Source organism: Taurulus bubalis (genome assembly GCF_910589615.1).
Source record: "Taurulus bubalis genome assembly, chromosome: 12".
In the NCBI taxonomy this organism is placed as follows: Eukaryota; Metazoa; Chordata; class Actinopteri; order Perciformes; family Cottidae; genus Taurulus; species Taurulus bubalis.
Genome location: NC_136600.1, coordinates 6,913,999 through 6,985,899, shown reverse-complemented (window position 1 = coordinate 6,985,899; position 71,901 = coordinate 6,913,999). Strand labels below are relative to the sequence as shown.

Genomic DNA, 71,901 nt, shown 5'->3' with positions numbered 1-71,901 from the left:
GCTCGTGTAGATACGTGTGAGCTGTATGGGCTGTGAGGGAATGATAAAGGTCTCTGATTCGACAAATAGTCCAATCACGTTGCAATAAGAAACGATGTCATTGGCTGGGGGCGCACATCTGCGCGCCCGAAGATTCAAGTTTCATCCACCAATGAGAAGCTGTCCTCGCCGTAACGACCCTGAAATGTTTGCTCGCTGCCATAGACTCACATTTGGCCGGCGCCCCGGCAGGGGGGAGGGGCTTTCCTCAGTGATGATGAATGGCGATATATTATATTTGGTCACATTTAACTTAAGTAGTTGTTGACAGGGGCATACGGTCTCCCACACACATTTAGCGCGTCAACACGGTATATTTCTTATTTAAATTATTTGGTACATAATGTTTTTTGACAGTATATATTATATTTTTTTTTTTTCTTTTTTTTTTTTATCGCAAAATTTTAAGCGGGGCGGCGCCCTAGCACCCTCTATTGACACACCGCCACTGTCCAGAACCATTTTCTTAAATAGTTATTTAAAGAAACTCAAAAAAGGATTCTTTGAGGCACCATTTCTGGATCTTTGAAGAACCTAAAGAAAAAAAGGTTCTTTAAAAAACCTTTATCCAAAAAGTTCTTTATGGACCCAAATGGTTGTATATAGAACCCTTTCTTTAGCTAAAAATGGTTCTTCAGCTAAAAACTTTCCATGGAATGAATGGTTCTTTGAGTAACCGATTTCTCGATTTATCGATCCCGATCCTGGGTGGTCCTTTCTGTGTGGAGTTTGCATGTTCTTATTGTGTCAGCGTGTCCAAAAACATGCAGCTTAGGTTAATTGGAGGCTCTAAAATGCCCGTAGGTGTGAATGTGTGTGTGGGTGGTTGTCTGTCTCTATATGTGCTGCGATAAACTGGCAACCGATCCAGTGTATCTGGCCTTCGCCCAATGTCAGCTGGGATCGGCTCCAGCGACCCTGATAAGCGGTTAGGATAATGAATGGAAAACAATTACAGATCTGATGGAGATTTTTATTTTAATATGGTGTCATAATTTCATTTACTGTTAACTTAGTGTGTATATTGCACACTGATTAACAAGAAGAAGAAAACAAAAAGGCGCTTATTATCAAAAGCGACCCTTGCCGTAAACTGTTGTTGCAAATTGTAAATTGTAGCAACCTCCTAGATGACCAGCCAAAGCTGAAATTGTTACACAACACCGAGAGGAAACAGCATGAAATCAGTTACTACTCCAGATCCCATACTGGACATCAAACAATGTTCTCAGGGTTCAAACAATTTTCTGTTTCAGCTAACACATGTCAATCCACTCCTTCTTCCTTTCCGTTATTCAAGGACTCTGTTTAACCCGTGTCCGTGACCATGGGTCAGTCATTTAATTAAACCAGCAAATCTGAGTGAATCAAACTGGAATAAATCCTGCTTCTCAAGTGAGTCCAATTCAAGTTGACCGGCTCAGCCTGCGGTCACAGCAGTGCCCCCATTCACTGGTTTGCTGGGTTTGGTTCACTTGGCTGTAAACGGACACCATTAGCTGGTCGGGTTGTTAAGCCACTTTAGACCAATTAACTTTCCTTTACACGCAACACACCCAGCTGGAAGGCGCATGTTTGGGTTTTTTTGAGAAAGAGAAAAGGAGATGAAGACAGAGAGGAGAACAAGATGTGGAAATATTTTGTTTTCACATTTTTACATTAACATCTTTTGATCTTGCATTTAGCTCACAGTTTATTATTGTGTGGTGTTGGAGCACTAATTAGAGACTCGCATGACCATATTTTGGGTGCAGAGGTTACCACATTAAGTGCTATGGTGTAGATGAGAAAGACATAGTGAGTGAGAGGAAGGATGGGGGAATAAGAGGGAACAGACAAGCAGAAAGGTCAGTTGGGGTGAGATTGGAAAAGTTAAAGGGAGGAGTGAGAAAGGAAGAGGAGAGGAAGTAAAGGCGGTGAAGCAGAAATTCAGTGTTTTCATTCTGTATCCCAAGCAATTCTTTTTATAGGAGGATTTTTCAGCATCCTGACTTGGTTTAACGCACATGCATTGTTAATTCAGCTAAGGATGAAATATGTTTCTGCCTCTTATGGACATCCCTTGGTTGTAAAATGAAAACTGTTAAAGAGCCGGATTTGTAATCAGTACCAAAATTAAAACGTAAGCAAAGGACTACAAAATTGTGTGGCTTCCAAATAACAGAGGAGAGAGGAAGAGCGGTGGAGAGAAAGAGGGAAACACTTTAATGACTCGATGAGAAATGTATACAGGAACAGGCAGAAACAGCAAGACAGAGACAATGGGGAAAAGAAGACTGTGTTCTTTCAGAGATTATAGCTTTACCCCCAAGCCCTGCAATAAAAACCTTAAAAAAAAAAACTAAACTATTTACTAAATGTCTCCACAGCACGTTTACAGCCCCATCTTAATTCTACTGCTGGATGTATGTCAAGTTTCTACCAGACAAGCAAGAAGAGGCTTTCTGAAACTCTATATACACAGAAATAAAAAGGGAAACACACCCCGTAATAGCAGCACATTGCAACAGATTACATGACGTTAGTCTCGTATACTTTAATGACAGACCAACAGCACAAGCGCATCATACATATGTAAACCACGTAGATACACACTGAAACCAGGGGACCAGAGGGGGGATTTGGACGAACAAATGACTTGACTGAGAGCAGGGAACAAAGTATCATTGGTTGGTTGCACAATAGTTGCACAATAGAATAACACACCACTATGATTATAACACAACATCCCTATACTGCTGCATATAATAAGCTACAGAGAGAGCATTGTTGCTCTGTGAAGGTTGTTTTCCTCCAGCATTTGGCTTCAAGCTGTTTTTAAGTTGAATCTGTTCAATAAATACTGTACAATTAATTGCACGTAAAAAAGGAGTAATTTATATGATGTAAATTGAATTATAATGTGAACATTAGGTGTTATATTTTTATATAAGAATGATGACTTTTTTATTTAAGTGATAAATGAAAGTGATAACGGTGCAAGACTATTTCTGCTCTTGGTGTTCTTCAAAGTATAACTTCACCTTAGGGTCAAAGCCAAAGTCCACCCATTGCCTTATTTTGAAAAATGCCCCCAAAAAAGTGGGCAAGGGGCTGAGCAATGAGGCCACACCCACTTCTGTGTGACGAAAGCCTCGATGCAGCATCAACAAATGACATCTACAGTAGCTTTGAAAATCAGACCACAAATGAGACCCCATTACACCCCGCTGGGAGACCACTGCGCTGCAAGGAGAGCCGGCGCCAGCTCCCAAAACTGATCATTGGGGCCGTGGCAACTCAAATTGAAACAGTGCAAAACCCAGTGCCTGTACGCGTTTCCTCCCGCCTAGTGGAGACTACAAAGTGGTTCCAAAAAAAGGACAAATGACAGGAAAAGTGTATGAGTAGAGGGCATACACATTCTTTTATTTCATGATGTAGATCAGTCCCAAAGGGACGACTTTATCTCAGAATTGGCCTTGCATCCGTCCATTCGTCCATTTCCCTCCGCTTATCTGAATCTGATTCGTGGTGGCAGCAGGTCCTTCTGTGTGGAGTTTGCATGTTCTCCACGTGGCAGCGTAGGTTCCTTGTGAGTTCTCCAGCTTCCTCCCACAGTCCAAAGACATGCCGTTTAGGTTAATTGGACTCTAAATTGCCCTTTAGTTGTGAATGTGAATATGAATGGTTGTCTGTCTATACATGTGCCCTGTGATAGACAGGCGACCTGTCCAGGGTGAACCCTGCCTTCGCTTAATGTCAGCTGGGATCGGCTCCAGCGCCCCGCGACCCTGAATAGGATAAGCGGTTCGGAGAATGGAATAGATTAAAACATCTTCCATGGTCTGCCGTAGGGTGTCTTCCCAGTTGGACATGACTGGAATACCTCCATAGCGAGACGTCCAGGATGCATCCTAATCAGAAGCCCATAAATCCTTAACTAGCTCCCTTCTACACGAAGAAGCAGCAGTTCTACTTCCACCTCCATCCGAATGTTAGATCTCCGAAACCTTTATTTGAGGATGAGCCCTGCTACTCAGAGAAGGACCCCAAAATGCTTGAGTTTCTTCACTTGGCGCGAGTTACTTGCTCCCAACCTGAAGTTAGCAATGCACTGCTTTCCAGCAGAGTACCCTGGCCTCTAGAAGAGGGATGTGTCATCCTTGCCACTTTAAATCCAGTGTAAGATAATTCTCAGGAAGACATTCATATCTTCTTGTTTGCTGTTATATTATTGCTCTCAATGCCGTATATAGGACCTTTGAACCTACCCCCGAAACCACTGTACACACACACACTCACCTCATAGTTAGAAGATGACAAGAAACACAGCGAGTGGGCTTAACAGAGAAGCTGCCAGAAACCACTTTCACTCATTGTGCCCTCTACATTCTCTCTTATTTCCACTCTCTGCTTGTCCTCCTCTGTCTGTTTCATTTCATCTTTCCATCAACACCAATGTCTTCATCATGCGGCCCTTCATTACGCTTTCTTTCTCTCCTCTACACCTCCCTCTACTTACCTCTTTGTTTTGCATCCGCTATCTCTCTCTCTCTCGCTCTCTCTCTCCGCTTTCCTTTTTCTCTGCCCTTCTGTTACTTGAAGCCATATGGTCGGATTGTTACCATGTGTGTGTTTGATGAATACAGTGGTAGCTCTGTCAGACTCTGAGAAACTTTACTATGACACGTAAGTGGCTCCGACAGACGCACACATACAACCACGTCAGAGATGACTCAAGACAAAGAGGAAGCAATTTGAAAGAAGTTCCTCCCAATTCATGTCATTGTGGTAAATATTTTTCATATCATGCTTTTGTGAAGTAACAAAACCCTGAACCACAAGGATAAGTGTTTCACAGAAATGGAATTGGGGTGATGAATCCTGTGCTTTTTGCAATGCACAATACTCAATAGCACAATGATCTTTCAACAATGTGCTTTTGCCTGAGTCGATTAGAGAGAATGCTGCTTCTGTCTTGTAAAACCAAAGACTTGATTTGAAATCAAAGAAAGCGGAGTTAAGTAAGGATGAGAGGTAGTCTCAGTAGGAGAGGAGGAAGAACGGTGATCTGGTTTCCTCCTGGGACTGACTAACTAACGACACGTTTCATCATCACGTTAAAAAGCTGAACTCCCCTGTAAAAAAAAAAGGTCTTTTTCTGTGAAATGATTCTGTGTATTTGCTAAACCTACCAGCACTGTGAACTTAATCGACCTACCGCATCTCTGGACTCGATTAAGCACTCCTCTCCTGTGACTGAGAGGGGGGTCTCTGCAGAAGCCTTTTCTGTCCTCTGCTGTATTATTCTGCTCTTTGTACAGTTTGTTGTATAGCTATAAGAGTTATTTGATGCAGGATGGTTGCTCTAGCCACTATCATACCTCCCTTCTCTTTGCGCTCTTGTGACACGTACAGTGAGTAAATAAGTCCCATTCATTTGATTCTCAAACCTCTCTTTCATTACTTGCTCGTATTCCTTCCCCGCCGTTTCCGGACTCGTCCCCTCGCCTCCTCTTTGTTTGCTGTATCATGATTGTATCAACAGCTGTGTCACGGTTGATCCTGAACGTGGGAAGGGAAGTCGGTATGAGGTTTCCGTGGTGATTACAGGATTTATAAACCCCTACTGGATGAGCTATTTGTGAATGCACCGTTACCAAACAGCATCTTGAATATAGTCCAACTGTCTACTGTCTGAATGGGCGAAAACTGCTCGCCGGGGAAGTGCATGCTTAACCTGAAAACACACACACATAATCACAAATATATACTAGCTTCCCACATCTCACTACAGCATCTCCATAAAACAGTTCAATCTCAACAGTTATTGATCAGATGTATCAATCAACTTAATAGTTACTTTTCAAACTATGGGTCTTTGATTTCAGCAGACTTCTCATTTTGAACTTGCCTCCATTGGTAAATGTGTATCAGATGTAGGTCCACGTGAACTTTTTGATTTGGTCGAAGACTTTTTAATGTTTTGCGACGAAGTTATTTGAAAATGAGAAATGTTCTTAAATATCTATTTGTTGGCTACATACATCATGCGAATGCGGTGCCATCTAATGATGCAGTACAGAGACTGAGGCTAAAGATAACAGAACCCAGGCAAAACGTGAACATCCTCATCAGAGGAGCCAAGTAGATGAAATAAATAAGTGTCAGAAAAATTGCAATTCAATAAAAAGCACAGGACAGATCCCATCAGGCCCAACACTCTGATACTTTATGAGAGATGCACTGAAAGTCGGGAGCACTTCCACCAAGAATGCGCTTCAGATAACAAACAAACTCCAGTTCAGACCCAGACAGGAGGGTTTAGGGATTCTACAGAGGAGGGGTTATACAGCCATGTGGCACCATCTAGTGACCTCCTATTTTAATCACATTTATACATTGACAGAATTCACTGTTTATGGGGTTATAAAGGTCTTTAATACGTTTATTCATACTTACTGGAAAATGTAAGAAAAACAAAAATAGATACAACCACAACAAAATGCATACAGCATCAGAGCCTATTATAAGCATATTTAAGTTAAATTCCTTTGTCAAAAAATGTTTATCAACTTGTAGGTTGGATGTGACCTTTCAAAAGGAAAATAGGCCCCTAAAAGACGCTGTCCTCTAGTTAGTAAGTGTGGTGAGAAATGGCAAGGAAGGAACAGAAATTAGCACCAGAATGACTGTCACCCAATTGAAAAATCTATTATGATTCATCTATTATGATTATAAAATATACAACATAAATATTACAAATATTACAATAAACACGAGGCATAGTTGCTATGGGAAAAAGCAAATCAGAGGCATGAAATAAAGCTGTACTGCACTTTGGAACTAAATGCTCTGCCATCCAAAATGTGTATGCTGCTGAATTTATTCTTCAACATAACATTTAAGCTTTCGCTCAATACATCGAAAACATGTTCTCTGTAGAAAAGGAAAGGGGGCTTTTACACCCAAAGCACGTCTCTACATTAACTTCACTCATCGGGTGTATTTTGAACTGAAGCTGATGTTTGGCATAGGCCACAAATAAGTAATTCTATATGTTTAGTGTTTATCCTAACCTCAATTCTTGACATGTTTTTGCAGGTGTAGTATACCAGCATCCCTCTCTTGGCACAATAATGGACCACACATGAAACAGCACTGTGCACTCACACAGACTGCTGTACTAAGTTTGACATTATCAGAACATACATGTCCATGTGGTGTAAAATGTTCTGACAAATACACACATATATATATATATATATATATATATATATATATATATATATATATATATATATATATATATATATATATATATATATATATATATGGTTTGAAGATGTGACTGCTCTGAGCTGTGGAGGAGAAATCTGACCCTCAGCTATGAGGTGGTTGTTCTGTCCGATCAAGTCATTATAACTGTTTTGGCCTCACTGTGTCAAGTAGGGAGCAGCCCTGGCGAGAAAACAGATGTTTTTCCTATGCAGATGTTTTCCAAGAAGAAGGCTCTGTTACTTTCATATTCCTGTAAAAGAGAGAAGATTAGTCCACATTAAATGAATTGTGTTCTTTGGGGCCCTGGCCAAGAGATCATGATACGGGATCAAGCCTAAGTTGACCCTCTGCGAGGGATGATTAAACCAGCAGAAAACACATCAGTGACCTGACAACACTTTAACTCATTCTAATAGGTGGTCCACTTCACAAAAAACACAACTCTTAAATTATTGCACACACACACACACACACACACACACACACACACACACACACACACACATTAATATTACAAATTCCTAACCTTCATAAGAGGGTTTTGATGTCAGGAAAATGTGATTCGACAACATGGTAAAACAATCTGGAGGTAAATTAGATTATCTAAACACGGTTGGAGAAATAACCTTCATTATATTGTGAGAGACAGGCAATTTATCAGCTTACCTTTATGTTTGTGTTCATCTAGCAGGGGAAGTTGGTCTTGCTTTGAGCAAGTAAGAATATGAAAAATACTCAAGCAGAATATCAACAACAATTCTCAGTTTAACTTACGACACCAGGGACAGCTACACCACAATCGGTGAAGCAGAAACTGAACAAGCTATAGCTGCTAACATAATGGCATAAATACAAAGAGAACAATTTCTCCTCCACTCAATTATTATCTTATGTGTTAGCCTGTACAAGACACAAAGTGCAGCATTTCATGCCACACATTCATGATTTTTAATCTGCACCAACCTTTCACATATGATGTCTCAGTTACCTGACGCTTGTACACCAAAAGACTGTAATCTGTTCAGGCCACATTGTCAAGTGTCCCTGAGCAAAATAAAAGATACCTATTTGACCTCTGTTAAAAAAAAAAACTTCACACTTTTTTTACAATAACACTTGAGATGGGATTTCAGAGACATCGCGCTGCGGTACAAATTGTGCACATGGCTCCTCCACGCGATGCATGCATGGGCCAAGGTCAAAATCAATTCTCCAGAGCATCCGGTGGAGGTCACTGTTGTGCGCGAGCTCACGGCCCGTCCGTGTCACTTCAGGCCAGTTTGTCTCACCAATACAAGCCGTGAGTATCAGCTGACCTCAGACTAACCTTTTTTATCTTCTTCTGGATCCAGATGCGAGTGTGTTTTCTGTGTGTGTGATGAACGTATGCATGTATGCAGCTCCCCCTCTGCAGACGAGCTCCCACTTGAGGAAAGCACTGCAGCAACTCCTCACCTACCATCACATGCACACAGAGAGAAAGACGGGTGGGCGGGGTTAATGGCGGGTGGGCGGGGCTTACGAGGGTAACAAACGCCCCCCTCGGATACTCTAATATTCAATTAGGCAGGCAGGCATCAACACGGGAACAACTTGACGGCAACAAGGCGCCGTTCATTCATTTTTTACGCAGCAGGCATGCTACATGGAGCCTCCAGCAGTCTGCCCGCTCTCCGGACGCGGAGTTGAGCGCTCTCCCTCGGCCTCGTCTCTGAACTTTTCACGGCAGCAGCACTATGGAGCCGCTGTGGACGGACACCGGCGCTCCGGTACGGCATGCAAATACGTACTCTGACGTCGGCGATCATGTGGCTTTTGGCGTAGATCCTCCTTGTGATCGCCAATGTTCTCTTTCCTGTCGCCTACTCGGTTGCCGGACCGCCGCGAGAGTGGGTTTAGAAAACTGGTCCGTCTCATTTCTTGTTTACGCAGTCGCTTCGGGATCGTATCGCGCCACCTGAGCATCGCGCCGTAACGGTGGGCAGGTAAGAAATGGATCAACTCTTCCTCTGTTTTTATAACGGCTCACCCCCACCCGCCCCCGTCCTTAAAAGTCCCTCAAGTTAAAACTGCATGTAGCTAGTTGTTTTTTTGTGTAGCCCCTCTCCGGACTGCATTGTGCGTGTCTCCAAAACACCCGCTCGCCTCTGTATAAATATTTTAACTTGTCTGGCCGCGTGAACTTTGCCTGCTCCGCCGTCTCCACCTGCGCGTGAAGACAATGTGTCCGCAGAGTTGTTAATTGGACGTTTTTCTCCCCCCGCGGTTAAGTTTCACTTCGCTACGTCGAGGCCGCGGTGGGCGACGGCAGCGAGGAGAAACATCGTGTCTACTTTTCCTCCTCCCCGTGTCGACATAACCAGCAAAACATGGCCGTCCTCTGCCGACATGTTGTTACGTCGGTGGCGAGAAGGGGGGGAACATTTGGGGAGAGTGTTTTTTTTTTTTTTTTTCTTTCCGTTTTTTCTCTGCGCCCCACTGTCACATCTCCGGGCTGGCCGGCGGGAAGCGGCCCGGTACGCGTCGCGCCTCCGCTCGGCGCGGCCCGGCTCCCGGTCGTCGGTACCGAGGAGGTTTCGGGTGCAACTTTTGGATGTCCGACGTTGTTTATCGACTTTGATTTGCGCGACTCTGTGATGGAGGCGTAACGTTACCTCCCCTCCGACAACGCGGCTTTTACTGCATGCGGGCGGACCGACACGCAGCAGCCTCGGAGCGGACTCGCATCCTGCCGGTGCAGTGGGCGTGCCGGGGCTCTGAAGTCTCCTTATTCACAATATCAACTTTAGTAATGGACCCAGTGTCACCCAGAGGGTGAGGGTTTTATAAACAAAAATATGTGCAGGTCAAGCCTATCCCATGCCAGTATTTTAAACACAGTCGTGACATACTTTAGATGGGGAAATTCAACCTGCTTTTTGGAGGCCAATATCATCTCTGGTTTCTCCCATCACTGTGCCATGTAACTGTACATTTCATACACACTACTATGCCATTACGGTTTACTGTCGGGGGCGATAGTGCCATCAAGTTTCTTCGAACTTTCCAATATGTTGTGAGTTAAGAGTTCCTGTCATACCTGAGGTGCTTTCTATTCAAGCCCCATTTGATATGCCTTATTGCTTTTGGGGTATTTTACATTATTGTAGGCACCTTTAACACCCACAGTAGAATTAAATACCATCGAGAGACCATTGTCCCCTGGAAACCTAAATACCATTGCCTGGTAGTGGTGCTGACTCTGCCCATATTAAGTGTTCTGGGCATGACTCCACCTTCCATATTAAGTTCATTTAGTCTGTCAATGTTATGATGCATTTCTCAGAATTTCAGTTATGTAGTACACATTGTGGACATAACAGTAGTTTGATTTGAGTCTGTCCCAAACGACGACCGCATAAGATATTGGTGATGATGACGATAAAAAAAGAAAATGATAAGCAAGGAAGAAGTAACGGACGGCTCTAACAATGACCAGAACCGACACAACAATCCTATATATTGACTCTGAGATTGAGATTAAAGTAGCATTTCATATCCTGCATATTGTTAAACAGTCCGTGACACAGATTTACTTTAATTCAGCGCACCTGTTTACCAGAGTACAGCTTCAGACCTCTGACAGGTCTCTACACACTACAGGTGGGGAAGTTAATGGAAAAGAATTGAGTGTCTGTTGTGGATGCTGCTTTTCTAAGTAAAGCTGTCACCCAGACTGTTTTCACATTCTTACTGTGTCGGATGAAATAGCTTCATTAGACGGCATCCCCCCCCCTACCTCTCATACTGGGGATGACCTACTATGTTTTATTTCCAAACATTCCTTGATCATCAGCCCAACAGAGCCCAATCCCGTAAAAGATGTAAGTGGTTTTGATCACAGCGCAGTTAACCCACTCCCCCACCCCCCTGTCATGCATACCCGTTACCGGCAATTCCTCTGAGTATAAACTTGGCATCGCTCACTAAGCCATGCACTCGTGCTCTTTCCATGCGAGCAGACACGTGGCTCGTGTTTGTTCTTCACATGGTTTCCTCGTGTGATCTGTCAACTCACAGATAATTTCGTATAATTTCAAATGACAACTTGCCCGTTTTTTTTCATTTTTTGTTATTGGTGTCTGAGCAATCAAACAGCTTCTGTTGATAAAAGCAAAGCGTCATATTTCAGAGCACACACACCGTTGCTTAGCGTATTGTGTAGCCAAGCTTTTTTTGCAGAACGACGTCGGGAATAGGGCCAAAAATAGGTGTATACATTTTTTTATTTTATTTAATTAATCCACCAAAATGACATTTTCTTGCCCAAACAAGTTGACTGTTACCAGGTCAGAGTACTAGAATATAGAGAATAACAATCCCTATTGTTGTCCAGTGTTGGGTATATGGGACACTACTGAATTGTTTTGACAGATGCAAGATTAAGGCTTTGTTTATAATAAAAAAATTTGACATTGTTATTCTCAGTATTGCTCAAGGGATTAGAGAAATGCACAGATGTCCTCGCCCCACCTTGCTGTCCACAACATCAGTGTTTGTCCCATCATCACTACACTGTGACAGCAGTAAAGGGAGAGAGAGCATTTCAGTGAGGAGCGATGTTCAGAAAAAGCCTTGAATCATCTGGTTTGTTTACAGTAAGGAATTTGGCAGCTATTTTTTACTTTTTTTCCCGTAGTGGCATACACTATAAATTACTCTCATTGCTCAACCATGTGGTGTTTCTCAATGTGCTGTGATCTCTCAGAATGTCACAGCCAAAACATCCAGCTGTGAGGTGTTCCGATGTATTTGTTTCCGAGAGGCGCGTATTCATTTACAGTAGTGAGATGGTGGAAAAGAAACAAGACTCAGTCTGTCAGAGTCGTTTAATAGAAACATTGGTGTGGGCTGACGGCAAGGAAAGTGCACTACAGTCAGATATCGTTCATAGAATTGACGTGCGAGATCCGATTCTTGACAGTCATCGGAGATGCTAGATGTTGCATGTGTCAATCACAATAGCGAGTTCTATTGAAATTATCCGAGGTAGTTTCTGACTGCCAACTGGAGCTAACCTGAGGGGTGTGTGTGTGTGTGTGTGTGTGTGTGTGTGTGTGTGTGTGGTTAAAGCCGTCCCGTGTCTGAGCCAGAAGCGCAACTGACGAATACTGTATCAGTATTATACTCGCAGCCAAATACAAAGGTCATCTGTGTCTACGAAACGAGGCCCGTTTTCTGTCATTCACATTAAGCGTTAAAATAATTTCCATTATATGAGCCACTCATGCTTAAGTGTCATTATTTTGTGATTATTGCTATGTAGTTTTCCATGTTTTGGTGACCATGACAAACTGCTGGTAGGTCACATCTGACGATTTACAGCTGAAGATATCAGATCACATCTAAGTTGATCCTGATCCAGCCCTTATACCCCCACGCCCCCTTTTAGCTGCTGAGCTAGCATTACGTTAGCATTACTTGCTAACATGTTAACTAGCACTCGATTTGTTGTCCGTCGGTGGCGATTGAAGACTAGAAAGCATTAATGCCACTCCCCAGATCGCATAGTTTGTTGAATATCTTAGAATCGACTTCCCTAATAAAGATCACATTTATTTTTTACTTAACAAATCAGACAGCTGCATGAGTGACGATGTCGAGCCCCCGAGGGGTTGATTTAAGTATACTGAACCATAATCTCCATTTTCCTTTCCTGTTTTGAATGTTGTACTTCACATACTCCCTACTTGTTTAAGCTTTCCTGACTGCAGCACTGTACTGTATGTTGCATGGGAAACAAACTGTATTGGTCCTATATTTTTGAGCCCAGACCTCTTTATTTCCTGATTTAATTTTTAGAGCCGTGCCAGCAGACATACGGTGGGTTTCAACAAGTTTTTCATCAGGAACATCCAACATTTCCTGACTTCGCATCTCACTTCCACATTCGATCCTGAGCTATATAATGGCTGTCCGTTCCCTTTGTGAGACACTGGAATGAGTCATCGCGGGTCGCAGGATGGAGGTTGTTGTCATTATGGTCTGTAGTGCTCAGCTGGGCTCTGTGATGACATCACCAACGTCTACGCTGTGCGTTGTTCCAGTGTTTTTCAGTTCAGGACCTCTCCCTCTCTGCTGTGGCTCCACCAGCTTCTCAGACATGGTGTTAGGTGACTAAGGCAACCACAGAGATGAGCTCATCACCTGTAGGTGGGGCTGAGGGGGAGAGTGTGATGGAGGGAAGGATGCAATTAGAGAGGCAGAGCTTAAGGGTTACATAGGGACAGAAGGAGGGAGCAGGGACTCAACACTGTATGAGAGCACAGAGAAAGGGACAACTGAGTTACTCTGCACGATAGAGGACGACAGGAAATGAGAAGCCGATGGAGGCTAAAGGCCCACATGCACCATAACCTGTAGAAGCCACGTTGGTGTCGTGTCAGTTTTTGGTGTAAAAAGCTGATGTTTGCTCACTCATGACCTAGTTGGATTCCTGATGAACCAAAGCGCCGACATTTCCAGGTCAAGCACACAAAAGGTCACGATGCTCTTTGACCGTATTCTCCTAAAGATGATGTCACCAGTTTGCGACCCATGGAAATCGTAACACAAAAAAATTGCAGTCGACTGCAAAGGATTTTAGGATAGTTCTGTGGCGCTTAACACGTCAGAAATCCAACCGAACTAGAGGGTGTCGCAAAGAAAACCAGCAAACACGGAGAGTGGCGAAGAAAAGGAAGAAGAAATGAGAGACTCAGCGGTGTGAATGAGAAACGGCCAATCGGACCCCACCATTAGTATCTGCAGTCGGTCGTTTCATAAGCGGTGTATTTTATTAAAGACTCCACTGCTTCGTTGCTGCATTGCTTTATTATCTAGGTCCGTGGGGGCAAAGCGGGTTGTTCATCTGTTTTGAATCGGATGCTCCAATACACGCAACTTTCAGAAAAAAGTTTCACAGCCTCACATTGCAATCAGTGTATGTGTGTCATGTAGACCGTTAAAAAAAAAAAAAGGAAAGAGGAGAGCGAGAGAGAGGGTTTCATAAAAGTCCTTCTGCACTGCACCACGTCAGCCGCTGGCACAGCACAGACACACCCCCTCCCCGCATGGGACCATGAGGACAGGCAGGAGACAATTCACAAGCCACACCCACTGCAGGCATGGCAGAGATTGACGGGTTGGAAATCTGGCAGCGCAGAAGCAGCAAGTGCTCGCTGAGACTGGACAAACAAAATAAAGAGCTCCAAAGTCTCCAAACATTCTTATTTGTACTCATGACATCCATCATCTCTCCCTCCTGTGCACGCACATGAACATCCCATACTTTATAACGCGCATACAACAATGTGATGTGTTTAACTTCAACATTATTTCACATTGCATTTTCAGAGATTCCAGTGTAGCGGCTATTGGACTGAGGTTTTGCAGAACCTCTACCACGTCCCTCGTCGTTGTTGACCTCATTTGGAGCTGGTCGGGTGCAAGAGATTACATTGCATTTAGTGTAACTGAAAACTCAAATTTGACCAAAAATAAATTGAAGAGCGCTTTTTCTTTGGGTGGTTGAAGCTCCTAAAAGTTGACACTGTGGAGAACAAGGCTTTTGTGGGAGAACAATATCACGTTTTCAGTGTGGTTGTCTGTCTGTGCAAAATGCCATTTAGGGAGAGTGAAAGAGGGGAGGACAGAGGGGGAGAGCGCAAGTAGGACGGGCAAGTTCAAGCCGGCGGTGGTTGGGAAATTTTATGGAAGCTAAATAAAAATGTTCAAGAGGGGCGGTTAACCCCTATGTTTTCCGATTTGCTGTAATGAAGCTCAGTCCCGCGCCCCATCTGCTTTTCATTCCCACTCGCAGCCCCGGGATCAAGTGAATGCTCGCTGACGTGTCGTCAGGGGGTCACTTTGTATGTTTATACGGGGTTTCAAAAACAAACTGATTTGAGACGGCCTTTTTCCATGACGGTATCGCGAGTTGGATGCGGTTCCTGATGTTGTGCGGGCAACGCTAATTCAGAGCGCCGAGTCGTTTGACTTCTAACTCTGTAAAATGGCTTATTTTGATTCTACTGTTGGGGAAATGCACTCGGGTGAAGATGCGGTAATGTTTCACATGTATGTGCACTGGCTCTCTCAAAATCTGTCTAAATATGTAATTCTGAAAATGCTAAGAAAGAATGTAAAGATTTTTTTTTCCTCTCGTACAGAATATGTTGTATGGCGAACCTTACCGTCGTGACACTGATTGACCTCTGCTGGGTTTCGGCTTCCGGATACAAGTGCGCACACGCCTACTGTTTCTGTTGGTTACAACGTTACCATAGTAACGTGTGTGTGTGTTCAATGTTACGTGAACCAGAATAAACGGAAGACTGGATTCGTGATCCGATGGAGTGTAGTCTGCTTGACAGTATTTCCGTCACACTGTATATAGGCCACTGTGTCCGTAGCTGGAATAAGGTCACAGCAGTGATTTCTTATTCTTCAACTCGTCACAAGAGCTGAGGGGTGCGTAATATTGCAAAAGTAGTGTCTCCCTGCTGCACTTTTTTATTTTTGTAGATTAAATTAAATGGTGTGTAGGAAGAGTGCTGATATTTTACAAATTAAAAATGTGCACTAGACACAATTTGATGTCACCAAATAATGTTCAAATTGAGTTGCTTTGTCACACTGATACATGCATCAGCCATGAAGTAACACAAAGTTGCAGTACAGAACACACGTTTAAAGTAATTTACAAACACCCCCAGAGAGACCTGACGAGATTATTTCTCAACTGTAAAATAAAAATAAATTGGGGGAAACATCCTTAATGGTTTCCGTGCAAGCAATCCTTATTTTAAATGTTTAATGTTATGTCTCTATATTGGCATCAGCCTGAGAAATCCAGGTTGGGCTCGCGTGACAAAACAACCGTTCTCATTATTTGTCCCCGTTTTAGTCTTCATCCCAGCCCGCTGCTCTGTTGCCATGCAGAACAAGCCCTCAGACACAGTGCAGCACTGCTCTGGTCTAGAGGAGCCGCGTGATGAGATTTAAATCAATTCTGCGACGGTCCGAAATTCCGCCTCTTCCACCCCTGCTGGGACATGCTGTATTAATGGTGTGAAGCTCACACACACACACACACACCGCCCCACCTCACTGCAGTGGCTTGTGGATTTGTGGAACACGCAGTCAGGAGGGAAAACTCATCACATGCACCAGTTTTTTGGGGTTATTCGTGATGGAGAGTGTTTGCTGCTTCAAAGTTTTAGTTAATGTTACAGAATCAGTCATGTCAGCGTTGCAGTGGAGTGTTTCTTCAGCTTGTGGTTTTCAGTGTCGCCTTCGTGTCTTGTTGCGCTCATTATTTTAGAGCCGCGGTGTTACTGTCTGGTTTGTACTTCATGCATGGCTTCAAGTGCCGGCGCCGCAGAGGTTGCCATCCACATGCCTTTGTGTCTGTGACTGCTGAAAAGTCGGTTGGCTGTCTCTACATTTCAGGCTGTGCTTGGCGAAGGCTTCATGGGATTTAATTGTATTCTGTGTTTCACTATTTTAAGCAGAGTTTGTCCTCAGGAAAAGGTGTCGAATCATGTAATAATTGAAATTTCCAGAATTCATTAGTACATACTCCAACGTCAATGAATATCAATGAGTTTGATGTAACACAACATTTCACTATTGTTTTGTATCAAAGAAAGTGGTTCAATTCAGTTCTAAAACAAAACATTCACTCTTTTTTTAACTAAACTGCTTTTTCTGGTTGACGATGCTCCAAGCTAGCAGCTAACAAGCATGCCCGTTCAGCGGTGTAAATGTACAATTAGTTTACAAATGATTTGTGTGTCACAAGTTGTTGTGTGCCATGCTGTTTTACCCCGTTAAAGAGTTGGTTGTGAGTCATATTGCTTGTTTTATAATGTTATAACCAAGAGTGAGAAGGGTACGTGGTTAATACTCTCAATGGGCTAAAGGATGAATTGCTGTTGGCAAATGGAAAACGGACACAAAGCCAAACTAGCCACCCTGCTTCTTCGATATGGTTGTGTGTGTCGGTGTGGAGGTGAACCACTGACACAGAGAGCAAAGGACTGTATTGTAGGTAGATGAACCTAAAGTACAGTCGCATAGTTTTTTGTTTTTTTCCCCCGTTCATTCAGCTTCGGCGCTGTCAAATAAAGTATTCTAATGGTAGGGAAAACCCTGATGCTACTAAACTGCATCCACATTTTGGCAAATGTATCATCAAATTCTGCATTCCCATCTGTGTTTTCCGCATTGCGGAAATCCTAATTGCCTAATAAGTGCATGGCGTTGCAAGAGACTCAAGTGCACCTGGTCAGTCTGGCCGGCTGCATTACATAGTTTTATATTTACTGTAGGTCATATCAGCAGTGTGTACTTGTTGCCTGGCTTATCTCCTCCTCACATATGCTTTCTTTACCAGTGTGTCTCTGAAAGTAGAGCTTCAGCCTTTTACCTGAACCGCTGATCCACTGAGTTACTGTGGTGATCCGAAAGAAAAGAAGTTGTTTTCCAATAAATGCGTTGCATCACCATGAGCATCAGTCATGACGTGTTTAGCTAGTGACAGTTAGCACGGGGGTCAGTTTGGTTCAGACCGATGGGTTTCAATAGAGGATCTGCGACTGCCTTCTCAAACTTCCAGCTTCAGTGAGAGAGAGCACAGCTGAGTCATGCCACAACCCCCCCACTACTACACTTTGAGATTACATCACTGATGCACAGAAATAGGAGCTGAGCGGAGAGTGCTGCTGTGACTCATCTGTTCATTTTCTGCTCACTGCTGTTTTGGATAGATCCCCTTCCTATAGCGCCACCCCATGTCTGCTGTATTAGATCATCTGGTACGAAGGGCTTGTATTGATTTCCCTACCAGTGTGTGTAGACTAAACTGATTACTGCCAGGATTGATAAATGCATTTGCTGCCCGGCAGCATTTAATGTAACTCCTTCAGAAAAATGACTCAACTAATATAATGCACCAAACAGACAGACAGACGACTGGCGAGTACAGACGGGCAGACAGACGGGCAGGCGAGGGTCTTCATACAAGTTTAATGAGCATCCAGACAGTAGGGAGTTTGTGGCTCCCTCTGCACACAGACGCTGACTAGGTTAGACACACTAACGAACACACGGTTGGACCCTGCTTATGAAAGCGGCCGAGTTGAGTGCCATTATTGTTTTGTACTGAAATGAAGTGAATGTCACGATGTGAAAAGCTCAGATCGCAGTCTGACATATTTTTTTTCAGCGCCACAGCCGAGATGTTTGCAACCAAACGAAGATGAGGATTATTTTATTTTGTATATACATGGAGCCTGCTAGTAAGGTTATTATACTTGTATCTTTTATAAAGTTACTGTGACAAAATAATTTCTATGGTTATTGTTCGCACGCTCTGTCCCAATTAACGTTTCCGTGATGGCGTGCAACGCTCCAACGTAGACGACGAAGCCAGCAGGAGCGCGGCCCTCTCCTGCTGGCGCTCTCCTGCTAGAGTAAAGAGAGGAGGAGGATCTGAGAGCCGCTGTGTCCTCAGTGTTCAGCACTCTTTGCACAGGCTTTTCTCTTTGTTTGAGACAGTCAGCCTGACTCAGCCAACACGAGTTTAATTCGACTGCAACATCTCAAACGGCAGAGTTGTTTGTGTTTATGTTGTATAAGATAATGTAAGCCAGCCTCAAAGTCTGTCATGTTGTGAACGCTTTCTTTAAATGACTCGATGGGCATTTATTCAACCCCCTGAGGGCCACAAGTCCGATTTGAACCTATGTATCCGACCTTTTTCCAAGTATTATGTATTATACGTTTCATTCTCCAAGTGCTATAGATATTGACTTATTTATATCTTTACAACCCTCTCTGCTCCGCGGTCAGCAGCAGTTTTTGTGATTGTTGGTCTCCGGCAAATCAATCATGGCTTCCCAGTTGCACCGAGCACAATTTATCTTGGGCACAATTTCTAAGGAGACTCGTAGAATAAAGTGCTTTTTGAAATATCACAATTTAAAGCTTCGATTTGGTGGCTTTTTTTTTTCGACTGAAGCGTTCTTCACACATGTTCCTGTCCTGTCTGTTTTTACAGCTCCTGGCTGTGATAAACAGTGTATTTTTGCCGCTTTTCAACTCCGCCGACTGCCGGGATGAAGAGTAAGCTACAAAATGTATCTAATCCTCGTTCCATCAGGCAGGCTGAGCTCTGATCCGGTACATTTGTTCACAAAAGTTGCATTGACAAGTGTAATCATAGATGTTGCATGAATGGAAATCCTCTTTCAGGATTTTCATCCATCTCGCCAGTTGGCTATCTTGTTGGATTTTTGGGGCAGACTTTGAGGGACGGGGGCGATACTGAGTGGCAGAATAAGTAAGCTGCGGCGTTAATCCACACAGTTCCCAAAACGGCGGTTAGTAGGATAATCATGTGACCTTCCCTGGTACCTGACTGTGACGCCCCTCCCACAGTCCTGAAGGCTCTCCTGGCAGTTGGCTGACAAAAAGGGGAGGGGCCGGCGGCTTGATTAAGCTCGCCTGGGCCGCCGGGCTATGAAAGCTGGTCCGTGTGCTCTCGCTCCCCCTCGCTCCCCCGCTGCAGACCGCCGCTCTGCATGACTGTCGTCTTGATTTGCACCGTCAACACTTCTTCGTTGTCGTTCAGTGAGTGAAGTTGAAGAAACCTCCCAAATGCACCTCGCCACTTCTTCTCTGTCTCCTAAAAACAGCAAACGCAGGTGTTACGGTCGTCCCTGTATACATGCAGTCTCCGTCAGGGACGCGGCTGTGGCAGCTACTTGACTACAGCGCCAACGTCCACGGTTGCTATAGCGACACCATGGCAATGAGTCTGCATTCTAATGACGCCTCGGCGGGTTGTGTGAGCGGTTGAGATATCTCGGGACGGCCTTCGAGCCTCGAAGGGTGCGGTGCCACGTGACTCGCTCGTGGCTGTCGAGCCCGAATCAAGCATGTGACACTTTGGCGTGACCACTGAGTACAATGCGAACACGCCACGATGACAGACGGCTTTACTGGAGCCCCGACCGCCCAGTGTAACGACACATGCTTGAATACTATATTCTGTGAAGTAGGATCTCCGTTCACATATTTAAGTAGCGTTGCATGCGTTTGATTTGGCGGGGGACTCTGTGCCGACTTGGTTTTCACAGAACCTCATTACGTCTTGATAGGAAAGTGCCGCTGCTGCATCGTCTCATTAGATTTTTACTCATGTGAATATGAGAGCGGAGCGTCTGCACCAGGCCTCCAGAATATCAATAGACTTTGCAGCCAGATAAGCCTCTTGTCTCTCCGCTCATTACAATATCACCCTCGGAAAGTTTCCTCACTCGGCTTCTCGTCGCCGCTCATCCTCACGGAGTTGTCATTTTTTTTGCAGAAGCCAAATAAAAGCGCGCTCTTGGCTTTTTAAGATATGTATCTGAAGCTGCTTTGTCTCTGGTTTCTCACTTTATTCACACTGCAGCACAATCTGATCAACGATTAGTCCGTTTTTTTCCCTCCTCAGGACAACTTGTCTCACTGACAGCTACGGACCTGTTAGCTGCTTTTATTTGCATACCAGCGAAGCCATCAAAGTGTGATGATGAATGTTTCTACATAAATAGACACGAGAAAATCCTTGTATAAAACTTGACAAGCTGGTCCGCGATGCCAAATTGTTTTCATATTTAGTCTGAAAAATACAGCTGCCACCTGAACACTTCTGCTCTCAGCCAAGTGACACTGACGAGCTGTAATTATAGCAGGTGTGTGTTGCAAATGGCCAAAGTTCATATGGTCGAACAGATTGTTGCTCATTTTGTTGCCCTGATTGTGCAACGGCGTGTTTTTGAATGGTTTAGAATTACATTTGCAGATATTTATTACAGTAGCTTGCTTACTGATCAGTGGACAGTTACCCCAACTCTCATCCATCCAAAATGTATAGATAGTAGTTGTTGTTCCATTATCGCATGAGACGGAAAGAAACAGACAATGCACATTATGCATTATGTATGCATTAATGCACATACTCAGGATGACACTCCTGAACATAAAAAAAACTAAACGGAAGAGCCGGTGAACTGGGGCTTTCATCATCGACTAATTTCACAACGATTTTGACTGTTTACCAGTGAATATGCAAAATGTCAGAAAATAGTTGCTGGAGCCCAAGTTGATGTATTTATGTCATTTTGTTTTGTCTGACAAACCAATTCACTCTCATAGAAAACTGAGAAAAATGTATTAACATTTGAGAAGCGGAACCCAGGGAATTATAAATACATGTTAATTATCAAGTGGTTGCCTATTTATTTTCTTTTAATCAACTTAATATTTCAGCTCTGAATTGCGTAATCGGTGACTTGTGTATCGTCCCCATCACACAGCTTCTACTCCCTCGTTAAGGTTCTATCATTCATTTATAATTGTCCTGTATACTGACATAAAAACGAGGTACTGTTACCAATACTGCCTTTGTTGTGCTTTGCATGTCCTCTAGATTCCATCAGCATGAAACAACCCATACTCATTAAGCAGGGTACTGCTTCTCCAGTCCTCCAGTGTCTAGTGATTGCTCCTCAGCCCACTGCAATTAGTTTCTTGTTAAGGGCGTTGGCTTTTCTTTCCAGCACCATTGTTGTCCAGGTCTGGCGGACCACCTGTGGACCATCTGCTCTGCTTTGCTGTTTCTTTGTCGGCTTCCTTTTTGACCTTTTTTCATTTTGAGCCAAATTTGCCCGCCAGCTGCCTGTTGACTCGACTACCTCTTTTGGATGGCGGCTCGCTGCAGATCCACATGGCACACCGCCGAGCTTAAATAACCCAGCATGTTGCCTTTCTTGACACAGTCACACCAGCCCGTTTGGGGCCCGCTGCCATACTTTCAAAGGCAGTTCAAAGGCACTTGAAGAGGGCATCTAAGGCAAATCCTTACCCGGGTTTCATTTTTCTTATTTTTTCCTTCTGTAAAATCCAACGTCTCGGTTGTCTCAAACATTTTACATTTTGGCATTAAGTGGATTTATGTTTTAATACTGATTGCACATAAAATCTACTGAAGTCATAGCCATGCTATGGTAAAAAAAAAAAAAAGTAAGACACTGACCTACATTAATGAAGATGCGGTCTAAACCAGTGTTTCCCCTACCGTTATAATAGGGGGGCAGGGCGCCCCCCTGAAAAAACCCGCCGCCCCCCTGTAATTTTTTTATAACGCCAGATATCAGAAGTCATTTAAGCTTCTCTTTCCTATAGAACAGGTCTACACCTTGTTCTGTTATCAAACAAACTAAACTGCCGTATGTTATTGATTGTATCTACACCACGACAGGTTGTAGATACATGGTCGCGTCTACTTCTCTGCTCTGTGTGGCCCCGATGCTGCACACAGGTGAGCCACAGCGGACAGAGCGAGAGAGAGCGAGCGGCGAAAAAGATGTCGCGTGCTTTTCACAATGGGATTTGCTGCTTTAAGCTATCACTAGTTTAAGCTAAGATCACGTTTGGATTTATTCATATGTGTTTGTAAATATATATTTATGTAGAAATGTGTGTGTAGCTGCATCCTTTGTTCTTTTAATGTCTGCCTGTGAAATACATTACTAGTGGTTTTGATATGTGTTATATAAATGCAATTTTGTATTAACAACCACACAAGATATGTTTTCAGATTAAACATGAGACAAATAGTCAACAATCCAGCGTTAAGTTTTACAACTACACATAAAATAAGAATTTCATCATCTCGAACGAGCCTACTGATGAGCTGTGCGACTCCACGCCTTGTGCTTAAAAGTTAGAAAATAGCTAATTGTTTTCCACAATAAGATATTTACTAGTAACTCAATATTAGTTATTTTTTGATTAACTTTATTTACATTTTTCTAACAGAGTGATAGCACCTTTCTTTTTTTTTTGTCTGATGGAGCGATCTGGTTTACTTGAAAGGGATTGCAATGCTCTTTATTCTATCGTTTATAAAAGCACAGATGGAGTCACTAGCACTGTGAGGTACGACTATGTAGTATGTCAGTCTCCCCTCTTCCCCCCCCCCCCCCGAAGCTGTAAACCTAGGGGAAACACTGGTCTAAACAATAAAATAATAGGCTGGGTCTTCACACAAAAGAAGGCCATAATACAAATGTCTGTTTAATGTTAATAATAATCCGCTTTTAAACTCTGGTTCTTCTCTTCTTTCTGCCATCCAGGTAGCATCCTGTCATGAAGTTCCAGGAGGTCAACCAGCTTTGGAGCTGACGCTGTCAGCGAGCCCGGCATATACTGCACCATAAGAGTCCCATCTCTACCAGGCCTTCGCCCTCTTACTGCCCTCCCCTCGCAGCTCACTCCTGGGGAAAACTTTTCTTTAGACTCCTCGGCTGCTCCCATCCCATAAACTGTCCTGCGCTCGCTACCTCGCCTGATATATAAAAGCGAGCCTGGGCCTTGGTCCAAGTCCAAGCCAGGCCTCCTGGCGATTCTTCTCTGTGAAAGCAGTCCTGCATCCCGCACCCTGGGCACCTCAGCCTTCTTAGTACCATCTCCGGTTGAGCACAGGCACCAGGCGAGGGCAGCTGTCCACTCAGACAAACCCAGGACCCGGCATCATGTCCAGTCGACGGAAGGCCTCCACTCCCTTGATGATCCGACCAGAACGGACCATGGTGGAGCTGGATGATTACACGGAGGAGGACATGGAGGTACACTTTCAATATCTCTGCCAAGAGCAGCTAGCTTTCTGTAATGGGATGCACTTAATGAATATGGTATCCAAAGTTTCTTATGAGGAAAATTGGGAGGCTGGATTTATGTCAGTGTTTCCCCTACAGTTATAATAGGGGGGCGCATGCGCCACTCGCTGACTTTTGGCTCTTTGCTGGTCCTTTCTGCTGCTGCGTCTCAAAACAGAAAACAGATCTCGGCTCAATGTTGAGCATGAATTGTATCAAATCTACAACCCTGTTTATAAAAGATGTGTAGAGGCTCACTGCTCCACTAATACTGATGCAACCTGATGCTCACATATCTGCACTCATTCTGTTTTGTTTGGCAAAAAAAAAAAATAGCTGTTTGTTTTCCACAATTAGCTATTTAGTAGTAACTAAATATTAGGTTTTTTTGCACAGATTTGCACAACTTTATTTTCATTGTTCTAAGTGATTGCAATTTAAAAATAAAAAATTGTCTGATGGACCAATCTGATTTACTTGAAAGTGATTGCAATTTTCTTTATTCTGTTATTTATAAAAGCGCAGATGGAGTCACAAAATTGAGAACCACTACTTTTAGTAGTGGTTCCCCCCCCCTGAAGCTGTAAATCTAGGGGAAACACTGTATGTGTCATATGAAAACTGTTTCTAACTTGTGATTTTCAAAACAGTTTTTTGTATTGCACTACACTTTAATTTGTAATATGTAATCATCCTTCTCTTTTTCTTCACGAGGAGACATTTTCTTGTATATCTGTGCATTATCTGTGTATTCGGATGATGATCTATGAGATGATGCAAAAGCAGCCAATATTCTGATCACATGCTGTGTTTGATGCGCATAGAGAATACATGTCAAGGCCATCTCTAGTCAAGTGTCCTTTTTCATCTGAAAACTGCCTTCTTCCAGACAAAAACAGAGAACCATACCGAGGAGGGACCCATGGAAGTGGATCTCTCAACGGAGACCGAATCGGACCTGAGGGGCAAGGCCTTGGACCCTCCCGTGGATCCAGACAAACCAGCAACAGAGCCACCAGACCTGTCCAAGCCTCAGCGGAGACAGCAGGGGGGCTACGAGTGTAAATACTGCCCGTTCTCCACACAGAACCTCAACACCTTCAAGGAACACGTCGACGCCAACCACCCCAACGTCATCCTCAACCCGCTGTACCTGTGCGCCGTCTGTAACTTCAACACCAAGAAGTTCGACACGCTGACGGAACACAACGAGAGGTGTCACCCGGGGGAGAGCAACTTTAAATTCAAACGAGTCAAATTGAACAATCAGACCATCTTGGAACAGACAATAGAGGGGTTCAGTAACAATGCGGCCATTTACAACGCGTCCGGTGGCGTTTGCGGCAAAGGGGACGAACTAGGCAAACCCACCACAGTCAAGATCGCTAAACCAAAAATACTGTCGTCGGATAATAAACGGACAGATTTGGCCAAGAGACCAATCACAGCGGTCAACGTGAACGGGACGGTCCTCATCCCCGAGTCGGCTCTCCTCAAAGCAGAAGGCCTTTCTCACATCATGCCTTCCCTACAGCGGCCTCTAAACTACACTCAGGTAGGACACCCAGTGGAGGAAGGGTCCTCCTTTTCTTTGATCAATATCCCTTCTCTGTAATAAATGCATTGTTTTTTATTTTGTGCATGAAGGAAAATCTAATTTACCACAAAGTTGGCACCAAATTACATGGTTCTTTTCGTTTTTCTTGGACATTTTTTGGGAATTAAAGTATTTTTTTTTGTAAACTAAAGAACTGAACACAGTACTTGTGGAAATTTGTTTTTATTAGATTAGATTGTAAAAACTTTATAATCCCCAGTGGGGAAACTCATTTGTCACCAAAAGTCAGACTCATACAGACAAAGTTCACAGTGCACAGCAGACAAGAGACGAATTACAAAGAACAAACACCAAAAAATGACAAACGAAACAAGACACATGACCGACATCAGAAAAGATACTAAATCTAAAAACCACAACTAAAGGTGTTCATTAAAAAAATCTAACTGCTGCTGGTACAAAAGACCTCCTGAGTCGTTCAGTAGAACACTTTGTTATCCTGAATCGCTCACTGAATGAACTTCTGAGTCCTTTAAAAACGGGCTATTCACTTGTCTTTGCTTACTCTACGATTTCAGGTGCCGAAGATCGCGGTGCCCCTCAACACAACCAAATACAACCCCTCGCTGGACGACAACCTGACGCTCATCTCTTCCTTCAACAAGTTCCCCTACCCAACACAGGCTGAGCTCTCCTGGCTCACTGCAGCCTCAAAACATCCAGAGGAGCAAATCAAAGTCTGGTTTACCACCCAGAGGCTCAAACAGGGCATCAGCTGGTCACCTGAGGAGGTAGGAATTACAGTTATGATCGTGTTTATAAATAAGTAAAGTGCATTTTACCGGGTCTTTTTCAAAACACAAAAGCTCAAACGGGGAACCATCTGGTTCTCCAGAGACCAAATATAATCATTTCTATCGTATTACGTTAGAAATGCTGTCAATTAACTTGCATCCAGATTAGAAATACTGAGAATAATCATCTTGTGTTGCAGTTTATGTTGCTCTATCCCATCATGTTTTATCACTGTAAAGCAAATAACAGCTCAAAGCACAAGTACACTAATTGTCTGTTGCGATGAGCTCTAATCAGGTTTTGGGCTTTTGTCTGATTGCTGACGCATGTTGTTTAATCAAACATCATTTTCACTTCACCTTTCCCCAGAATGTTGCTCCAGACGTTTAATGCTGCACATGCAAGGGCTGTCATCAGCGGGCCACATGCTCAATCATCATCACGTCACTTCATTTGGCAATAGATATACTCAACAGACTAGATCTTTGAAATGAAAATATTAAAGATTATTACTGGTAATAACTTAAATAATAAAGTGAATCAGAAATGTATACCATAATATCCATTTTGAAACTGTCAATTTCACCAACGGTTTAAATATCTGCTTTAATTCGAAATAGTCGAGACGTTAAGAATAAGAAACTTTAAATAATTTTGGTACTTTAATTACTGCAGATGTTTAAAAGGGCAGCAGCAGTTTTTTTTTAACATACAATTATAACAATTGCTTTCCTTCTTTGACAGGTGGAAGAAGCCAGGAAGAAAATGTTCAACGGTACAATCTCCTCTGTGCCTCAGACCTTCACCGTGGTCACTCCTCAGTCGTCCAACTCGTACGCCGTCTCTGCGGCCTCTAAAGCCATGCAGTCGGCGGCCTCCGTCTTGCATTCCCTCCCCTGTCAGCTCCTGGGACAGACCAGCCTGGTGCTGACGCCCATAGCCAACGGCTCCACTGTTACGTGTGCGCCGCTGGCACTCAACGTGGCTAACCAGGTACAAAACCTCGGGCAGATGTGTTTAACTTGTGCAAACACAAAAGACGCATGATTTGAGGTGGTCACTGTTTCCACCATTTGTACCACAGGTGGCTCAGTCGCTGAAGCGACCCCTGGCCTCCCCTATGATCTCCACGGAGAGTAAACGACCGTCCATCATTCAAACCATTTCGGCGCCCACGGCCACATCCAAGCTGGCGTCGCCCAAAGTGCTGAGTTTTACGGTTGACCTCAACAAAACAGCGGAGCAGTTATCAGTACTGAGGTCCAGCTACACACAGTGTCCTTTCCCCGAGGAAGATGAGGTAAGAATAAGTGAGTGAAATGACATTATTTGTGCCATGCTTTTGAAGGAGATATATATATATATATATATATATATATATATATATATATATATATATATATATATATATATATATATATATATATATATATATATATATATATATATATATATATATATATATATATATATACTCAAGGGATTTTTGACATTGGCATTTGTTGCTGCTTTATATTTTGTCCTCCTTGCTTTTCTTTTTTTTAACACACCACTATCACTGATAAAGACCCGCACATATTGTCTCATTTTCTGTTGCATCTGGTCATGTGATAGATCTACAGGCTGATAGAGACCACCGGGCTGTCCAGAGGAGAGATAAAGAAGTGGTTCAGTGAACAGAGGCTACTCAATCTGAAAGGTATGTGGTGTGACTCGTCAAAGCAAGTGTTTAATAAAGATGAAAAAAATTACTTATTTCCTAATCATTTGAATTGCATTTTGTCTGCAAATAACCACTATAGATGACAATAACAAAGTAAAAAGATTACATTTATAATATTGATGGTTTACATCACGACTGTTGAAATGATGCCATACACCTAAAGAAGCATTTAATATTTACCTTTTTTTTTTGGTTGTCCTAAAAATAAAAACACCATATTTTGTTCTCTCTGTGCCTCTCTTGAAGGTGTTCCTCCACCTCCAGTGCTGGTGAAAGCAGAGGTGACGCCAGCACCCAAAGGCGTCCCGATAAAGAAAGCGGTCCCCAACCAGTTCCCCCTGCTGGAGAGGGTGAAGGGGAAGTCGTCAGAACAGCTGAAGGCGCTGGAGGAGAGTTTTCAGAGAAATGGCACTCCGACAGAGGCGGAGCTAGGTAAAGCCTTCCTCCAACCCTCTCACTAGCAGAGTATTTAATCGCAAGTGGGCAAGAAAGATGGAAGAGCATTAATGTCCCCTCTTCTCTCAAAGTTTTATTTTACTTCACTTACTTTACAGTGGAGAAGAAGATGAATACATATTGTGTCCAGCAGTTAAACACCTTTTTAAAACGAGTTTTTCAGTTACAGAATTACTAAATGTGGCAAAAAGCACTTTCTGTACATTTACTCACTTGTTTCCTGGTGGTCCAAGCCTGGGTCCTTTGTCTTCATGACGTGTCGACAGAAACACAAGAGCGCCGACCTGCAGGCCGGTCGATAATGAAGCACAAATTAGGCTTGTCAGTCAGAACAATTTTGTACGATCAGCTGATGTGAAGTTCCTGAGAAAAAGGTTCCCAAACTTTTCCAGACTGAAACTTACTGATGGAGGGAGATAAAATTGGGTGAGAATCAGTTGGTCAAATATCCTCACTGTAGTTAAAATAACTTAATGAAGTCCAATCGTGTTTTTCTTCTATTTATACCGGGCGTGACTTAATGTCTTCCGCCCCAGAGGAGCTGCAGGCCAGTCTTTGGTGGGTTCCTGCAGACAGGAATAGCAGACATGTTTTTAATGAGCTCCTTTTTAAGTCCCTCAGAGAGAGACTAAATTCCCAGGTTTACAAAAAAAAGCCTTCTACTGTGAGGTAACACAGCTCATCTGATCCACTGAACTCTGTCCTGCTGCAGACCAGCTGGCCCAGGAGACCAGGCTGTCTAAGACCGAGGTGGACTGCTGGTTTTCAGAACGGCGGGCGCTGAGGGACAACATGGAGAAGGCTCTTCTCGCCATGTCTTCAAAGAACACGGAGGACCGAGCGGACTGGCCCGGAGCGCTGCTGAACGGGACTTCGCATCGAGAGCAGGGCGGGAAACCTTTACGCTCCTCTCCTCATCCACCTGTCCTCTCCTCTTCATCATCATCCTCCTCCTCGTCCTCCCCTCCTGTGCTCGCAGCCGCCTCCCCTCATCCGCCGACCCTCTCCTCCTCGGCATCGCCTCCCATCCTCACGTCATCCGCCTCCTCTTCTCCCCGTCCTCCCGTCCTGTCGGCCTCCACCAGCCCGGCTCCCGTTAACAGCCGCTCCCTCGGCCTGCTCAGAGAGGTAAGAAAGGCTGAGGAACGCATGTCGACGGCAACGCTAACAAAATATGAGAATAAGACACAAGTTGGGCTGACGGGCTGCTAGTGGTAGTTGTGACTTTAAAAAGATTCATTGATGAGAAGGGACCTCTTTTTTTTATGTATAAAGTGTATTAATCCTGAGACGGTATTGCGCTGGTACTTGAGATTGAAACATTGACTTGTGATTGACACTACATGAAGAGATTTGCTGATACTTTATTAGTAAAAGTGAGTTAAGACAGCAAGCGGCTATAAGGTCAGATCTGACTAACTAAAGTGAAGTGGTGTGTCTAGAACGTATATCCATGAGATGTCTTGAAGGGCAACATTTTGCACAGGCTGCCAGTTATTACATTATTTTAACTTCTGCTGGCTGACTTTAAAAGCCTGCCAAAAAAAAAAGTCTGCCGGCCAAATATGAAGCCAATCCACATGCGTTTATCTGTTCATCCGAGCTCACACAGTACATAAAGGTGAAATGTGAATGATTTTAAACATGATTCTCCACTGTGTGTGTGTGTGTGTGTGTGTGTGTGTGTGTGTGTGTGTGTGTGTGTGTGTGTGTGTGTGTGTCCAATGAAGCGGTTCTTTATAGAGCAAATTAAAGTAAACAGGCAACTGTTTATAGCCGTTATCACATTTTATCTACGTAGGAAGAAATGTCATAAAGCACTTTAAGACTGTAATACTTGTACTTTGACACTGCAGGGCTTTGAGCTAACATGCTGGTTTAGGTGGTAAGATTAGTTCACCGTGATAGTTTAGCACGTTCAGTGGTGGAAGAAGTACTTTGATCCTTTACTTCGCTGGTTGGTGGAAGCGTAAAACCGCCATTCTAGGTTTTTCTGTGAATCGGGGCTTTAAATGAATGTTTTCTGGTGTAAAATGTTTTGTTTGGTCCCACACTCCGTCTCGACAGATGTTCAGTCGGACTCGGTGGCCATCTCCCGAGGAGTACAGCCAGCTGGAGGTCCAAACGAGCCTCGGACGCACCGACATTGTCCGCTGGTTCAAGGACCACCGCTCGGCCCTGAAGAACGGTGAGACTCTGGACTGGATGGAAAGTTTCCAAAAACAGGACCTTGGAGAGCAGCAGAGAGCGGGCCAGGATCAGAACGGCCAGAGTTCTGAGAAAAACCAGAGTATTTCCTTGGAAGTTAAGGCTATGAAAGGTGAGTTTTGGAAGATAACTTTCTATCGTGTTGCAAAGGGTTTGATGCCCGGGTCTGACTTAGTGTTTTCTCTTCTCTGGTGCCAGTGGAGGCTGGTGAGAACACAGCAGCTGCTCCGGAGCACTCCAAGCTGTCTGACCAAGACAAAGTCCAGTGGTTGACTGGCAGATTAGCCCACAGTGTGACAGACCTGAGCCGGACCAGACCGGACCAAACCAGCTCCAGCACTGTGGACAAAGGGAGGTGGGTGGAGAGAGGGAAATGGATTATTTCATCCTATATTTATTTTTTAGTGTGAGATGTTATACAGACAGCTCACTGCCAATTTTAAAGGAATGTCTGAGGAGTTATTTTAAGATTTTTTTGTTATTTGTGATCTAAAAATACAGCACCGTATGGGCATCACAAGTTGTGGATGATGATGAATTACTTCATTCTTTGCATTTGTTACTTATTTCATCAACTAGACATTGTATGGGTGGTTTATGGCATTTGTTTTCACAGAACATTCAATGCGCACATGAAAACCCTTCTTTGATCTGTGTTTCTAGTTCCTAGAAGGAGTCCGTTTGTGTTTTAAACTTTGCGTCTGGTTCATTGCCAGGTGGGTACAGGTGACTGTGGCCGTGGGAGAGGAGCGTGAAGCAGGAATGGAAGGACCGAGGCTGGCAACAGACGGGGAGGTTCTCTCCATGGAGCAACCCGGGCGGGTCACTGGTTGATAGTAAGTTATATTGATAAAATATCCTCCTAAAGAACACTAGTATGTGATTTGTATGGCGAGTGTTAAGAAACTAGGGAGCGCATGAGAAATACATATTACACTGGAGCAACACATTTGGCCCATTAATAGTAAACAAATTGATCAATGCATTTGTTTTTTTCAAAGAGATGGATGTTTAGTTTGTGTGCCTTGGCTTGAATCGAAATATATAAATAAATGGTGAGCTGTTCCTTTTTAAGATGCCACAGCTGCAGTTTTCAGCTACCCAGGAAGCTATTAGGGAGCAATTACCTCTGATTGGCCCTCCAAAAAAGATGGCATGCTGAGATGGCAGGATGATATTTGGACCCACACCATCATTAGCATCATCTATGTAGACCCACAGTGTTATTGTCGCAGGAAGTGCAAATGGTGATAGATTTCAATTTTTTTAAATGATAATTTGCACCTTTTTGTGTCCAATAAAAAACAAAAACAAAGTTGTTTTTAATTCCTATGGAAAACCATAATTTAGCTGCCAATTGTCTAAATTTTAATCTGAAACGTATTTCCTTTGAAGATGGGTGGGAGAACAGTGATTATTTTTTGTTAAAAAAAATGAGCCCGTGTGTTAATTTCACATCGTTTCTGTCTGATTCTGTTCCAGGTAGAGTAAACCATTGACCGCGACGCCACAGACCATCATGCACCGACTCAAGATGACTGAATGTGGAACCAGTAATGCGGCTCTGTGACGTCATCACAAAGCGCCAGGGACTTTGTAGTTCCACTAACTGACGTGTGGTGCAGAGGCTGACATTAAGAGGAGTGCCAAAGCTGGACTTGATGCATTGTTCTTACTACTACTTATCTTTTTTTTTTATTAAACAAGCACCCTTGTAAATATTTTTCTGTATTACAAAAAAAAGAAGTTTGTATAGTTTTACTGAAAGGGCACGTTTTGTTACATAAAAAGAAAAAAAAAGTAATGACTGGTGCTCCGAAACCTGGAATGTTTTTGTTTTAAGATCAAAGTGTATGATAGTGTGTTATTTGCTGAAAAGTATTCCTATTTTTGTTTGTTTTTTAAATCATACCTGCGCACTGCTCATTATGAGCAGTCTTTGATAGCACTTGTGTATATCCCGTGGTAGTGATAGATATGTACATACTGGGCCGCTTCCTCTCGAGCCGTAACTTTTCCTTTTCTTCTGCAGCGTCACCTTGATTCACACTCGTAGAATTGTGCTGACGAAGGTGGAAATCACTCAGAAGTGCTCTCGAGGGAGCTAGGAGTGACCGTGTTTCGGGCAATCGGTGCAGACACACAACGCGATATAGAACCGATCGCGTAGAGAAGAGTGGAGTGTCTGTTTGATCGCACCATGCTGCCTTTTCTGCCCTCTTATCTGACATTTACCGTCAGTCTCAGAACTGCCGCAGTACAGACTGGTGACCATGATTTCATCTTAATCACTTCTTTGTTTGAAAAACTTTAAATATTCTTTTTTTGCAGGCTGTGTTTTCACGCATGACAAAAGACCTGAACACACCCCTTGGCTTCGCTCTAGTCTTTCTGGCTCCAGGAAGGTCCTTTTTGTTCGAAGCTGGATTGGATTTAGTTGATTTCTGTACAGCCGGTTTCCAACACTTGAAATGTCGGTTCATGAATCTCCCTCGAGAGAAATGATCAGTTTTGTGCTGATTTTTCTGAAATAAGGCAAACAAATTCATTTGAAAATCACAACAGCCAAAGCGGTCATGAACTTCTTGCATGCGCTTCAACAATTTTCATTTTTAACGACTCATTCTCAGAAATGATTTAAAAGGGATATGTGATTCATGGGTCAGATTGTAAGCGCTTGCAATATTTGTGCAGCAAGAAAAAAAAGTCATTTAACTCTGGTTTGAACAGCAGGTGTCTGGCTGTTTGCCGGCTGAATGTCTGCTGCCGCTTCAGTTTCACGTTCAGACGAGTATCTGGGATACTGTACATTTGGTTGGCTAGACTGGGGGGGAGAAACGCTCGCATCTTTCTTTTTAAATCTGCTGTAACTCAATAAATACACAACCAACTATAATACCGCCTTGGTCTTCCAGTGTATATTATGTGTTTCAAAACTTCTGGGCTTGGACTGATTGCTTGTATACTTCAATATGTTATTTGTGTGCTTTAAGTTGAACAGATGGAGTGAAACACCCAGTCTGACACAAATCACCTCTAGACTCTGCTCATCAGGTCACTTTAACTTTTTACAACGGTATACCTGGGTTTGGTTGAACTTGGCAGGTGTTTTAACTGTACCATTTATACAACTACCAACCATATATACTACTACAGTGCTATTTATCTTTAGGATTTGTACTGTTGGACCAAACAAGAAAAGCATTTTCACCATTTTGACATTTATAGAACAAGTGATTCATGACAAGTATTGGCAGTTGGTGTCAGCCCTAATTGTATATACTGTATGGTCAGTCAGACAATTGGCAGGGCTCTGACTGAAGAATGAGACATGGATAGAACCATAATTACACTCGGACTCGCTCAACCTTTTCAATAAACAACTGTTGTATTTACAAAAAGAGGAAAAATCCCATTTTCACCTTATTTTGGTAAAGATCCGATCTTAAGACAGAAGATCAGGTCTGTGCCACAAAGGCTTACAAACATTTTACACCCATGTAAAAATCAGACCTGGAGACAGTGCTCTAAATAGCTTTGCCCATGTTGAGCTGAGCGCACACTCCCAGTGCGTTAGTAATTACAATGTAATCTGATATGGCGTCGCAGAGAGGGAGGGAGGATGGGAACGCGAGTCAAAACTTAACAGCGAGCTGGCGTGCAGCTGCAACATCTCGCCCTGACAGTCCAGCGAAACGGTGTCAAATGTGTTCAGTGGGGGAAATAAGAAAGAACGGGAGGGGAGCTCAAGAATCATCACATACATTTAAAAAAAAAAAAAAAATCTATTTATTAATTCCTCCTGTCGGCTTCACATGGACACACCCGCAGTAGTAATAAAGCTGGCTTTACTTGGTTAATGGAGCGTATGGCTGGAGCCAGAGTACCTGCTGTGCGGCACTTTCTGGGTTAAAATGCGTGCTTCCTCCAGTTCCATCCCCTTGGAGCCTTTAAAACATAGTTGTGAATTCAATTTTAAGTCAAGCTTTTGCCCTCAAACTAAAAAAGGAAGAGTGACGTAAGCACTTTAACCCGAAACATCAGCGCCATTTCTTATTGGGAGCAAAAGGGTGTATGTAGCTCTCTGGTCTCTCCGCTCATTCAATCCCCCAGGCGGAAGCCTTGGCCCCAGGTGTGACGTCCTCTTCCTCCTCCCCCGCCACCACCACCGCCTCCTCCACCCTGCTCCTGGGCAGCTGGTCTGGTGGGGGGGACGCCGAAGCCTGACACTCCTCCCCTCCTGTTGGGGAAGAACCGATATCTGGAGAGAGATGCGCAAAGGGTGAGAAGGGAGGCATTAAAATGTGGACTTTAAAGCAGATGACATTGGAACATTTTAAATCAAGGGGGAGCGGGGGGGAAACATACACACAAGCATTCATACAAATGAACAAATTATTTAATGGCTGGGCGAGCTCCTAAATAACTCCAATGTCCTCTTGGTTCGTTTGTCAGTTTCCTGGGGCAGTCGGGTTTTCATTGGTCGTCTGCCGTGATTGGTCCGACTTGAGGCTCTTGTCATGCGTCACTGTGCACGGGTGACTAAACGTATTTCCTCTTCTCTCATCCAGTTCTAGTCAAATATTTTAAAAATACTTGTTTGGACTGAAACTCAAAGTGAATGCAAATCACTGTTAAATAAGTACACAGATGGTTCAAGAGGAACCGGAAAAAAAGAAGCTCTGCACGCTCTGATGGACTTTTACAACAATTTGGGTCGTAATCTTAGCTTTTTAGTGTTTGTCTTAAGACGGGCAGACGAGCTCTGGGCCGGTTTAAACCCCGTCGCGGTAAAGTCATTCAAAAGTTGCGTGGTCTTGCTTGCTTTAAGCTTTGTATTGCAGATCCTCAACAGTGAAGTTGGTGGGTAAATTATTAAAAAAAAAAAAAACATTTGGGAAATTAAACACAATCAAACTTACAAGAACTCTGGTGTGGAGAGGAAGGTGCGTCCTCCCAGGTCCATGGGGTACTTGAACATGAGGAAGAAGTACAGGTGACCCACCAGATTCCCCGTTAGTTCGTTCACAAACCTGCACAATAAGAGAAAGATTAATCAAACCTCACAGAAACAACATGCTGAGCTGGTGTAACATGTACACAGTCTATGTACTGTATGGGGCAGCTCATCCGGCTATTCCCTACTTACGGAATACAGAAGATCCTTATTAATATGAAAAGACATTGAATTTACATTCATAGTGCAGTGTGTTTGACTTGAAACTGTTCAACACAGTCTTTGATTCAATCAATTAAAAAGTAGTTACTCACGAGCCTCCGATGATGAAGTTAAAAGCCAGAATGACCCAGGGTAGATAATGTGCCTAGAACAGAATAGTAGGAAATATCATTGATATGAACATTGGAATTAGCCTCACGTTCAGGTAATGCGGTCAATAACATTAAAAACAGGCTATTTTATGTGCTCCGAAATTACTGTGAAACGTGAGATACGTTTAAAAAGACTGGAAAGAAAAATTTGGAATTTGTCCCGGTACCTTGAATCGCGTTCCGAACCAGAAGGACACGATGGTGTCTTTGTTGAACTGAGCCCAGACGTAGAGCACCGACATGATCAGTGGGATCATCAGCAGCTGAGGAACAACACACACAAACAGCGCGTGAATGTGCGACGCAGCACAACTTGGACATATATCTTTTTAGTTTTGAAAAACTGGATTTTAGAGTCGTCATTATTTTAAAAAAAAGGTGAAATATGTCAACCCTTTTCTGTGAGAAAGCCTTGTTTAAGTGGCGACGCTGCATTAAGAAACACTCCTACGATCTCAAGTGATAATTGCAAACGAGATAGATAGAGAGAGAGAGAGATATATATATATATATATATATATATATATATATATATATATATATATATATATATATATATTTTGTTCCCTCTCTCAGCAGGGATGTGGATGTTTTCATGAGAATGGCTGCCAGCTCTCATAATTACAATGTCCTGATTATGGGAGAAAATGTTTTGTTAGAAAATTAAAATAGATTTAAATTTGGATGTGGTGTCGTAAATAAACTCAATGTTAACTGTAAAGTTGATATGGGAGAAAATGACAAATGTTGTTCCCCTTGGGAGTATACATTGGTTATAATAAGGGAATCATTGATTTCCCGATTCAATATGATTTCCAAGTCAGTCCAATATTGATACTTCAGTTACAATACCAATTTTGCTTGGATTTTAATGATCTAGAACTAATACTGTAAAAGTAACACTCTAACCTGGTGCATTATTGAAAACATTGTTTACTTCATGTTATTGTTTATGCCCTGAGATTAGTGGTATTTCAGACAACTTTGCTTTTCTCTTCATTCATACACAGGAAACGGCATGGAATGAAAGATAGATCTTTTTTTTTAAGAGAAGATTTTTTTTAATTTGTTTTAACCCAGCCCTTGTCATTATGATGTGTTGTGGTATAAATACTGTAAGGGAGGAGGATTCTTACCTGCATGTTCATCAGCATCCCAGTTATCTATAGCCAGAGTCAAGGACAACAACCTTGTGACTCATAATAATCAAATCTGGAGCCTTAAGATTAGAGCAGCTGGTGACCAGAAGGTTGCCAGTCAAATCCCCACACTGCCCGACTGTCACTGCGCCTGCCTCTTCCCTTTAAATAAGCCTAACCTCCCACACCTGACTTTTTATTCACCAGTTCCCACAATTTGCCTGAAAAAAAAAAAAGCTCAGGTTTAAGGAGAACAGGTGTTCGCCCAAATTTGTCTCATGAACAAAACAAAAGCCAAATAAGCTGACAATCAAAGCTGAACTCCAGAGGAGAGTGTAGAGACATGGGCTGCATGTGACCTAGATTAGGTTTCTCTCTGCTCTGCAGGGGTAGACTGACACTGGGCCACTGGCAAGGAGCCACCCTGACATGGCACAGTGCTGCAGAGAGATGGAGAGACAGAAAGGGTTGCAGAAAAGACAGATGAGAGAGAACCACAGAGGGGCAAAGAAGGCAGCAGAGAGAGACCGGATCATTGGTGGAGTGAAAAACAGACTTGCAGGGATGTAACTTTAGAGATTCATCATTTAAACAAGAGGTTTTAGAGGAGTTTGGTATTTTGTAATGCCAGACAAAAAGGATACAACAATGCAGATCCAGTTGAAGAAGAGCATAAAGACGTAGTCTGCCGGTCTGCCATCAAACGCCCCTGGAAAACAATACCAGGATTAGCGTGACAAAAGGTGGTGTGTGTGTGTGTGTGTGTGTGTGTGTGTGTGTGTGTGTGTGTGTGCGCGTGTGTGTGTTCGTTCTCACCTGTCTCTAACCGAGAGGAGTAGTGGTAAAGGAAATACAGGTTGACCATGTACAGAAATCCAGTATTCGGTGTTATTGGGAAATACAAGGTGGCGGTCACTGGTCTCCAGAGCTGAAACAAACAGAAGAGACTTTCGTCTAATAGAAGTACATCAACACAGCTGTGTTTGTGCGAAGAGCCAGGCGTTTAAGGCCGTGCATGTGGATTGTAACTATTAACTTCTCAGCACTGAGAAAGTGGCACTAGGCAGCTGGTCGGTCGTCTGCAGGGTGCGTTGCCACACAAGATGTTTCAAAGGTTTTGTTTGATGGTGACCAAACATCAGGTCTGTGGAGCATTGACTAGGCGGCTTATGGGCCTATGGGTGTTAAATTGCTTTTAATCAAAAAGAGGGAAAGGACAGGATATAATCACAACATGCAATAGCAGTGATTTTTCAACAAATATTTTTAGCTGTTAAATCCAACAATGCCAAACCCGACTTCGGCTTCTCAAATCTGAGAATTTGTTGCTTTTCTTTCATTTTACATCACATCATATTTTCAATGACGCAAAATACAATACATTTTAAAAATGTCACCTTGGGCTCACACTTTGTGATGAGCATTTTTATTTTATCATTGACTAGATTATTTACCAATTAATTATACTTGTATTGCAATACCTCATGATAAATTACAAACATGAGGAAGTTTCAGTCCTAAACAAAATACACATTTCTAATTGAGTATGTATTATTATTTACTGACGTTGTCCATGTCTTCTAAGTTATAGCATTTGATTTTTGGAAATATCTTACATTAGTACAAGTACAGAAGTATTATTATTACAGAAAAAAACGCGCTCATACCTCTAAAATAAATAAAGTAGGACACAACTCGAACACTAGTGCAGTACTTAGTAACTTTTCGCAACAGTAAATTAATAGTTTTCAGGCTAATTGGCCCTGGGGTTTGTCTGCCAGGCTCCATCCCGCGCCCTAATGTTGTATTAACGGACAATCTGTGAAACCGTAAAAAGGCTGCCTGAAGGGCTTGTTTTATAGCAGGAAGGTCCCTTTACGATGAGTCAAACGTTCTCCATCTTGTGGTTTAAATAGCAACAGCACCTGGAACTCAAGTTCTTATATTGCACTAAAAACAGAAACGTCAACACCTCGGCTACTTTATCATCTCTGGTCATTAAAATACTCTTCTCTTTTTTTTGCACTGGGCTGATATTTACTCCTTATCTCGGTGTTGCTAACCTAAGTAGCATTTTGACAGCACCAGGAAGTGCTAACCTTCTGCGTCTCGCCCTCTGATTGGCTGTCACACAACACAGGCCTCCTCCGATTGGCTGTCACGCAACACAGGCCTTCTGCTTGGAGAGCCTTGATAGCCACTCGCTAGTTAGCTAACCGAGCACATCCAGAATACACACACCGCCTTTAACAGCGACCCCGTTACACACAGGTGACAAGATACACTCACATGAAATCTGCTTAAGACCAGCTCTGGAAACAGCATGAGGTTCCTGAAATCAATCAATCCTAGTTTCCCAATAAAGGGAACTGCAATCGAAGCAGCAAACCAGTACCGGGTGATGAGAGGGACGCTTCTGAACCAGTCCCCGAGATCTGACATCTTTCCATATGATCAATGCCGACTCCTAACCGTGAAACAAAAGCTGCTCTTTAGAATTGAGCTGATATCGCGAACACACCGCGACCGCTCGCTGCTTTTATTTGTATTTGATCAGACGCGCTCCACTGCTAACTTTACATGACGTGGCTAATCACAGGCGGCTAGCTTATAAAGCTACTGAGGTCAGAACAGGCACATCCGGTTGAATCCTTCAAAGTAAAACCAAACCAGACCCCAGAATCAGATCCATTTATTCGCCAGGTATGTTTACACAAACTAGGATTTTTTCTTGGTGGAAAGTGCATAACATTAGACGAGACAATTAACAACAACAACAACAACAACAACAACAGATAAATAGATGTTGAAATACAACATAAAGTGCTCAGATAAACAGACAACAGTAATGAAAACAAGCGTTCTGTAAGTGTATGTTAAAGTGTAATGTTAAAGTGTTAAATGAGCTACAACTACTACTACTACTACTACAAGTACCACTAAACTGACAGCAATAACAAATACAATATTGCAAATGGACATAGAAGTGATAGTCTACGGAAATAACTTACGTTTGTCAAAAGAAATGAAAGACTAAAATGTAATTTGTATGGAAAACAATACATTAAATCACTAGTGTTGTGTCAGACTGTTATATAATAACTCTAATTCTAAGCATGTTGCTAAGAATATGATCAAGTGATGAAAAACTACTTACAGTAAAATATACTTTTCAGCAGCAAATGTTAGAGAATCATTTTTAAGCTTGAGTAATTTGGCACTGACCTTTGTCTTTGGGCTAATCTTTTTTTACCCCATTCTTAACAAACATTATTACACAGGGGATAACAAAGCAAGCGGCACCAATGACACCAATGAAAGCCTACATTATACTTACAAGTTGCAGGTTTGTAAATTTATTTATCTTCCTCGTTATTTACATAATTATTCATTTGGATGACTGTTTATATCATGCTCTTAATTTGAAGGATAAATGTAAGAACCGGATGCATTTGTATTATCGCCCAACATCATATTTAGGTTTTGTACTTCCTGAGTGATATGCAAAAGACCCACTTGACCAATCTGGGGGCAGCCAGCGACCGGAAAAGGCGGAACAGATGCGCAGGGTTACCTGCCACCAGCAGCCACCTGTGGACAGGGGTCGAGCAAATGACGTAGATCTGAATGTAAATCAGAAGAAACACGATTACTGAGAAACAATACTCATGTAAAGTATCCCTCACGTGAGGTCAAATCAACAGCAACGCGTGTAGTTTATAGAAATAAACTCCCACTGTTTCTGCATGACACCTCGTGTTTACACTTCAAGTCATACCTCAGATGTCAGGTTATAGGTTTAAGGTTTTTGAATGAAGAGATATAACATACCTCTTCAGCTAATTTAATTTACTGGACATAATAATACATAGTATGATGATCAGAATAACTAGGAAACAGGACCTTGTGCACAAATTGATTGATTTACTTTATTGACATGTGTGTGAGTGAAAGTTAACATATATCCTTATAGAGATTGAATACCTTTCATTTTAAACGAATAGATGAAGAAAATCATCTCAGGTGTTTTATATTTTTACCAATGGGCAGATGAAAAAGGAAAACCTTATGTTCCCACAACAGAAGCATAGCTGCAATAAGAAAGACATGAAAGTTAGAATCTTCTTTTTTTTACTGGAACCATTTACACAAATGCACACCGTTTAATTATCTTAGACATCTCTTACAACTCACGCGGTTCAGTGAAGGTGATACCGATCAGTCATTCTGAAATCATGCTGCTTACATCGGATGGTCATGCATCCTTAATATTCGTTTTTTAAAAGACATATGTCAATAAATAGCTGACTGCTTTAGTCCACGGCTGTGTACTAAATGAGTATTCATTAATATCTAATGATATTGTCCATCCTGATATTATCCATTTGTCTGTTTCACTCTAATAATAGCGCACCTGTAGTTAGACATTAGGCTCGTTCGTTAGAGCTGCGCCTCGCCTGGAATCCAGACGAGAGCAGCGGCCGCAGCAGGAGGCGTTGACAAAAAACTGCAATCAAGTCGGACAGTTGTCAGCTGTCAGCTGTGTATTCGCAGGAAGTCACAGAAAAAAGTACTTCCTGTTAGTTCCGAACTTTTGTTTACTTGTAGTTTACAGATCACGTTTGGATTTATTATATGTGTTTATAAATATATATTTATGTAAAAATGAGTGTGTAGCTGCATCCTTTGGCCTTTTGATGTCTGCCTGTGAAATACATTACTAGTAGTTTTGATGTGTGTTGTATAAATACGATTTTGTATTAACAACCACACAATAAATGTTTTTAGATCAAACATGAGACTAATAGTCAATAATCCAGCGTTAAGTATTCCAACTACACATAAAATACGAATTTTCTACAACACGTGGTGTTTGCTGTCAGATCTAAGAGCCAATCAGCTCTCTGATGTGGCGAGAGCCAGGCGTTTCCCATCATGCACTGGGCCACGCAGTCGTTGGAAAGCAAATACGGCGGCTGACTCTGAAATCGACGGCGACTTAGTCTCGTGAGAGTATCGTTGACCACGTGTGCATGACGTCAGAGCAAGTCGGGAGCAAGTCGGACACAAATCTAACCGGCATGCATTGCGCGCCGATCAACGCAGATCGATTCTGCGCAGAACTTGGCTCATCTCGAACGAGCCTATTCATTAAGAAAATATAAGAAAACTTAACTGATGGTGTCGTGTTTTTTTCGTATACTGTACATACACATACAAAAACGTGTTAAAATCTGTACAATTTATGTTTATATGTTTGTCACTTTCAGTTTTAAAAAAGTATCCTCTTAGTTAAAAGATAGTTTCAAACTACAACTCCCAACATGCACTTCTCTGTTTACCCTTACGTCAATTTTGGGCGACACAATCAACCGTCCTTAAAACAAGCAAATCAAGAAATCCGCTGAAACTAAAGTGGAAGCAAACTGAGCGTAAAGTGAGAGACGCGTTGAAGAGACCCGGGACGGCTGAGCCGGGACGGACGTTAAATGGCGCCGAGCTGAAACTAAACGTTCACGCGACTGAATGACGCTCTTTTAAATTTCGCGCTGTTCTCTCCGCCTTTAAAAGAGATTAGCCGACGGATTAGCCCGTTAGCTCGCCGCGTTACCCGAGCAAGCTTAAAGTCAGGAGAGACTCCTGGTTTGTCAATGAACGCTCGTCGTGTCTGAAGACGTCTTTGAAATGGAGGTGACGGACATCGGAAACAAAGAAGAGGGGAAAGTCTGGCATCGAAAAGCAGCGGCGGGCAAAGCGACAGGGTATGTCTGAGCCTGTCACGAGCACCTGGTGACACACACGACTCTGGCGCAGAGGTGCACTGTCACACACACCTCTCAGCCTAACGTATCACTGACTGCATTCAGGTGTTCACACTTGTTGCACTCGTACACGCGTGAACTGCATGTAGGTTTATTCCCACTGGTTGCCTCTTCTCATGTGTGTTGCTGTTGTTTCGGTACACTTTTTTGTGTGTTTATTGTAACTACTTGAGAGCAGTCGCGTTTCACTAAAACGTGTTGCTCATCGATAATATAAAATAATCCTTTATTCGTGGGGACATTTACAGGATTTACAGCAATATAGTATAGTGCAAACATACAAGATCAAAACAATCCGTAAAAAACAGTAAAGAATCCACAATAACTGAATGTTTTATATATATGTATATATATGTATATATATGTATATATATATATATATATATATATATATATATATATATATATATATATATATATATACACCCCCCCCCCCCCCCTACCTGCCGTACCTCTCCTACCTGCCATACCTCTCCAACCTGCCATACCTCTCCTACCTGCCGTACCTCTGCTTCACACACCGGGTGTGAAGGAGCTGTGCAGCGCTGCCAGGGTGTCCTGAATGGGGTGGGAGGTGTTGTCCATCACTTCCACTGTATCCAGAGGTCGCCCCAGCACGCTGCTGGCCTTCTTGACGAGTTTGTTTAGTCTCTCCCTGTCGGCTGTCCTGAGATGCTCCAGCAGACCACTCCAACTTCATCTGAGCTTTATCTTTTACCCTCTTTTTTTTTTTTTTTTTTAATGTGACGTTGTCTTCCTCAGTGTGCTTGTGACGGTGGTCCGCACTGCTCAGCAGGCCAAGACGGTGCGCTTCCTCCACGTGACCTTTGACACCACAGGAGACTCCTTCCTGGCTGGAGATCACCACGGCCACATCTATGTATTTGACATAAGTAGAAACAGGTGTGCTCAAACGTCCCAATATCGGGTTTTAAGGGTTTATTTTCCACTTGTATTGTATCATATGAATATTATTTTCTACTTAGCTACTTGGGAATTATAACGTCCCGACTATTGTGGTCCACCTACTGTCGTTACTGTGCACGAATTTCCTATTAATGGCAGTCATAGCCTTTTTAATGTTGACACTGCTCTCCTCCCACCTGACTTTGTTCTATTTAATGCAGAAAAATATGATAAATATACTCTCACACTTCTATCTTCTATCTTCTACTCAATTTATGTGTCTTTAAACTTACAAGGACATGGACATGTATCTTCCTTTTCTATTGAGAGCAGATGGGGCTTTCACATTTCTGTGTTCTTGTCTCTTTTCATCGTTTCTTTCTTGGGACAGGTTTCGTCTGGTGCAGAAGACGGGCCAGGCCTGCACTGCTCTGGCGTTCAGCCTTCGCAGGACCACAGAGTTCCTTGTGGCTCTGGCTGACTACACCATCAAGTGCTTTGACAAAGGTCGGGCGGACAACATCTATACATTGCTTCATTCTTTGAGTAGTCATTTTCAGGCATGTATTCTAATTTTAAGTTCTCAGGACTTTTTAATAATAATAATTTTATTGTATCATTGTATAGCGCTATGGTAAAGACAAACAATAGAAGCGGTAATGAAACAAGAAATATGACAGGTTGTGAAGGGCTTTGTAGGTGATTAGCTGTACGTGGAGGTTTTGGAGGACTGGGGTGATGTGGTCTCTGGTGCGGGAGTGGGAGAGCAGACTGGCAGCTGTTTTTCTTTCCCCAGACGAGTTAGTTGACACTTGGTATTGTTGGGTTCTTTCTTTCAGACACAAAGCAGCTGGTCAGTTGGATGCGGGGCCACGAGGGTGCAGTTTCGTCCATCTCTGTCCACAGCTCGGGTCGCTACGCCATCACCACGTCCATGGACACGGCTCAGCTCTGGGACCTGGACACCTTCCAGAGGAAGAGGAAGCTCAACATCCGACAGTCTGTTGGCATTCAGAGGGTAAACGTTTACACATTATTGTTTGGTCACAGGACTGACAAAGTGTCAGATAGGGATTTAGGTTTTTGGTTGATTTCAAGCTATTGATACTCCAGGATATGTCTGGTACATAAATGATATGCCCTAACTTTGTTCTTTCTTGTCGTTGTTGTCATTTGTTTTGCAGGTGTTTTTTCTGCCTCTTAGTAATACCATTCTCAGCTGTTTCAGCGATGACTCCATCTTTGCTTGGGAGAGCGACACGCTGGTCTGCAAATACCAGCTCCCAGTCCCAGACTGCGGCCCCAAAATCTCCTATAAGGCCTTTGCTGTTACACGGTGGGAATCCTGCATTACGACCGACCGCTAGCTAGCTCGTTGATTTATGTAAACGTGGACCAGAAGGCTTCATCAAATGCTGACAGTAGACTTGTGTTGGCAGGGATGGGAAGAGCCTTGCTGCTGGGGGTCGCTCCAACCTGCTGCACCTGTGGTGCCTGGACAGCAAACAGCTGATTAGGGTAATTCAGATGCCCACGCAGGTCCGAACCGTCCGACAGCTTGAATTCCTGCCCGACAGTTTTGACGGAGGAGCTAGTCAGGTACACAGACTACAGGCCTTCTATCTCGTCTCCTCTGTGGTTCTGCTATGGAATCTTTGTTTTGATTTTAGACATCTTGTACATCACTTCTGCTTACCTGTGCATGTCGACGAGCCTATAGCCGGCTTCTGTATCTCTGTTTGCATACGTTCGACATGCTTTTGTACCGCTCTGAGTTTGAGACTTTGTTTTTGTCTCTGTAGACACTAGGTGTGTTGAGTCAGGACGGCGTTATGCGCTTCATCAACATTCACACTTGCAAGCTGATTTTCCACATGGGTTCCCACGAAGACGCCATCACCACAGTGACGGTCAGCCCTAACGGCAGACATGTCGTGGCCATCATGGATAATGGCAGCATAAATGTCTACAGTGTTCAGAGTCTCACACAGGAATTAAACAAGGTGACAGTCAGTTACGATAACAGTACAAAGGTGTACAAGGTTCAAAAGCTTTCTCATTTGTTGATATGAAATTGATCTGTATGTGTATTCATATTGTGTATCTGTGCCCCTCACCCAGCCTCCTCCCTTCCAGGTGGCAGTAGTCTCTGGCAGTGGAGCTGTTCAGAACTTGTCTAACCTAAAGGTCCAGGTCAGGTCAGAGGTCGTTCAGAGACCAGCCAAGAGCTCGGGTAGGCGTACGCGTGTGAAGATACTTAGACCTCCTGCTGTGTCTAAGGCTGAGGATAAAGAGGTGGGAGCAACACACCCACCAATGTCTTAATACATTGGGTTTTTTTTTTAATATAGAGTGATTTATTTATTTATTATAAAGATGTTCCACCATAAATACCCACAAAGCATTCCCTCCCTCTGACTAGACAAAGTAGACTAAAGTGTGTAATTTAATAGAGCGTTACCCTTTTTGTTTCTATCAATAGAATGAACTGCCTGCTGGTCTCAATAAGAAGAGACTGGTGGCTCTGCTCAAGGCATTTGGAGAGTATCCTGCTAAATACAGGTAAAGAGTACTTTCACAGGAGGAGGATTCATGCATGTGTCTGATGACTGACCTTATGTTAACCTTGTGTGTTTGTGTGCTAGGATTCACACGCTTAACTTTTGTGTCCACATTGCAGGATGTTTGTATGGCGGTCTTTGTTGTGTCTGCCAGAGAACCATGCTGCGTACAGCAGTCTGACCGATAAAGGCCTGCATTCAGCCTACCTCGCTCTGCATGATAAATACCCCATCAAAAGCCACAAATTACAGAGGGGACTGCAGAGGTAAGTATTTTCTTCTTTCTGCAACATTTTGAAGTCTATTTTTGTGATCACTTTTCTTCATTTGGTGCTTCCTCTCCTCAACAGGGTTTTATCTGCCTTAGCTCACTGGGCAGCCATCTTTGGAGAGGTGGAGTACCTTCCCCTAGTAGCTTTCCCTTTTGTCAAGCTGTTCCAGAACAATCCAATGCTCTGCTTTGAGGTGGTGGCCACTGTTATAGGTACTTCATGGTTATTACGGAAGGCCATTTTCCCAGGAAACGCAATGTTATGAAAACGTATGAAATGTACACAACGCACATTTAAAAGCTTTCCAGTGTTTTGGGCTGCTGCTTTGAGTAAAGTGTTGTACCTATTTCATGTGTAGAGTCATGTTCATAAGCATTTAATCCAAACACTTCTTCAATGTTCGCAGCCAAAGACTAAAACTTGTGATACTAACGGATTTAGAACCATTTTAATTAATCAAACCTCTTTCAAGTTTTTCAATTTTGGCTCTGTTTATCAAGTATCTGAATGTCTTGAGGCAATGTCAAGGTATTAACAGTCTCTTGAATATGGGATGTTTGGTTGCACAGTGAATTGGGGTCAACATTGGTTTGAGTACTTCCCCAACCCTCCTCTGAACATCCTGAGCATGGCGGAGAACGTTCTGGCTCATCATGACAAGGAGCTGCTGCAGCATCTGGTGGACTGTGGCATCACCTCACAGGTAACCGCAGAACACAGCAACGCACAACTGGAGGAGACGAGTGGTCAGGCGGCTGTCCTGGAACTCCAGACTCCCATTGTCACATCCGTGTGGTGGAGAGATTTTATCGCGCATCTCTATATCTGTCTCAGCTCTATGTGTGGCCCCTGCTGGAGACCCTGTTCTCCGAGGTATTGACCCGTGACGAGTGGCTCCGACTCTTTGACAACATCTTCTCCAACCATCCATCGTTCCTGCTCATGGCCTGTGTGGCCTACATCACCTGCTGCCGTGAGCCCCTGCTGCTCTGCTCCCAGAAACAGGACTTTGAGGTAACTCCTCTCTGGAAATGCAGTCAATTACTGACCCATATTAGGTCAGTAATTGTTTCTTTCTCTTCTGCTCCATCAAATTTGATTTCTCCTCCTCCTTTTTTTTTTTTTTTTTTTTTACTTTCAGTATTTCTTTCACCACCGTAACAACCTGGATTTGGGAGCCATGATAAAAGAAGCTTACCGGCTCATGGGCGGCACACCAGCCGACATCCATCCCAGAAATATGCTCTCTGACTTAACGCCACTGACTGAGGGCCAGTACCCCGTGTTCAACCACTACCCCGAATTCATCGTGGAATACCAGAGCCGAGAGAGGGAGAAGATACGCCTGCAGGAGATGGAGTATCTCCGCGAGAGGTGAAATTAACCAGTGTTTTTGACAGTATTTAATTGGCTAGAAAGAGCCTTGGATAATACACAACAAAATCAATAGTGAAAAAATATGCAGGAGATGAATTGTCTACGTCTCATCAGGCAGGAGGTGTCGGTTCTGCGCACAGATTTTGTACGTCGCCAGGCTGAAGAGGAAACCTATTTTGCACAACAGGTAGATATTGTTTTTCATAATTCATTTTACGCATAGAATCTGTTGTATTGGTTTTGTCTTTTTTGTCTCTCGCATCGTTAATCGGTATATGAAATGCAAGCCTGGGATGTAAGTTAAGTGAATTCAATACTTTGATTGATTTTGAAAACAGGAGCTGCTGCAGAAGGCAGAGGAACAACGCAGAAACATCCTGGCACAAGAAGAGGAGAAACTAACAGAGCAGAGGACAAAGTAAGCACACAAGAGACACACACCTCTCATTGTTAAGTTATGAGAGGGGGGAAAAAAAAACCTCTGTCCTCTGCAGGTTGGCAGCCATGAAGAGAGAGCTGAAGGTGAAGGAGTTGCAGCTGCTGGATGGAACGAAAAGACGTTTCCTCAAACACCAACAGGACCTGAGAACCTCACAGATCCAAAGACTAGACCAGGAGATCAGTAGAAAGGTAACCTCAGGGTTAAGATTTAAGGTAGTCTTTTTATATAAAGGAGCCCACATTGGTCATCGTCGAGATCCTGGGCTGTAATTCCACTCTCTGCTGAACACAGTTTGTCATGATTAACATGATGTCTCTATTTGTTACCTTTGACCAAATAATCTGTCGTGGACTTGACCTCCATGTTTGAGCACTCGCCTAACAATAACCTTCATGTTGTGCAACAGATGGATCTCCGGGAGCGAGAAACAGCTGCAGCGGTCCAGGATCTAGAAGTCCGACAGATGGAGCTGGAGGCTCAGAGGAGGCGACTTGAGCAGGTGACAAACTGCTTGCATGAAACCCTCCCTCCTCTCTCACAGCATCCTCTTTTAATTAATTTCTCTCTTCCTTTTTCTCTCTTTCTGCGAACATTTACTCCTAAACTCTTAAGAGTCTCATCTGAATCACAGTTTGCAGTTGAACTGTAGCACTGAGGACGATCAGACAATACACATTTAGCTGATTTAATAATTACAGGGAATTCCCACCATGTAATAACATCCCTTTCCACCTCTTGATTGTTTTAATAATTGTGAGTCTGAAGTGTTCATTTGTTTTTTCCCATGACCATTTCCCTCAGCACATGTTTAAGGAGCAGGAGCGCATGGGACGGGAGGTTGAGGGGGAAGCGGAGATGAGAATGAGGAGGGCAGAAAAGGAGGAAGAGAGCTACACAGAGCTGCTACACTGCACAGAGACAAACATGCAGGTCAGTGACACATTCCAACATAGAGTCCGTGTAATAATATCGTCATATGTCAGCACACAATCTGGATGCACTTTGTCTGACTTTACAAGGAACCGTCAAAGACACACAAACTCAGATTTTGATCCAGTGATCTTCTAACTTTCTCACACACACACACACACACACACACACACACACACACACACACACACACACACACACAGGCCCTGGAGGAGTCCCTAGCGGAGGCGTGCCAGCTGGACTTGGACTCGCACTGGCAGAGAGAGGTGGCAGAGCGCCTGCAGCAGGTCGATGCCGAGCAGGAGAGGAAGAGGGAGACGCTGAAAGAGCTTCACAGGCAAACCCTGGCAGAGGAGGGGAGGCTGGCTGACACCTTGAGAGATGTGGCAGGAAGGAAGGTGAGACGAACAAGAGCGTGTGTGTCAACACAACCACTTACATGATGTGTTTGATTACTGTGACATGTTATGCTGGTTTTAAGATGACAAAACAGACCATAACATAACAGCTCTGAAGAATCAAAATACATTGATGTTCGTGCTCCTGATTAAGAAACATCATATCTGACCGTCTCTGTCTGAAATACGATAAATATAAAAACTTTACTGAAGACAAATGGTGTGATGTTGACGAATAAACTGTTGTTATTCAATCAGACGATGAGTACTTGTTTTTGCAGTGGGATGAAGTAATGAGTTCCAGAGCCCAGTTACAGGAGCAGCAACAGGCAGCCACAGGTATTACTCCACACGTACACCAGTTTTGTCTGTGGCCTTTGTGCTGACCTGATGTCACAGTGTTTGCTTAGTGCCAGACGGCCAGAGACGGACGGGGATAAGATCACTTTGTTCCACCACAGGACTTCCTCATAGACCCAGTGCCACCACCGCTGTTCATGTTGGAACCACATCTGCGAAGCAGGCAGAAACCAACATGGTGTGTCTGAACAGCAGTTCGCCTTCAGAAAGCACCTCCCCCAACTGTAAGTCATTGAAGAAAAGATGCAATGTTTTCTGAAGCCTGTTGAAAGCACGCCTGGTCAGAACGAGCCAGAGGCTCGGCCTGCAGTGCTCTTCGAGAACCGTTCACACAAACAACTTCACACGCAACACTGCGCTTCCGTTGGGTCCTGAGCACCTGCCATGTTCAGTAGTTGCGTCACACAACCAAGACTTAGCCGTTAGGTAAGGCAGGCAACTAAAAAAGCCCCAAAAGGCTATAGATTTATTAATGTTGAACAAATATTAAATTATGTTACTATTCTAACTTATTATACCCTTAACAAAAACTTTAAATAAAACTACTTACTGTACACTTGTACTTCAGAGGAAAACATGGTCGTACTACATTTTCCTCAAATGTCACTGGTTACGTTGCAGATTCAGACTCACAAAATATAATGATTAAAATATGATGCATTATTATTCATGAAACTATCCAGCCTCATATAATTCAAAGCTCCACCTTGGACAGACATGTAGCTACCCAACAGAACGTTCCCCAAATCAGAAATAGTTGTGCAAAGTTCGGAAAACAACGTTACGCAAACTTTTACTTAAGAACCATAAAGTTATATGCTACTATGGTAAAAAGAAATGTCACAATTTGAGATGCAAGCAGGCAGGGAATCCTTGTTTTTACAGTTCGATAAACTTAAAAGTGTATTATTTTCAAAAAGCAAAGCTACAGACTGCTTTTGTTATGTTTGTTATGTTAAATGCAAATCAGCACAGTCGCATACAATACTTTGTCGTGCAGTCAGTGTTGTGGCAGTGTTACGAGATGGTGATCTGTGATACATGTGCGTGTTGTCCTGGTGCCACCACAACAAGATAATGATGAACTGCAGAGACAACAAGATGAATGAATCGAGATGATAATCAGTCGCCACCACTTGACTCTACCTGGCCGGGATGAGGATGAGATTTGCGAAGCAATCCACCTTCTACTCTGTTCCTCAGAAGGCACTTTAAAGAGCCAATTCATTAAGAATATGCTTCATATTAAGGCTGCAATGAAGAATTATTTTAGCTGTCACTGAATCTCCTAATTATTGATAACATGAGGTACCTTCTCTTTGTGGGATAGTAAAGCGGCTTAAAAAGGGGGAAATTAGAGATGATTCATTCAAATTGCCTTTTCGTTTGGTCAACAGTCTGACATCCAAAGCTATTGAGTTCACTTCTGTAATTTAAGACTTAAAAAAATACATAAGATCCTCCCATTGGACAAGCAGGAACCATTAAAGGTTTGTCATTTTTGCTTGAAAATTGACTGAAACAATGAATCTTTTATCAAAAACATATTTGAGTTGAAACACTTTTCCCCATATGTCCTCCTCTCCTTGTTTCCCCACAGTTTCCCTGGACCGAGGCCGGGCCCAGCTGGACAGCAGCGAGAGACAACTGCTGAAGGAAATCCGAGAACTGAGGCAGAAGCTGGCGGACAGAGCCAGAGAGGGCAGCTCGCAGTCTGTCCACACGCTGTCCTCTGTCTCCCAGTGACCACAAACGGCTCTCTGATGACGTAACTTCTCAAAAACATTTTCTTTTCTCAAGGGAGCCGGAACAGCAGAAGCAATGACTCTGACCGAGCTGGCTGCTGTCTGTTTGCCACGTTCCAAGTGCTTATATAGCATCATTAAAGCCATACATTACAATTAGAGTCAAACATTTTAACTGTACACCATCAACCACCATCTCATGAAACAAACCCATGTCTTCCATTAAGAACCGGGTTCATTCTTTGGGTTTTGGCTGTGCTGTTGCTTGATCAACATGATTATTCGGAGTGTCTCACAGCTTTGAGGCAAGTCGCCCATCATTCACAGGTGGGTTCTCTGAGAACATCCCTACAAGCGACAGCGGTTTCATTCATTGTACCGCCGCTCTGTCTGTGGCCACTCCCGACACGGGATGATGGCCAGGGCCATAAAAAGCCCAATGTTGGATCACCGCAGTCCATCTGTAGATCTGATGCCACGTACAATGCTTATGTCTCGTCTGTTCACTGTACGGTGAAACATCTGTTAGTTCTATAGTGTCTACGGCGCAGTAACTAACATCTTGTAACTGCACTACAGACCAACTGTTATCTCTCCATTTGTTATGGTACACGTGTACAATTTTATATTCAAAGTCATTTTTTTTATGTATCTGCGCTGGTGCCTCATTGTTACATTTTTATTTCAATGAATTTTTTATGATTTGTCTTATTTAAAACCTTGTTTGGATAAAATGTTTAAAAAAAACATACCTGATTCAACCTCCTGTCTCATTGTCACTTTTTAAAATATACTTTCTGTCGGCATTACAATGACAAGCAATCACTGATTTGTGACGCCGCGCCTCAAGCTCTTTTGGTATCGACTCAAATGTGTTTTTAAAATGAATGAGAACAATAATTTACACATCTGTATGCAGGAAAGGAGGCCAAGCTGCCGTGTCCTGACACCGAAATCCGTAGATGGAGTATTACAATCAGATTATGTGCAATATTGAAACGTGCATAATCATTTAGATTGTACTATCATTTGGATTAGAGGACCGTTTTGTTTGGATATTTTGGGGAGTGAGTGTTGAGGGTCTGTGAGTCTGCTTATGTCAAGACAATAGGCAATTTGTCTTTTTAAAAAATATATATATTTCAGACTCGGGAGAAGTGTTATTGTTTTAAATCGGCAGCTAAGGACCGGTGTGCTTCCGCTCCTCAGTGGGTGTGCCTGGGACTGTCTGTCTCAGGCGTTGGTCCTATAATCATCCAGGTGTTGTTTGACATGAGCTGACATGACAGCCATCCCCATTCCTGTCACTCATTCCTTTCTTTCCTTCCACCCATCATTTATCCGTCCCAACCTGCTCTAAATCACTCTCGGGGCCCTGCAAAGAAAAAAGGCGAAATAAGTCGATCATTTTCTGATCCATCACTCTCAATCAACAACCACAAAACAAACAGTGTGCCTCGTAGAAGTGTAGGAATATAAGAAGAAGAAGAAGAAAGTATCCTTTATTAATCCCCTTGGGGAAATTCTTCTCTGCATTTGACCCATCCCTGGATAGGGAGCAGTGGGCAGCCCTGAGAGGCGCCCGGGGAAATGTCTTGAAGCCAAATATTACATCTCCCTCGTGCTATCAAGAACTTAGCTATGAATCAATATTTGCAACATTTTTACATCTCCTTCTTCCAGTAACGTCTAATTGCATGACTGTTGCTCTCACCTGTCACCTCTCATCACTTGTAAAGCAGTCTTGCCCCAAGCAGGGGCGGGTCCACTGTTTTCTCTCATGCACACAGCTGCTACACGGGATGCATATGGTTGAACTAACTGTCTGGTGAGATCATTTCTACCTCTTGCAAGCCAAACTCCAGTCAACACGACTAGCATCACCCATGGAGACCAGCGGCGTGTCTGTGCTGTTGTACAGGTGGTCCAAACCCCGCGGGAAGGTGAGGCGGCGGGTTCTTGACCTCCGCATCCCTTCCTCCTCTTGCGATGACTTCATGGCCAGCAGACCCGCTTTGGACTTGAGCCACAACGAGAGCGCTCGGCTTGCAGTGGACTCCCTGCTCAGCCGGGGTTTAGAGGGATACCACGAGGTGCTGAGCGCCGAGGGGGAAGTGGACTTTCTGTCGGAGCTGGAGAAGACTTACATCCTGGAAAACGGGAGGGATGGCAACGAAGATTGTAAATGTTTTTTCATTTTGGCATTCTCTTTGCTGTCAATTGTTTGAAAACATAAGATATACATTGATTCATTCGATATAACATTGTTATTATTATTGCTGGTAGTATCACTTTTTATCACAGCTTGATGCAAGGTTTTGTTTTTTTACACAGCTGATCCTGGTGCATCTGATTATGGCGATAAAGAGTTTGAGAGCTCGTTTGCTGGATCCCAGTCTGCCACACTATGTCCTGCAGTGTCCACAGACAGGCATCTTACTCTGGCAGGTTTGGACCCGAGCCGCCGATTACAGGAGTAGAAAACTTGAATAGTTATCTTATACCACAGCTTAACTTTCTGGTGTTTTAACTCTTGATAAATCCTGTAGAGACTTTTTGTATGTTAGCCCAATGTACTTTCATGGTAAATCTGTCTTTTTGATCATCTATTTGTCCCTTTCCAGATGTGAAGCTGACTGATCCTGTCCTGGATAAGCCCAACGTTGAGGTTTATTTGCAGTCGGACACCAGGTCAGCCGCCATGAAAGATCTGGTCAGAGAGTTCATCAGAAAAGCTGGAACGGTTTGTGTGTGCGTGTGTGTGTGTGTGTGTGTGTGGTTTGTGTGTGTGTGTTTCAGCGTGTATCGGCATGTAAAAAGACATGCATGCCTGTACACGTGAGAGAAGATTACAAATGTTGGTCCTGGATCTTGCGTGCTGAAAGGTCAGAAACCCTGTGAGTGATATCTGTCTGTACAGGTCTTTGCTGTTTGACAGCTGTGTGTGTGTGTGTGTGTGTGTGTGTGTGTGTGTGTGTGTGTGTGTGTGTGTGTGTGTGTGTGTAGGCCCTGGCCATAGTGATGGGCAGCTTCAGTGATGTAGAGCTGCTCTGTGATCTTCTGGAGGCGAGCAGGAAGAGGAATGTGTCTGTTCATCTGCTGCTGGATCATCTCAACCTGAACCTGTTCGTCAGCATGTGGCAGGACCTCAAACTCGACAGCAAAAGCTTCCCTGTGAGTCTCTTCATCTTCCTCATCTTCCTCTGAGCTTGGCTGCATTCAGTTTATTTCAAACGGATCTAATGGTACAAGTGGCCATTTTATAGTGGTATTCCACCAATACGAATCTTTCTCTTGGACATGTTTATGTAGAGCGTAGACATTTGAAAACCCCAATAGATGGCGCCATTAGGCCCACAATATTCATACATCCATTGCTGGAGCCAATCCCAGCTGGTATTGGGCGAAGGCCGGGTCCATCCTGGACATGTTGCATGAGTATTGCAGGACTGACTTATGTAGACAGACAACCATTCACACTCATACCCCCACCTACGGGTAATTTAGAGTCATCCGTTAACCCAAGCTGCATGTCTTTGGACTGTGGGAGGAAGTTTCCGTCTGTTGTTTTTCTAAATATAGTTGTATGTGAAGTCCCTTAATCGTCTTTAAAGACGTGCTAAAATGTGTATTCTCTCCTTTCTGTCACCGAGAGACAGTTTGACAGTTTGGGTTAATACCGTCCAAAAAGACATGGACGGTATTAATTATTGTTTTGATGGTGTCTGTTTCCATTACCATCAATTACCCAGTTATGAACCTGTCTGTTTAAATACTTTAACTAATGACATCTTATTAATAACAACATTTTTCAGGACGACGCTCATTCTTTCAGTAATAATACATCCCCGGTCTGCGTGCTGCTCTGCCCTGTTTATGTCCGATGGTTGTGTACAATGATTCCACCGCCATAGTCGCTAGAAAAGTCTCATAAGTGCGTCCCAAAGCGAAGGGAAAATCACATCTTCCTGTGGCTGAGTCATATCCTATTACATGCCTCCTTTTTTATCTTAACTTAATAACTGAACTATAACTGCAGATTTGATAGGTACTCTTCCTGTCATGTATCTGTTTAAAATGTAAACGAGACTGCCTGTTTCTGTGATTAGAACGTGCTTGCAGGCTACTCGAGATGAACCACAATGTCAATGGCAAGTGCATTTGTGTGTGCCCACTGGTTAGTTGTGTATGGCAATGACAATTAAGATGATGCTTTAAATTTCCCGGATCATGTAATAATAATAATAATTACAAAAATGGTATGGGATTTCATATAAAAGTCATACAAAAGTTATTATATAGTCACAGTATAGTATTACATATAAAAAGTCATAAATGTAATAGTTAAGTAGGTCATAAAAAAGATATTATTGTATGTAATAAAAAGTCATACAAAAAAGTCATAGTCTTGTTTTTAGATGAAACTGCATCGATATAATGACGTTAAGCTGTGATCAGTGGTCTGAGATGCTGCCATGAGTTTAAGAATTGCTTAGAAGATATGATTTGTCCAATCTTTAAAACTTAAGATAGAATAACAGTTAGGATATGTCTCTCTAATGAGGTCCTTTTTCTATGAATAGATCACTTCATCTCCCATTCCGTAAATCTCTCACACACACACACACACACACACACACACACACACAGCCTCACTTTCTTAAAGAAAGATTACAATTGTCAAATGTAACCCCAAGGTTTAAAAATGTGTAGTTTTTGCATGATGTTTTTAAGTTTCATCTTTGCTGCATAAACTTGTTGAAGATAAATAATGTGGTGCGTCAAAGCATTCGTTTTTTTTGGGTGCATGTGACATCAGCTAGAACCCTGTATCCATCATCGTCGGTGTCATTTAGTCAACCTCCACCTCTTCTAAGCACAGACTGTGATGGATACGCTGCTCTCTGCTTTGTTTCAGTAGATGTTTCTATCTCTCTTTCACAAGCTGACCTTTGATCCTCAGCAGGGTGTTGACACCCAAGTGTGTGTGTGTGTGTGTATATATTTATATATTACACAGTATAATGTGTGTACCAATTTAACAAACAAAACTTCCCTGTGTGTGCGTATGTGTGTGATGTAGAAACTGTCAGTGCGCAGCGTGGATGGACAAACCTATTGTGCCAAGTCAGGCAGGAAGCTGACGGGTCACATTACGGAGAGTTTTATCATCACTGACTGGACTGAGGTGTTGACTGGCTCATACAGGTACACACACATATACATATACACTGTATGTATGCACAAACACATAAAGCAAATCTTGTTAAATTAATATTTGTGTTCTTCTCAGTGTATATCTGACATATTTGCATGTCTAGTCTTTATCCACTTTTGTGACTTCTCTTAGTTTTTGGCTCTATTAATACTCTGTGTGTTTGTTTGTGTGTTTGTTGTTTCCTCAGTTTCTCGTGGCTGTCCTGGCAGGTCCATCGTAGTCTTGCTGTTCATGTGAAGGGCAGCGCGGTCATACCTTTCCATGAGGAATTCCTCAGGCTATACTCCAGCTCAAAGCCCGTCCCCAGCTTTGTCACTTTTATCACAGTGCCTCTCACGCTTCCTCTTCACGCCACATCACATGCCGCTCAAAACGCCAACACTGGTGCCAGCAAGTCAAGATTAAGTCCGACCAAAACAACGTGCCACAAAGTTTGTAATCAAGAAGCTCGAAACAATACACAGAGCAATCCGGATGCCCGGCCTCTACACCGAGCGGGCACTGGTACGCAAGCGCATGAAGAACCTCTCCAGAAGCACCCAGAACCTCTCCAGCGGCACCCAGAACCTCTCCAGAAGCACCCAGAACCTCTCCAGCGGCACCCAGAACCTCTTGTTCAACCTGTGGGCAAACCAAAGCAAACAGTGGGCGTTGTCCTCACACGGCACGGTGCACAAAGACATGTGGGACCTCTGGAGAGGAGTCACTCAAACCCTCTTGGACTGACCCAGGTCTCACATGTTCAGTCTCTGCTTACCAGCCGGGCCATCAACACGACATCTGAGAAGAATGCGAGGTCTCACGAGTCGACCCCGCTACGCGCCGCTTCACCCACACAAGGACCGCACAGGATGGTCGGCTATCAATCGACTTTCAAGGCTAATCTGGAGCGCCATAATGTGGGTACCGAAGGTCTTTTCTTTTGGCAAAAGAATAGGAACAGGTTACCGGAGCCATCGGGGATCAACGCAGGTGTGGACATAAGACGGCGGCAATGGACCGGTTCATTTACATTTAAACCAAAAGTGGACTTTCGATCTGATTATCCCAAAGAACTGCCTCCTTCCACAACACGGCAAAAGCAGGCAAAGACAGACCTGTGGTTCCCTTTGAGCCCTCAAAGAGGACCGGCATCTGGGCTACAAGCGCACATGTCCTCTCTGGGAGCCAGGATGCAAGAACAGCCTCAGAGACGCCAACAACCCTCCTCTCAGCAGGCAAACCCAACTCCAGAGGCTCCAGGTTCAAAGTCAAAGTCCTCAGCCATGGGAGCTTTTCTTAAACCTAAGGTCCAGCCTAACTCCAAGCTGTTCCAACCAGGTACAGGAGCCACACTACAGCCCCACACTTCCCAGCAGGGATGGACCCCTCCAAGACTAAACTGGATGACCCAGAGTCGCACTAAAAGACCCGTGGCTCGCCAAAGCTCCTTCAGCACCACTTACGGGACGGGACAGAAGACGGACAGACAGGGGGACCTGAGGCCGTTTCACAGCAGTGTGAATCCCTCATTAGGAAGGAGCAAGAGCATGACTGACAGACACTCAGCAGGCCGCAATCCAAACAAGAGCAACACCTGACAGGAATATACAGACTCATTTGGACACGCGTCATGGAAACATTTAGTCACCCTCACACAGTAGAATCATACGGGTCAATGAAACAGTGTGTCCATCTGTTAATGTGAAATATAGTCTGTGTAAAACAAATTTTCAGAGCATCACGTTGAGTGTAGGAATACATTTGTTTTTTTTTTAAAGCATGTGCATTATTTTTTTATAAATAAGACACTGATTTAAGCTTGCAAATTGTATTTTAGCTGAATGTTTTTAAACCTGGAAAGGCTGTAGGATTTTGTCAAAGATGTGATTTAAAAAAAAAAAACTAATTTACCAAATATTCTTTTCTCTTTAAGTAATTAGCCATCTGATCAGGCAAATGCTGGGTGGAGAATAATTAAACTAACAGTTAGGGAGATGTCAATCAAGGACTGTCTGGAGAGGCATGTACTAGGGCCTTTTATTATCCATGTAACAGAAAATAAAGTCTCTCCTCACCAAATGCTCTTTAAGTGTTGGTTATTTAATAATTTATATTTTAATGATAGAAATGTCTTTAATTTTATTACTCTAGCAGCTAATGTTGGAGGCAGACGGCTCATCAAATGTAGAGATAAACCATAAGCACCTACGTGTAATAAAAATAAGCCTTTTTCACAGCAGACATTTTGTTGTGAGAATATTTCAGAAAAAAAACTTACTAAAATCATTCTTAAGACATGAACATGTTAAGGCATACGTGATATTTTAGGCAGAACATTCAAATATGACTGTAAGAGTCACTGCCGAATACAGTGAGGAGCAGAATGTGAAATTATAATATTTGAATATTGTGCTTTTTTGGGAGTATTTTATGAGACTGTCAAAACATCAATTTAGCATTTAAACTGTATTTGTGTATTTTCACTTCTGTTGCAGGACTTCGATCTGGCTTTCAGTTCGTCCAGTTTACTTTACAGCGTTTTGATGGGATTTGTAGAGTGAAAGGACCGTCGGCATGTCATCAGTCTGCTGACCACTGGAGCGTCAGCACTGCGTCCGTGTCTGACGGCCATCAGCCTCCAGCGCACCAGTCAGTAGGATCTTGTTCCACCAGCGATCCCTGAAGCTCTGCACACACACACTGGCCAGACTGTCCCCGTCCTGGTTGTCCTCCCTCATCTTGTCTGGAATTAGGTCCTCTGACACCACCTGGGAGAGCAAACCGAGAGACAAAGTGTGCAAATGTGTAAACACTATCTTCGGACTGAAATTCAGGCCTTGACGTCATACTTGTTGATGTATGAACAAAGCCGGGAGCTCTTCACCTCAGTGAGCGCCTGCAGGGTGGTTTCTTTGGGACTCAGCCTCTGTAACACCTCATCTGTCATTCGTAGAGCGCTTTCCGTGCGCTGCAACACAAAGGAGAACTGCTGCTGTCGAAGGATTCTCAACAGGAGTCTAAGGGAGACACAAGAGACCAGAAGACATTCAGACACTAGGATTCACATTTAAACTCTTGATAAAATACTCGGAGCAAATCTGTCATTTGAGCACACATTTAACTCCACAGATGACATTGTCACTGAGTTGGTGCGTTGCAGATTATCTTGCTGAACTTCTGATGCGTGAGACTAACTAATTTTATTTTTTATTTTTTTAAAGCCTACAAGCCCTTTCTACACCAGCTATTCTCAGCCACTGGGCCAGGGACCACTGATGGCCCTCGGAATGACATCTAGTGGGCCGCGGAGGTACTGCAATTGGTCAGATTAATTAAAAAAAAAAAAAGGTAATTTAAAAAGCTAGTTATTTATATATTTAAATATATGCTCAGGAATTCACAAATAAATAACAATTATTTAAACAACGCATGATTTCCATAACCAGTTGCGTTTGAATATCCACACAAGATGCTAAAATGGATTGTTTTTTTTAAAGGAAAAAGACAGTAAAAGGTCCAAAGCTTGTGGTGATGAAATAAGAGCCCCAAAACACTAAATTGTAATTCATAAGGGCAGGCAGTGATGGGTGAGGGTAAGCATAGTACTTATTAGTAACAGCATAACACACATTTACAGCCCAACTTAGTTTTCCCCTTTTCTTTAATCATGTTATGTATATTTAGAAAGTTATGTTATGTTTTACACAACATCTGGTCCAACGTCTCTTCCAACTATTACAGTATATACTAGGGTTGTCACGATACCAAAATTATGACTTCGATACGATACCTGCCATAAGTATCACGATACTCGATACAATACCAGAATAAAATACTGGTATATTTATCTATAATGGTAATAAATAAAACATTCTATGGTTCCCTTTTTTACCAGCTTGTTCCTGCCCAGCTTTTTGAACTCTTAACAAATGGCATTAATATTGGTATTAGCCTACAGCAAGATATTAATGAAAACTACATGGAGCCATCATAGCATTGATTGTACATGACTATGTAGGCCTGTTGTCCATATCTGACCAGATGACTACATAGTTATTTCCATATGTATGAGCAATTGTAGAGTTACATAATTTTACAGATGAGTGTTTGAGATGAAAAAAACCTAAAGCTATGTGGAATGGGTACATTAAAGATGGACACAATTAAAGGGTAATATCTCCCCTTTATTGAAAAACAATGAAAAACATGCCACCACATACCTTTCACCAATACAATGCAATTACACTATGGTGAACAATGAGACAGCAAGTCTCTATGCTGTCTGGCAGAATTGTGAATATTCACACTTGTTGATGCACTTATTACAACTATTTACTATTTAGTGAGTTTGATATTTTCACTTAATATTTTATCTCAATTCATGGAAGTTATTTTTCCTTAACTAAAAATAATTAGCTAAAGATCCACCCTCATGTCGCCAGTTTGCATCAATTGTGTTTCATTTGGTACTTTTGTGTGCATTCTGACCTCATGATCATATATGCTGGTCATCAAACTAGGCTGAGGCTACTCTGTAAGGCTGTATATGGTGAGCTTGGGCTTTTCATGTTTATAATCACATTACCTGTCGTTCGTTGAACTCTATGGAAAGTGTGGAGTGTCTGCCTGAAAGGTGCTTTGCCATGTTCGACGTGTTACTCCCTTAGCCTGTGTGGCTTTAAAATACGTTTTGCAGACGGGTCTCTGTGTTAGACGGTCGACAAAAAGCTCCTGCACTCGCCATGTCTCCCCCGATCTCTCTGTGAGCGCTGCTTGCTGTGTGTGTGAGCGAGGGGCAGCCCCGCCTCCTGCAGCCCCGCCTCCTGCAGCCCCGCCTCCTGCAGCCCCACCTCCTGCAGCCCCACCTCCTGCAGCCCCGCCTCCTCGAGCTCCATCTCCATGCAGTCAATGCATGCAGAGAGCATGAGAGAGACTAGCGGAGCCGATTTACGGAAGCGCACTATTTTGAGGAAGTATCGATACTTAAAATATGCTAAATCGTATCATTTTTAACGTACCTTTGTAGTATCGGTATACCGTGCAACATTAGTATATACTGCAAATTGAAGAACTGGTTGATGTTTTCTTCAGTTTATGAAGCATTGAGATTAGAATCTCTACCTCGTCCTGATGAAACAGGTGCAAGCTTTCAGCCAGATTCTGTTCTCATTGAGCTCCTCTGCCTCCTCCTGTTGTTCCTCAGTCCCTCCATCATTCTGCTCTTCTGATGATTCACACCTCTCTGGGGAACACCAGACATCAGGCCGTGAGCACAAATCATTTAATTCTCATCTATGCGTTTGCTACGTACCTGAGAAACAGAAAAGGCAAGAGTGTTCATTCACCATAGCCATAAAAAAGGACAAATCAACAATTTGCCTGCATAATTAACTTTTAAATTATATTGCTGCTGAAAGAAACAGGAAATGAACTCCTACCCGTGGTTCTGTCGCTCTCCAGCAGCTGCAGACACGCCTGTCCGAGGTTGTACCAGTTCCAGGGGTTAAAGGGCAGTAGGCTACACAGCTGCTGCAGAGCCGACATCTTTGGTCCGACGGCCCCAAAATGCTGGTAGATGCTGACCTTCAGTAAAAGAATATATCTCAGTAAAAGAATATTATTATTACATTTACTAAGAAGGATTTGTGGCCCGCAAACAAAGAACAGTGTGTGTGTGTCTTTAATCTACGTTATGGGAGATGAAGTGACGCATTCATAGAAAAGGGGCCTCATTACAGAGACATATCCTAACTGTTATTCTATCTAAAGTTTTAAAGATAGGACAAATCGTATCTTCCTATTATAAGCAATTCTTAAACTCATGGCGGCATCCTATCTTAGACCACTGATCATAGCTTAACTTTTTAATTATATCTATGCAGTTTTATTGCTTTCTTTTTTTGATGAAAAACAAGACTTTATGACTTTTGTATGATGTATATACAATTACCTCTTGTGACACACTATACCATTACCCATCAACCAGCCACAGACCATCATCCAACCCTCCCGCAGTCCATCAGGGGCTCACGCCTCCCTACCACCACCCTCCCCAGTGACGACCCTCACTATTCTGGAGAGGGACGTCAACAGACTGTTTAAAAGACAGAACCCCCGCAAAGCAGCGGGCCCGGACTCAGTCTCCCCCTCCACCCTGAAGCAATGTGCTGATCAGCTGTCTCCGGTGTTCACAGGGATCTTCAACACCTCCCTGGAGACATGTCACGTACCAGCCTGCTTCAAGGCCTCCACCATCATCCCCGTCCCCAAGAAACCCAGGATCACAGGACTCAATGACCACAGGCCCGTCGCCCTGACCTCTGTGGTCATGAGCGCCTGGTCCCGTCCCACCTCAAAACCCTGACTGACCCACTCCTGGACCCTCTGCAGTTCGCCTACAGGGCCAACAGGTCTGTAGACGATACTGTCAACATGGCCCTCCACCACATCCTCCAGCATCTGGTCTCCCCAGGAACCTACGCCAGGATCCTGTTCGTGGACTTCAGCTCTGCCTTCAACACCATCATCCCGTCTCTGCTGTAGGACAAGCTCTCCCAGCTGCACGTGCCCGACTCCACCTGCAGGTGGATTACAGACTTCCTGACTGACAGGAAGCAGCACGTGAAGCTGGGGAAACACATCTCAGGCTCTCGGACCATCAGCACCGGTTTCCCCCCAAGGCTGCGTTCTTTCGCCTCTGCTCTTCTCCCTGTACACCAACAGCTGCACCTCCAGTCACCAGTCCGTCAAGCTCCTGAAGTTCGCGGATGACACCTCCCTCACTGGACTCATCTCTGGTGGGGACGAGTCTGCCTACAGGTGGGAGACTGACCACCTGGCGACCTGGTGCAGCCAAAACAACCTGGAGCTCAACGCTCTGAAGACAGTGGAGATGGTTGTGGACTTCAGAAAGAATGCAGCACCACCCGCCCCTCTCATCCTGTGTGACTCCCCCGTCGACGCTGTGGAGTCCTTCCGCTTTATCATTTCCCAGGACCTCAAGTGGGAGCTGAACATCAGCTCCATCACTAAGAAGGCCCAGCAGAGGATGTTCTTCCTGAGGCAGCTGAGGAAATTCTACCTGCCAAAGAAAATGATGGCGCAGTTCTACACTGCCATCGTTAAATCCATCCTCTGCTCCTCCATCACCATCTGGCACGCTGCAGTCACTGCCAAGGACAAGGCTGCAGCGCATCATCCGCTCTGCGAAGAGGGTGATTGGCTGCAATTTGCCTATAAATATCACTGCACTGTTACTGTCGTTGTCTGCGATTGTTGTTTGTCTTGTCTTGTCTAATGTTTAATGTATGCACCGTCCACCTAACTAAATTCCTCGTTTGTGTAAACATTCCTGGCAATAAACGGTTTCTGATTCCGATTACCTTTTAGGGTATTTTTGTGTTGTGTGATGTTTTATGACATACTATGACTTTTTATTACATACAATACTATAATACTTTGTGTGTGTGTGTGTGTGTGTGTGTGTGTGTGTGTGTGTGTGTGTGTGTGTGTGTGTGTGTGTGTGTGTGTTGACCTTGAGCAGCAGGAGGCTGGTCAGGTGACAGGTGTTGGACACTTCTTTGCTCTGGAGAAAGATCATCGATACATTACTACGGAGTTCTGGCAATTTCTTACTTGAATTTTAGAAGACTAAGAAATGCAACTCGCTCCTTCAGATAGTCAGCCTATCACAGAGAACATTTAATAAACTTAATTCAAGTTTTTTTCATAGATGAAACATTCTTCAGGGATAGTAGGAAACTTAGTTTTTTTTTTTAAGACAACTGCCAACACACATAAACTAATGGTATTTCATGACAGTAAGAGCAAACATCAATGTTATTGAAATAAACAAAATAGCAATCAGTGTAACACTTTTTCTTTAACACCAAGTGATATATAAAGCCTTTCACAATGTTAACAGTTTGTTCCGGTTACAGTAGGGACCCGGTCCTCCGTGGAAAGCATTTCAGGAAAAGCTCAGAAATATACCAGCAAGTTGGCAAAGTCCAGCGCTCGGCCTCTCTGGCCCAGTTTGGTGCAGCATCGGGCCATTCCCTCCAGCACGTCTCTTCTGATGGTCAGGTTGTTGTCAGAGATCCACTCCTGGCAGCTGCTGTACGCATCCAAGGCTTTCTGTGCGAGACCCGAACATTATACACCTCAATGTGGACAATGGAGAGTGGTACGAATAGCATGACGCCACACAGTCATGGGCCCAGTGTTTGAATTGCCTCAAGCAGCTTCGGACGGTCCTATTAATGTAAACGTTTCGGAGAAACACATATTTTCTGCTAGTCGTGTGTGTGTGTGTGTGTGTGTGTGTGTGTGTGTGTGTGTGTGTCTGTCAACATATCATGATAGCAGAACGTGTGTTGTTCAAATATAGCAAATAACATGGTTATTTAATATTTCAACTATATAACCTGGTTTTACTCCGCAGGAGTCTCAGTGTGTTGTGACAAACGGGTTTTCACAATAAATGTTATTGTGTTGCACGGTGCTAATTATAATAAATATATACATTTTTGTTTTCTAACTGTTATAAAACAAAAATGTTGGACGCCTCCCATTAGAGGTTTTCCAGGCACGTCCAACTGGTAGGAGACCCCGGGGAAGACCAAGGACACGCTGGAGGGATTATATCTCCCGGCTGGCCTTGGAACGCCTCGGGATCCCCCAGAATGAGCTGGAAAGTGTTGCGGGTGAGAGGGAATCCTGGGTCGGCCTGCTGAACCTGCTGCCACCGCGACCCGACCCCGGATAAGCGGCTGATAATGGATGGATATACATTTTTGTGCTCGGCTGGATAGAATATATTAATGTCTACATTACAAGAATGAGTAATGTGAATTCATTACATTTTAAGCGATTAACATTAAGTTAATTATTCATGTTGTAGAAAGGGGTCTGACCAGATACGCGTTTACATCTGCCTACTCATGTCAGGCATATAATATACATGCATCTATTTAGAATTCTCTGCATATGTTTACTGTTTAATTTGGTTATTCTAGTTTTCTTTTCTTATTTGTTACACGTTCAATCAAACTCTCTAATCTATCAATCTCAGTCCTGGTTGCTGTGGTCTCAGCACCAGCTCTACAGAAACATTCAAATACTGGCCCATGATACCAGTGCAGCTGCAAAATGAGTCCCCGTGGACAAAAATCCCAATGGCCCGAAAGAAGTATTCCAAGTTAGAGATGACTAAACGGGATGGCTGCTTAATTACCTGATGGTTTCCTCGTCTCACAGCCAAGTCACCTCTAAACTTATAGATTTTCTGCTTCTCCAAAGGATCCTCTGTGTTGAGAGCGGTCGTCTCACAGAACCACTGGAGAGAAACGAGAAGACAATGACTTAAAACATTGTTTATATACACCGTGCCACACATAATGCGGCGCAATGTTAGGAAATCACTAAACCTACAGACATATTACATATCCACCAAATGTCATTTCAGAGATAGTGTTTCTCCACATGCAAAGGTATCTCACACACACACACAAAATAAATAACATGAGAAACACACTATATATATATATATATATATATATATATATATATATATATATATATATATCTTTCTCATGTTATATATATGGCCTAGCGTTATAAGTGTGTGCATGTTGTTTATGAAGGAGTCAAATCAACCCATAGCTTATAGCTGACTAGCAAGCAAGCAGCACAACACAACAAACAGCGTTGTTTCCGTCACGCGCCCTCAGGGCGGTGTCACGTGTCCGGCTTCACAGTCACGCGCCGCGGTGCCGGTCTCCCGCAGCGCGTGTGCGTGTGTGTGTGTGTGTGTGTGTGTGTGTGTGTGTGTGTGTGTGTGTGTGTGTGTGTGTGTGTGTGTGTGTGTGTGTGTGTGTGTGTGCTCAACGTTAACGAGTGCAGTTTAGATTGAACACTCACCTGCGGCTCACACACTTTGGCGTCGTAAGCAGACAGAGTCACGGGGACTCGGTCTCGCGCCTCCAGGAACACCGAGTCATCAAACGTGGCGAAAATCTCCATCCGGACCCGAGAAATACGATCAATTCCCTGGTTTCAGAAGGTGAACAGTCAAAAAGAAACAGCTCCGGTTGGACCGAAGCTCGTGCACGGTTTGTTTAAACCGCAGTTACGCAGTCTGTACTTGTAAATTGTACGACTAATACAGTGTCCTGGGTTAATAGTTCCGGACAGAAAGGTTCCGACCAATGAAAATGGGAATGAGTCGTTCAAATACTTAATTTAAACCGATACCGCTAAAAACAAATATTGTGAATGGAGAGTTTGCATCTTCATAGTGTCCAACCTTAAAAAGTGAACATATATAATATCATTTATATATTTCCTATAACCTGTGGAAATAAAACATTCAGTAAGTATCATTCAATCAAAATGTAATAATAAAAAACAAAACAACAACATACTGAGGGCCAAAAATGGAAGTGATTTAAATTAGTAAAGGTGTTTAAAATACAAGTGGTCAAATAAAAATATATATTTAATATAAATGAACATGGATTTTGTTTCTGCATTAAAACAAAATAAGGATAATATAATATAAAATGCCATTTTCAAGAGAGAATAATATTTAAAAAACGTGATGTCGTAGTCAGGTTTGTTTGCACAGTGTAGCGTCTGAACAGCAGCATGCTTTGTACTAGGATGGATGATGGAGGACGTCGCACACTCTGTCGGGTCAACTTTGCCTTGCTACCCACAATATTTGGGCAAACTTTGACTTTGAGGTGTCAGTTTCAGTGTCTGTTATAGAAACCTCTTGCTGTGTTGCTCTGTTGGGATCCACAGGAATAGGTTGGAGATTATTTATGTAAATACTGTTGCACTTGTATCGCCTCCTCTAAAGAGTTAACCTCCATCCCAATGTAGCTGAAGCTGTTGTGCTCTTATTAAATCAACATTAAATCAACCACTACAACGTCCAACTTGAAAAGCAACTTTCAAGTGATGGATGACTGTTGTGGAGAACATCTCTGAACCACCCCAGATCAAAGAGATTAACATGAGACTCCATGGCATCTTTACTTTGAAGGAGAAAATATACAGTAGTTCACTAGGGACAAGTTAAATGTTCCATACAAGTGACCACAAATGAGAACAGGAATAAAGCTTTCAATTTCTTTTGAATTGCACAAATGTATCTACCTACATCGAAGAGGACACTTTAAGATTATAAAATTGAAAACTATGATAATTTAGGATGTATAAATTCACTTACCTTGCCTGCCTTTTGATCTGCGATAGTCTGGCGACCTGTTCAGGATAAGCGGTTGAAGATGGATGGTGGTTGTATCTCTTGACAATGAATTCCAGCCTTTCATTTGCTGCCTTTATGGCAACAGAGTGACCCCAGGCACCGTCATCTCTCCTGTTCACTCGGAGTCCAGCAGGTATTTCCATAGCCAAAGCACCCCCAATAATATTTACGCCTGTCAACATATCAGGACTGCAATGCTCCCTCTGGTCAATGCACGAGTGTTCCAACACATGCAATATAGTCTCTGCATTTCCTTGACATCTGCGTCAACAGAAAAACATGTTGTGTTTAATGCAAATACATACATATCTTTTCCACCTGCGTCTGGGTAAGGTATACTGTTATTGTAGGTCTGCTGCAAAATAAATGTAATCATCATTTACATGTTCAGGTTCAGTTCAATAAATGGCCTTTTGATGGACTCTAAGAAAAGAATACTAACAACTGTGTAATTTCAACAAATGACACTGATGGTTTAGTTAGCAACGCACACTGTTAATACAGTGACGATGACTTATTCAAAAGAAGTTAGCTAGAACATCAAAATAGCATATTTATATATATATATATATATATATATATATATATATATATATATATATATATATATACATATAAATAAATGTTTTAATGTGATCCAGTACGTTCCTCTCAGTTTCTATATTTAGTCCAAACTTCTTCATTTCACATGTATTCAAAGCAAAACATGCAAAATGTTGCTCACAAGCACACTTTTGATCAAAATATATTGGGTTTTGTCCTCAAACAAGTATAAAATATAAATCGTATCTAAATTAAGCGAGAAATCAAACCAGAGCCTCAATAGAAGCTGGGATTTTAAATTAACATTGTACAAATTGTCTGCCTCTCACCTGGTAGCTACAAACTGATACTTGAGGGACCACAAAAGGAATAGTTAGTTTTCTAAAGCAAGCCTGGAGAGGCGAACGCACTTACATACCATGTTTAATCAAAGCTTATGTCAGATACTCTCAGTGTTGAACACATTTCAGATGTACAGACACAGTGTAGGAATAACTTAGTGTGGATGGAAGTGTCAGTTCTGTAGACACAGAATATCCCCAATTTGAACCGTTTAGCTGAGGAGCTTTTAGGTCATCATTAACAAAGGACTCTTTGCCTGCAACCTCGAATAAGTCATTTTCATATTCCATTCCAACATGTATTAGGAGTAGACAGTTAGATCATTGTACCCTTCCTGCAGGACCTGTGTCTACGGAACCAACTAACTTAATAGAGGAGCTGAGAGATCACCGTCATTGTTCAGTAAAACATCGAGAAGTAAGAGTTGTACTGAAGCAGGAACAAAGTGGAACATGTTAAAAGCAAAGCACGCCCTTGAGAAGCAAGTACTTGTAAAAACTGTCAAAAATGACATCAGAAAAACCAGAAGGTGAAAAACTCACAGTAAAATAATAATAATCATCAAACAGTATATTACAATTCTGACGTGTTTTTCTTTTTTTGCCAAAAAAGCTGGCTGCTCTATAGAGAAAACATTTGAATCTCTGACTGCTGTAAGAAACATTCAACCAACTAGCTGTCTAAATAGAGAAAACAAGTGAGGACTATAGCAGAAGTAGAGTGGAGGTTACAGACATGACATGTGCACAATAGGACATCAGGTAAACTACTCAAACACAATGGTAGCTCTTAGCTACACTGCACAAAGTTAACTGGGATACATGATGACTGTTGGATGTAAAACCACAACTCAAGGAGCAGACATGTCACCTCAGCAACCTGGGAAAAATATTTAAATGCATGATTTATATTTAAAATAGAGGGTAATGCCACTCCATAAAGCTGAGGGGATTTTAGAGACATTTATGAGCAGAATGTTCAAATTGTGTGCAGCAGAAGCTGAAATGTCCAAAATATTAAATATATTTTTATGATCCTGACCGTTTGTCTCTAGCATGGCTCAAGCTCTTACGTTTCCTATAATCTATTATTAGATTTTCCCAAACTTCTAAATTACCATATTTGTTTCAAAGCCCACACCTGCATTTATAGTGCACAAGTCCGAGTAGTACTCCTTGTGTCGAGTAAACTGGTTTTAGGATTTAAAATCATTTCACAGTTACATTTAATGTACCTGTATAAAACAAGTTCTAGACTAGAGCCTTCACATTCGGACACATGATTAGCAAATAAAAACATTTTCCCAGTGCTCCCAGGACATTGCTTACAGCCATTCCTTCATCCAGGAACATGTCTTTTCTGTTGAGTTCTGATTCTATACGTTTGCAGCCAAAGTACCAACAAGCCACATGAGCTGAACTCTAAAACTGATTATATTTTTTTTCTTTTTTCAACACTACTCTATTGTACATATTGAATGAGTCTGCCTTGTTCACAAGCAATCCACTGATGTCTGGAGAGCGTTGTAAAGACGGTTTTCATAGATAGAAACATACAAAACCATTCAAAACAGACTGACTATAGGAAATACAGAGCATACTGTAAAAGACTGTGGGCTGGATACCCGGGGCCGGGTTAAGCCTAACCTGTGGATTAAAACAAGCAAATTGTAGACAGACACTTTGAAGCGTAAAAAAAAAAAATCACTGAATGCTGTTCACCTCCCTGCCTGAGGGGGGAGCTGTGATATGTTTGGCCGTGCTTTGTTCCTGCAGGTGATTGGACCGTGGTATATAAGGGGAAACCTGGGGAGGCTGTCTCTGTCTCCAGCTTCCAACCGGGCCATGCTGCACAAGAGGGATCCTTGGGGTGGGGTGGTGGGGTTAGGAAGAGTGTCGGTAGGGGTGAGAAGCCCTTTTTGTTCAGCCGTGTTTTCTCCTGTTTTCTGGTAGGGAGATAGGTAAGACACCTGTATTTTCTTTTGTTCCTTTTGTGGTAGGGAAGTTAGATTACGTGCACAGATTGTTTTGTTTGTTATTTTGGGCCAGGCTCACCCTGAAGAATGTATGACACCTGGTGGAAAATAAAAGCATCATTGAACTACTTATCTGCAGCATTGGTCCTAATTTGGGAGGTGGGGAGACCCATCCGTATGTTGCGCTCAGGCTCCCCTAGGCCGGGCGTAACAATAGGGTATACCTTTACATTTTGAATTTGTTGTTTTTCATTGTCAAGCACTTGTCACATTACGACAAAATGCATCACGGTTCCAGCTCTCCTGCGGCTGCTGGGAACTAGCTATCCGAGCAGACAACACTGCTTTCACAGGTAAATGCTTTCTGGACGGCTAAAAAGGGCCAACATGTAGTGTGACGAGTGCTCGGCGAAAGGATACAGTACATTTCGGGAACGCTGAGGTATCCATTAAAGGACTCACAACTGATGTTTCCAATGTCGGGGTCAGAGTATCGAGGCATCTTCTCGCG

General features: G+C 43.0%; 5 protein-coding genes across 5 annotated transcripts; 3 read left to right on the top strand and 2 right to left on the bottom strand.

The window, feature by feature from the left end:
* Window positions 1-23,909: 23,909 nt before the first annotated feature.
* zhx2a (zinc fingers and homeoboxes 2a) lies at window positions 23,910-33,672 on the top strand (the record flags this gene model as incomplete). Its single annotated transcript, XM_079226922.1, has 12 exons — window positions 23,910-24,002; window positions 24,922-25,587; window positions 26,169-26,381; window positions 27,130-27,378; window positions 27,470-27,685; window positions 28,000-28,084; window positions 28,355-28,540; window positions 29,277-29,692; window positions 30,632-30,884; window positions 30,971-31,127; window positions 31,489-31,608; window positions 32,255-33,672. The coding sequence occupies 11 exons, from the start codon at window positions 23,910-23,912 to the stop codon at window positions 31,604-31,606; spliced, it is 2,652 nt and encodes an 883-aa protein (XP_079083048.1). The 3' UTR covers window positions 31,607-31,608; window positions 32,255-33,672.
* A 465-nt stretch (window positions 33,673-34,137) lies between these two features.
* On the bottom strand, window positions 34,138-39,826 carry derl1 (derlin 1). The gene is made up of 8 exons (XM_079227122.1): window positions 39,532-39,826; window positions 38,059-38,170; window positions 37,887-37,951; window positions 37,240-37,266; window positions 36,271-36,366; window positions 36,044-36,096; window positions 35,695-35,805; window positions 34,138-35,033 (listed from the first exon to the last, which is right to left on the bottom strand). Exons 1-8 carry the CDS (start codon window positions 39,682-39,684, stop codon window positions 34,874-34,876), a joined length of 777 nt encoding a protein of 258 aa, XP_079083248.1. The 5' UTR covers window positions 39,685-39,826; the 3' UTR covers window positions 34,138-34,873.
* A 3,101-nt stretch (window positions 39,827-42,927) lies between these two features.
* Window positions 42,928-52,056, top strand: tbc1d31 (TBC1 domain family, member 31; the record flags this gene model as incomplete). The annotated part of the gene is made up of 23 exons (XM_079228062.1): window positions 42,928-43,004; window positions 43,827-43,967; window positions 44,362-44,477; window positions 44,810-44,988; window positions 45,155-45,306; window positions 45,410-45,569; window positions 45,773-45,973; window positions 46,092-46,265; window positions 46,453-46,532; window positions 46,651-46,797; window positions 46,882-47,015; window positions 47,373-47,506; window positions 47,638-47,817; window positions 47,945-48,177; window positions 48,295-48,367; window positions 48,519-48,598; window positions 48,675-48,810; window positions 49,029-49,121; window positions 49,424-49,552; window positions 49,756-49,950; window positions 50,232-50,289; window positions 50,412-50,534; window positions 51,911-52,056. The coding sequence occupies 23 exons, from the start codon at window positions 42,928-42,930 to the stop codon at window positions 52,054-52,056; spliced, it is 3,141 nt and encodes a 1,046-aa protein (XP_079084188.1).
* A 1,885-nt stretch (window positions 52,057-53,941) lies between these two features.
* On the top strand, window positions 53,942-57,999 carry fam83a (family with sequence similarity 83 member A; the record flags this gene model as incomplete). The annotated part of the gene is made up of 7 exons (XM_079227978.1): window positions 53,942-54,236; window positions 54,390-54,503; window positions 54,680-54,798; window positions 55,062-55,229; window positions 57,139-57,263; window positions 57,461-57,694; window positions 57,738-57,999. The coding sequence occupies 7 exons, from the start codon at window positions 53,942-53,944 to the stop codon at window positions 57,997-57,999; spliced, it is 1,317 nt and encodes a 438-aa protein (XP_079084104.1).
* Window positions 58,000-58,236: 237 nt separating this feature from the next.
* Window positions 58,237-67,278, bottom strand: cUnh8orf76 (chromosome Un C8orf76 homolog; the record flags this gene model as incomplete). The annotated part of the gene is made up of 8 exons (XM_079227084.1): window positions 58,237-60,023; window positions 60,140-60,272; window positions 62,377-62,497; window positions 62,694-62,838; window positions 64,790-64,840; window positions 65,248-65,391; window positions 66,491-66,592; window positions 67,177-67,278. The coding sequence occupies 8 exons, from the start codon at window positions 67,276-67,278 to the stop codon at window positions 59,859-59,861; spliced, it is 963 nt and encodes a 320-aa protein (XP_079083210.1). The 3' UTR covers window positions 58,237-59,858.
* Window positions 67,279-71,901: the final 4,623 nt, after the last annotated feature.

What these genes read in the sequence shown, in the direction of transcription:
- derl1 (XM_079227122.1), bottom strand. Translation starts at nt 39,684, where the DNA reads ATGTCAGATCTCGGGGACTGGTTCAGAAGCGTCCCTCTCATCACCCGG. An exon ending in GGATGCTGATGAACATGCAG is followed by an intron (nt 36,367 to 37,239) that starts GTAAGAATCCTC and finishes GTTGTTCCTCAG; the next exon opens with CTGCTGATGATCCCACTGAT. An exon ending in AACTTCATCATCGGAGGCTC is followed by an intron (nt 35,806 to 36,043) that starts GTGAGTAACTAC and finishes CTTATTGTGCAG; the next exon opens with GTTTGTGAACGAACTAACGG.